The sequence below is a fragment of the Zeus faber genome (genome assembly GCF_960531495.2).
Source record: "Zeus faber genome assembly, chromosome: 1".
In the NCBI taxonomy this organism is placed as follows: Eukaryota; Metazoa; Chordata; class Actinopteri; order Zeiformes; family Zeidae; genus Zeus; species Zeus faber.
The window spans coordinates 11,896,971-11,966,715 of record NC_137193.1 but is presented as its reverse complement, the minus strand read 5'-3'; the positions used below and the strand labels follow the sequence as shown (position 1 = coordinate 11,966,715).

The window sequence follows — 69,745 nt, the reverse complement described above, 5'->3', positions numbered from 1 at the left end:
AAGATCAATCAACTTGAATGTGAACTGACCAATAAGCTTGTCGTCATGACATCATGCCCTCAACTGCCCCTACCTGTTGAATCCCAATCAGTATTTGTGTCTCCATGTACGTATGTGTCTGTGTGACCACCAGCCCCAGCAGATCAACCCTGCGCTGTCGTTGCAGAACCGCACCGTGGCCACACCCAGCCATGGCGTGTGGGACATGAGGGGGAAGCAGTTCCACACTGGGGTGGAGATCAAGATGTGGGCCATCGCCTGCTTCGCCACACAGAGGCAGTGCCGCGAGGAGATCCTCAAGTGAGTTCACTGAACAAAGTCTTCTCTGATAGTTTGTCAGTGTCGTCACAATTGAACATAGTCTAGAAACGACACTTCTTCTCGGAGTTCTTAACCTTAACCTCGGCCAATGTTGATCTCCAATGCAAATTCAGTACTTTCTCTGTACTAAATTTGACCCTTATTTTGTGGTCTGCAGAACAGACTGGTAGTATCATTTGATCTGTTTTTCTCCATTCGACATCTAACTTGATTCTATGTGTCAAATGCCAAATCACTCCTCAATTCTATGATATGCAACATGTTTGCCACTCTGTGTGGTATTTTAGTTTTTAGGGATATAAAGACGTATTTTTTTTTATCCATGTTTTGCGAGGCATGCCAACTAGTATACATTTAGGCATTATGTAATAGGGCTGCAGATACTTCTTTATTGTCCCATTTGAATTTGTATACTTTATTATTTTTAATATTCAAATATATCCTAATTTTTTAATGCTGAAATGTAATGTGAACCTCCGCACTAGAGGATATTCAGACGGTGATGGTCAGGTTTATTTCCTGCTTTCATCGCCACATCTGTGGAATTACTGGTTATCAAAGGCGCACTCTCTTGCACACAGTGAAAGGCCGGGGGAGAGGGAGACGCTCTGCGCTTGTATGTCTCTGCTGACGCGGACTCCGCACACAGTTACTTTTCTTTCCTGCAGCCCTATTATGTAATAGCGTGACGTTAAAAAAAGAGCTGGATTTTATTGCTATAAAAGCATTTTGCTCCAATAATTTAGTAGATTCTTTATGTAATTGTTTAATGTGGTAATCTGTAAGATTTTGTTTGCAAAGATCTCATATTTGATCATTTATTTGGCCCATAAAAAGGAATAGAAGCAGATTGTTTCATTGACAGACTGTCTTGTACAGTCCAGCTACAGTGAGCTGGTTTTCTGTTGTGTATTTACTGGTTTTAAACATGTCCTATCACCCTCTGCTTCAACCCCCACCTCTCGGCCAGGGGTTTCACTGACCAGCTGAGGAAGATCTCCAAGGATGCTGGGATGCCCATCCAGGGCCAGCCGTGCTTCTGTAAATATGCCCAGGGGGCTGACAGCGTGGAGCCCATGTTCAGGCACTTGAAGAACACCTATGCTGGGCTGCAGCTAATCATCGTCATCCTGCCTGGCAAAACACCCGTCTATGGTACATACATGAGGATATAGAATAACTATCAATGACCAATATCAATAGCAAAACCTTGATAGCAATGGTTTGACAATATCTTGGGGATGACAATTGGTGCTTTCATAAGATACTTTCACACAATAAATATTTGAGAAACGATCATCAGCAATGTGTATAATATGACCAATCAGGCAGAGTCATTTGATTACAGCTGGGGCAGTCTATGAAGTTCAGAAATTGTATTTTTGTGCTTTACTGTAATGCAGCCTTCAAGACAACAGTTAACTATATCATGATAACCGAATTCCCAGACTATCCAGTCTCATATCACTACATCAATATTAAATCTGTGCTCAAAGTCAGAATACTGACTTTGTCGCAGTGTTATATGTATGTGCTCTGTGATAGCATGAAGATGAATGTCCATCCCCTACAGCTGAGGTGAAACGTGTGGGAGACACCTTGCTGGGCATGGCCACCCAGTGTGTCCAGGTGAAGAACGTGGTGAAGACTTCCCCTCAGACGCTGTCCAACCTCTGCCTCAAGATCAACGTAAAGCTGGGAGGCATCAACAACATCCTGGTTCCCCACCAGCGGTAAGACGACGGCACTGTTTGGAAAATAAAGTAGAACCGACGGGGTGAAGCCATAGTGCTGCTAAACCCAAATAATTCTGTTGAAGCCTTGATATCCTACTCATGGAACAATTGTTTTCAAAACCACAACCAAAACCCCCATTAGAAGAAGTAAGCTTAGATGTTATGCCCCTGAAGCCTTGTGGGGAAAATGTGTTCACCATTGATTATAGTGAGAAGTTTGTTTATTTATTTATTTTCCATTGAGTCCGTTTCCTGGAGCAGCCTCTAGTGGCCATGAGCTGAACTGTAGATAAAAGCACTTCCGCACTGGATTCAACGCCTGGTCGTAATGGCTGCTGCTTGGTCGAAACACAAGCTGAGCCTCACCATCCAGAGCTGTTTGGGTTGATCTCCTTCTCTGTTCCTCTCTCCCTATAGACCTTCAGTTTTTCAGCAGCCCGTAATCTTCCTCGGGGCAGACGTCACTCACCCCCCAGCTGGAGACGGGAAGAAGCCCTCTATTGCCGCAGTAAGAGCACGCTCTCATACATTCTCCCTTTTGCTTGTTTTTCCAAGAACAGGAGCCTTCTGAAATGAGCGCTTCAGATTCCGGATGTTAGCAATTAATCAACTGTCAATGAATTGCGAATAAGAATTTAATTAATTACGATTTTGTCTTATCAATAAGAACTGAACAGTCTGCGGTCTTGTTGTAATTGTATCAACGGGATCTTTGGGAGTTTTCTAGGGAAGGGAAAAAAAAAAAAAAAAAACCCCAGCTAAGAAGTAGTTGTACTCACCGTAACGACATTGGGCAGTCTTGAAAAAAAAATGCCTAGGGGAGCAGGAAGTAGTAGTAGATGGAGGCTTCCTGAAAACGTAGAAAACGGGAGCTGCTCGATGCTGAGGAGGAAACTATGTTTATTTTTGCCCAAAAACAAATGCTTCCAGATGGAACAAGGTAGATGGGAACGGTATAACAGCACTTTCTGAACAGCACAGGGGGAGGGGATAAAAACCTGGAGTGAGGGAAAGGTACGACGGCATAACGAAACAAGCGATATGTTGCTATGGTGATGACTCCAAGAAAAAATATTAAAGTGAATTATTTTGTTTGTCGTTATATATAAGAATTTTAGTTATTTTATTAGCTTCTCGTTGTCCATATTTGCACCAGACTTGATCTGCTAGGTAACATCCGGCTCATTCCATTGCGGAGGAGGGCAAAAAGTTAAAATATTTCATTTTGCGAACCAGGTCAGCAAGGCTTGCGTCAAACTTCTCCATTTTGAAATGAAATGAGAAGCGCCCCTCGTGTCAAGTCACAAAACCTCAGGTCCCCACACGCCATGGCGCTACCCCCTGGTGACTTTCATTAGCTTTTATGTAATCAATTCATCGTCGATTGTTTGAGGTTAACAGCTATCGATTAAGGAAATTCCTTTAAATTTGCATCCCCACTTCAGATATGTCTTCCTGTTTTCAAGGAAACACTAATGAGCCGTGCCAAAGTACCCGTACTGATTTTAGCCCCTGGTTGGGCCTAGTACAAAGTGTGCCAACCGGGCTACATGGGCGGAGCTAAGAGCTACTGCAGGCCATTTCTTGGTCAATTGTCCTTCCAAGTTGACACAACTTTAAGTTGTTATTACTGGCACCTCAGATAAGAGACCTACAGATTGCCACGTGTGCTGTGCCACATCATGACACTGCATTGGTCTCACACCGTAAACCTACATCCTTAGTAAAAGTCTACAAACAACATCTCTGCCCAAGCTGTGCCGGTGGCAACGGAAATGTAAGGGTTTTTAATACACGGTGTGTATATATATTTTTTTTCATACTGTAGTAGCCACTTTGTGACTTTCTGCTCGTTGTTATTTTTGGGAAAATCCAGGCCAAGAAAATTAAACATAGAAGTTCCACCTCTGATGTCGGCCAACACATCTCAAAAGAATACAAAGTAGTTTCGTAAACCAGACTGGTCGTTTTGCTTGTAGCATTGTGTGGACCAATCACAATACAAATGACTGACCTCCTTCCCTTCCCAGGTGGTGGGCAGCATGGATGCCCACCCCAGCAGGTACTGTGCGACGGTTCGGGTGCAGAGGCCCCGGCAGGAGGTGATCCAGGACCTGGCCTCTATGGTGCGGGAGCTGCTCATCCAGTTTTACAAGTCGACCCGCTACAAGCCCACCAGGATCATCTTCTACAGGGACGGCGTCTCAGAAGGCCAGTTCAGACAGGTACAGCAGCTGTGCTTACTGTATGGATCTATTGCAGTTTGATTCCTCAAGGATGTTTTTGTTCTTTGCTAACCAGGGTCGTCCCAACTAGGTCTGTCACGATCATTACATTTTAGTTGATGATTTTCATTAACAAATCATGTCTCATTTTGTTCATTTATGTCACCATAAACTGTCATAAAATAAAACATGGATAAAATTGAATTTAAAAAAATAATAAATAAATAAAACTACCTATTGCAGAAGAGCCGTTTATTGACATTGAACACTGAAACATAAACCTTGGGTAGACCATTAAATTGCTGTTGGAACTATTGGAAACACGTTTTATTTGTTGCAATTTCTAATATTAATTAAAAATTCTCATGAACTGTGTGTGTGTGTGTGTGTTTTGTTACTGATTTGAAACACCAAGAGGGGTTCCAGTTGACAAGTGGTTATTTGTGTTGTCCGTGTAGGTGTTGTATTACGAGCTGCTGGCGATCCGCGAGGCCTGCATCAACCTGGAGAAGGAGTACCAGCCGGGGATCACGTACATCGTGGTCCAGAAACGCCACCACACACGGCTTTTCTGCGCGGATCGCAATGAGCGGGTGAGTCATTAATCAATTGCAGCCATGTTCTTTGGCAACTGAAATTGCCCCATTGTGCTACTTGGCTGCAGCTATTTTCTCGACCAATTTAAAAGACTCTGCTGCTAATCACCCGGGTTGACACCCAATTAACGAAAAAGTAAGGTGACTGTTAAAAAATACAAGTTTTCCTTCAATGACAATGTTGATTTTAACATGAATACATCATAAGATTATTCAATTTTTGCCTGAATCCCACTTTTCCAAATAATTTTGATTGCAAAAGTCTGGTTGACTCCCAATGATCGAAAGATAAGCTTTTTGTTTTGAAATTCTGAAAGTTTTGAAATCATCATCTGGACAGTTGGGCTTTGGAGAAATTATTATTTTTTATTATTATTATTATTCATTATTTTACAAACGTTTCTTCCTGTCAGGTTGGACGAAGTGGAAACATTCCTGCTGGCACCACCGTGGACACGGACATCACACACCCCTACGAGTTTGACTTTTACCTCTGTAGTCACGCTGGAATACAGGCAAGCTTCCCAAAAAGCCTTTCGCTGGTCCTTAGATTCTGTAGTTAAGAGTATACTAAAGACTTAACTACTGTACATTCACATTGATTCATCGATAAAATATGTGACGCGGGTCTCATAAGAAACCTCTATTGGTGCTCATCAATTGTTGCAGTGTGACACAAAAAACACTGGGCATTGTCCCTCGGACCCGCTCTGACCCGGCTCTCTATTCCCAGGGTACGAGCCGGCCGTCCCACTACCACGTCCTGTGGGACGACAATTGCTTCACGGCCGACGAGTTCCAGCTGCTCACCTACCAGCTGTGCCACACCTACGTGCGCTGCACACGCTCCGTCTCCATCCCAGCGCCGGCCTACTACGCCCACCTCGTGGCCTTCCGTGCACGCTACCACCTGGTGGACAAGGAGCACGACAGGTGAGCTCAGAACAAACAATGATAATATGGACTACCCTTGGGACTTTTTAGACAACTGTATAAACTCTAAACAGGATTGTCCGGGTGTGGGGTGTCCGCAGCTCCTCAAATCCAGTTTTAGAAATATAAGGCCCTAAAAGTCATTAAGTAGTCTTAAAATTAAATCTGACAAAATGATTCTGTTCAAATGAAGGCCTCGTGAATTAAAATGTATCTGTTTATTTTTGTCAAAATTAGTCAAGTTCTTCTGCATCAATCATCATTTCTTATTTAATAACGTGAACCTACCACTGAACCTCATACTTCAGACAAGGCTTTGTCAAAGTCTTTAATGTATGACTTAATTGTTGTTGTTTTTTTTTGTTTTGTTTTAACAAATTGTAGCCCTCTGATATCTGCGGACATGCTGATTAAAGTAAAATTAGTTATTTATCTGGAACCAAAGTCTGTTACATACAGGAGAGGGGTTTTGCCCGCCCACTCACTAGTGGCAAGACAGACAAGCCCCTTTCCCATGTGTCCTTGCCACGCCCGCGATGTGCGCACAGCGGAACGCAGATCGGGTGATGTGCTGCTCCGCTGTGCGTCCCCGTGTTGCTCCTTCTCCTAATGGAACAAGACAAAACACTGTGCGCAACAGGAACAGTTCCTTGATCACTCTCTTCCATGAGGGTAAGGGGCTATATTTAGTCTACCGGTCTGTCGTCTCGGCAAACTGGTGCCCGAGCGATCTGCCCCGAAGTTTTGTATTTGACTTTAAATGGCTGTTCTGTCGCTCTTTTCCCAAGTAGGAGGTCAGAGTTGTGACCTCAATGGGATGCAGCGTACTCTATGTCAACATGGTACTTTTTTCGCCTACCATGATTTTGGATGTGCTAAACACTAATTTGGCGTACTAAATAGTAGGATAGTATACCATTTTGGGCACAGAGTGTGTCTCAATTCACCCTGTCTCTGTCTCTGTCTCAACCCCAGTGCGGAGGGCAGCCATGTTTCGGGGCAAAGCAATGGGCGCGACCCGCAGGCGCTGGCCAAGGCCGTGCAGATCCACCACGACACGTTGAGGACCATGTACTTTGCCTGAGCGCCACTCCGCCCACGCCTCCCGCAATGCACCGCCTGCCAGTCCACCACCCTCTTGTCGGTGCAGCTCGGCCCGCCGAAAACACGAGGACGCCACAGGAAGTGACATCGCAAGCCAGAGAGGAGCACAGCCACGTTATGCAATACGAAGCCAGCCAATCGTTTGTGCTCTCACTTGCCCTCCTCTCACCTCTCCAAGCTTGTTCAGTCCTCACCTTACAGCTTTGACAGCAGCTTATTCAAGTGTTTTTTTGTTTTTTTTGGGGGGGGGTTTTTCGGCGGGTTAAGGGTCGCTTCGTTTTTATTTATCCAGAGTAGAGAAGCGACAGGGGATATTCAGTGGAGGATTATATGGTGCATGGCTGCAGAAAGGGTCCGACTTGCTCCGCAGCTTAATAATGCTGGTCCATACTGTAGATGTTTTTACATATACGTTTGTGTCTGTGTGCGTGTGCTCGCTTGTGTTCCGTGTTTTTGTTCGTCGGCAAATGTGTGGTTGCCATGGAAACGCCTTTTGTTAGGGTATCATGGAACACTTAAAACGCAGCTTTGTTTTTTTTTTTTTGTTTTTTTAATTTTTTTTAACTCAAGGTTTTTGCGAACCGCTTCACCAGTAACTATGGTAACTACTTAATGTCCCTTTAAGCCAACGGTTACACAGACGGACAATAAGAAGGGTTAAACTCTGCACTCTATCCATAGAAACACTGAATGAAATCTTGTTTTTGTTTTTAAATGTGGTTGTGCATAGTGCAGCCATTCTTTGAGGGACTGTATAACACTTGATGCCTTAGCTATAGGCACGGACTGTTGGAAATACTCGCCCACAGCAACGCGGCGGACATGTTTATTATTCAAACTTCCTCACTTTAAGATTTTATCTCGGTACAGAGTTTTATATCAGTCCTCCTCCGACGTGCGGTTTGTTCCGCTGACGATGAGATATTTGTAATATGACTAACGTTCATATTCAGCAATAGATGATGGTGGACAGCTTAGTACATTTTTATTTCTCTAGTTTTTACACAAGGAATGAATCAACAACATCGTTATGAACTTGTTCGGTGCAATAAGGCGTTGAAGCAGAGAGCGGACTCTTCGGTGGACGTTTTGGTTTGTAGGCTGAGACTGTTCTTCTCCCCCCCCCCCCGGTAGGTGGGGGTGTGTTTTGAGATTGAATCTGGGCAAGTGACTTTGAACATGGATTCAGGAATGTACAGTGTGGGGCATTCCTGCGTAGGTGACGCCACGGGGCCCCGGCCGGGTGGGTTTTCCGCTGGGTTCCCCGCGGCTCGGGCAAGGTGCGATGAGATTACGATAAAGTGCCTGATCTGGTGAGCTGGAGAGAGGAGAGCTGAGGGGGAGGGACGGGAAGGTTTTTGGAGAACGTGTTGCTGCTGACGCTCGATACCCTGTACGCGAAGCGACGCTTTCGGGGTTAAACGTCTCCCGACGGCGAAGAGTCGTCCGACCTCTCAACGCGGCTGTTAATGTGAATTAGTGACTCGGCTCCGGTTTCGTAGAGTTAAGGTGTTGAGGTGTTTGTGCTGTGGCTGTGACGTCCTCGTTGTGTTTTGCGCCGCTGGGATTGCACTGTTCCTGTCAAGGCTTTTACACGTTAACGCGCTCGTCGTGGTTTTGTTAACTAGTCGTCGTCCGCTGGATTTGGTAGGAATCGTTTTGGTCACTCTGTGGCATAAATGGAAGTTTCCATTGCTTAAAAATCAGTTTCTAAAAAAAAAAAAACAAAAAAAAAAAAAAAAAAAAAATGGGGGGGGTGGGGGGGGAATTTTTCGGACGTTAAAAAAGTGAAGGATCCTGTCAGGCAAACTTCAGTGGGTCGGTGCATGCCATAGGCCTGCCAAACTGGAGGAATTTAAACTTAAGACATGTTTCAAGAGTCCAAGCAGATAACCAACCCTCCAGGCCTCCATTCCCTTTACAAAGTCATTTATGCCAAAAAAAGGAGAATGAACACGAAGCCTCGCAGTGCAGACGAAGCCTTACGGCGGCGTCACGTTCCGCCCGAACCAAACCGATGTGCCTGGTGGCGGGGGAGGGAGGTAGGGAAGGAAGTGAGGGAGGGAGGGAGGAAGGAAGGAAGTAAGTAGCACAGTCTGGATGACGTTGCTCCTCAAAGCGACCGGATTGTTGCGGCGATATCGGAAACAAACTCGCTGCTATGAGCTTGTTAGTGTAAAGAGAGTTTATTTAGTATTTCATCAGATATGGAGGTTGTACATTGGTTCAGAGAGACACAAAGAGGATTTATTTAACAGCACTTACTGTAAAACCATGCAGTCGACGGAGGCTAGAACGGGCTTGGATGCTGAGAGCGTCCATTTTGTCTGGGGCGAAGGAACCCCCCAGGACAACGTTTTAACGCGATGGCAGTGAATAGTTCCCTAATCAAGGCTGTCGACCCCTGCCCCCAGATGTTACATACGCCCGTGTGGGAGCACGCTGATCCCATTCCAAACGGGAGAATTGGAGCTCATTTCGTCGCTCGCAATGTTTTTTTTGTTTTTTTTTTGTTTTGTTTTGTGAAGTCGAAGCTACGCCGTCTCTGGATGTCAGACATTACCAGCACGTGATTTCCTTTCTTTATTTTTCTTTTTTTTTTTTTCCCCTTTCCCTCTTCTTCTTCTTCTTCTTCTTCTTTTTTTTTTTTTTTGACTTGAAGAACAGCAGCGGTGATGACAGACATGCTGAACAGTGCGCGCTATCTCCTCTGCTTTCCTTTATCGTGTAGAACTTGCATTCAGCCTCGGTATGGGAATTCTCAACTCAGTTTGCCACAGAATTGACTTCTCGAGTTTGGCAGGGCATTGCATGTGAGAATGACGGCCATGCCTGTCTTAATAGAGCTGAACATCTGATGCCTTTTACTCAAACCATTCAAAAGCATTTTTAATTCTGAATGGAGATATATTTATATTTAAAGATATTAATATAATGCAACCACACCACTTATTTTTGCTAACAAAATCCTATACGAGATACACAACCATAATGGCTGTAATTAAATGACAATAATAATAATAGTAATAGTCACTAATAATTATCCAAATTTAATAATGCCATGCCTTTGCTGCATTGATCTACTGTATGGAGGTGTTTTTGATTGTGTGTGTTTTTTTTTTTTTTTTTGTTTTTTTTTAAAGGGGATGTTTGTCATATAGTTTGTTTGTCATGTAGTGGACAGATGAAGTTTCAGCCCTCTCGTAATTATTCTTTAATTTCACTAAAACCTAAGGACCTGTGAAGAAATCTCTACTTTTCAATCTTGTTTTCACCATCTCATGAAAGCTCCTCAGAGAAGTGAACGACTGTGATCCCTGACGCTTCACTATGGGTCTTGTTGCATTGCACAATGCCCATACTGTACAGTTCTTTTATTTCATTTCTTATCCTCTCTTTTTTTTTTTTTTTTTTTTTTTTTTAAATAGGAGGGTTGAAAGTTTGTCTTTGGAGTCGTCCTTAATAGGTTGTGCCTTTCCAGATGGTGCTGAAAACAAGTAAATCAAGATATCTTAACATTCAGAAAACGTTTAGGGCAATTTGCCCATGTTTGCGTTGATAAGTATATATTGATACATGACAATACTGTAATGTGTGTGTGTGTGTGTGTGTGTGTGTGTGTGTGTGTGTGTGTGTGTGTGTGTGTGTGTGTGTGTGTGTGTGTGTGTGTGTGTGTGTGTGTGTGTGTGTGTGTGTGTGTGTGTGTATACCTCAGACATATTATGCCAAGAACACAAAATATGCAGAACTGCTCAGTTTGTATCTGACAGGACCAAAAGGCCTGTGGGGATTAGTCAAAAGTGGTCGGGCACTCAAAGCACAACCCAGGATTATAATTTAGAAAATGGGGTAAACTCCTACACAAGCACCTGTAGTTCCAAAGGTAACGAGTAGCTAAACAACATGTAGCATAATTTATTTTGATTTTCTTTCAACTAAATGCTCCCTGTGTATGCATTTTTTTTTTTGTTTGTTTTTAAGATTTGGGTGTAGTTTGAAGAGATCCAGTTTGCTTGGACAGCAATAACCAGTGTTTTTAATCCTGTGCAACGTGTATTGCATCACCTTTGGCCTCAATTCGTAGCCCGTCACTTTTCACGTAATGGTGAAACCATTACGTGAAAAATGTAAGTCAATGGACCTAAATTGTATTTGAAATCAATCCATTGACTGTTTCATGAGTGTGGCCATTGTAGGTGTTTTTTTGGTCAAGTTTGGGGACCCTCTGAAATTCCCACAGCCTCAAAACCCAGATCCCCGATCATTTCTTTCATTTTGTGCTATTTACACATGTTTACAGATACGACAGGTTTGTGACCCCATGAGTGCCCATTTCCCAGCTGAAGGATTCTCCACAAAACTAAATCTGTAGACCTTACACTTCTATGGTTGGCTGCATTCGAAATGAACCGAAAAAGTGATGTATTAGTTAATATATTAATGTGCTTTTATTCCTTTTTTTTTTTTTTTTTGCTTGACTATGAAATCCTGTCACTTTTAGAAGTATAATTGTTACGTATTTTATTTTACATTTTTTTTTGTCTTAACACTTATCTGATCCTGATCCTAAGTTGAGCCTTTTATTTGATGGTCATATTTAATTGTTTTGATTAAATATTGTATGTATGGAACCTACTTTCGTGTCTTGTTACTTAAAGCTACCCCATCCCACAAACAGTAACCCCTTCATCGGTCTCCCAGTAATTTAAAGTTGTTAGTAGCTTCACATTTTTGTGAAAAAAAAAAAAAAAAAAAAAAAAAAATCAGTTTAGTATCATATCCTTTTTAGTTGGACTCTTTGTTCTCCAGGACTTTGACCCAATACTCTGCAGCAGCTCTGAAGCTTCCAGCTCAGGTAACTGGATGTAATTGTGTAACATCACCATTTCACTCTGCCCTGTATTAATGCTTCGTGGGTCCACTACCAAAGGTTTGCAGTTTGTTCATGGGCTGGAATGCACGTTCCTAGTGGATGGTGCTGCATCCTCTATGTTTACTTATTTTTTTTATTAAATAATACCCTTTGCTTAGTTGCTTTTTCGCTATTATTACAATCGCCTTTAATTTAGAGATGCTGTACAAGGTTAATTATTGTTTATGTCAGTCTACAGTAACCTCTCCCTGTAGTCTAATGTCAGGCCCCAACTACAACAACAACAAAAACGAGCTGTTGCTGGGAGCCTAAATAAAAATTTGACGGTAAACACTTTACACTACTTTGTAAAGTTAGATTTTTGTTATTTTTGTTAGTTCCAGGTTATTGTAATATAATTAAAATATACTTTTTTTTTTCCTTTTAGACCTTTCCACATTATTATTATTATTATTATTATTTTATTCTTATTTATTTTATTTTTGCTGTTTCCGGGTGATGTTAATTATTAAGACGCTGCTGGTCGCTTGGCAACGGCGTGATCAGTTTGCTCAACACGGTACCGGCCCCGCGCGACGCCCGCCTCCCAAAAATCCCGCGGATCCCGGTGAGTGCAACAAACCTGATCAAGCAACTCGATCAGTCCAACAATGAGGGTCTGAACCGTCTGAACCGCCGGTTGGTGAATATTGACGTTAATTACCACGTCGCGTCTCCGACTGACATTGAATCGGTGTCGTCACCATCTGAATGATATATTTGCGTCATAGCACTTTATTATACGACACGCTTCACAGCATGGGATGTATGTCCGCAGATGTAGGTTATTGTCTTGGTGGGTTTTTTTTTAATGGATGAAATAACAATGATTAATATCAAATGATACTCTTCAAAATGTGCACACTGATGTAACGTGTTAAATACAAATGGGATTACTTTTCAACTTGAGTGAAACAATGATCCTTTCATACAGTTTGGGGCAATTGATAATTAATACATGAGATTGTGTTTCTGTAAGTGGAGAGCATGCACAATTCTGTTCATCTATATATATATATCAGTGCATACATGGATGGATGTATAGATTGATGCTAGATGGAATGATAGACAGATGGATGGACGGACAGACAAATGGATGACCGATAGATAGATACATGGATGGATACATAGATAGATGGATGGATACATAGATAGATAGATGGATGGATACATGGATGGATACATAGATAGATAGATAGATGGATGGATACATAGATAGATGGATGGATACATAGATAGATGGATGGATACATAGATAGATGGATGGATACATAGATAGATGGATGGATAGAATTCTTACCAGTGTGACTTGACTATTTCCTGCCCCGTCTAGAGATGTCGGTTCCTCCAGCAAAGCCCGGCCTCCGCCTCAGCGTGTCCCATTGGCACGGCAACAACCAGCAGCTCTCGGCCGCAGCAGAACACGAGAGACACCTCTCCAACGAGGTCCGTCAGGAGGGACGGACGCTCCGCAGCGAGACCACCATCAAGGTGCTCCGCCACCCTCCCGCCTGGCAACGCGCTTATTATTGGATGCCATTTAGTGGGAATAGTGGGGGCTGAAGTTCTCTACTGGTGCCGACGCCTTGTAAACGCCATCACGCTGAAGTTGAACCGGTCATCTGTTGTCGTCCCCCCCCCCCCCCCCCCCCCCCCGGGGACCCTCCGGAACCTCCATCCGTATCTGTGTCTCTCTATCGCTTTATCTCTCAGTTTAATGCTGATGAGTTTGTGGCGTTTGTTCCTGCTCCAGACGATCTGGGACGAGCGGCAGAACGGCCGCAGGTTGAGCGACAGGATCTGGGACGTCGCTCGTTGCAAAGAGACGCTGGAGATGTGTGCACAGGAGGTGGACAAGGAGATGGAGGCTCTGACGCTGGTGATTTCACTTATTATATTCAGTATATATACAGTAAATATACTGCATACATACTCTATGTGTACTGTGTATGTACAGTGTATACATATTATTGCATCATTGCACATTATTGTCTAATCTGTGCATAACGCTCTGGACTGTGTAGTATTCCCACTGTACATAGACACAGGCATATTCATATACATACATATATTTAGCTTTTGTGCTACTTTTGCTTCTTGTGTGTTTGTGTGTGTGCATATAGCAAGTTCCAAATCGGTGAAAGCACTTTCAAAGTTGTGTTCATAACAATTCTAATTAGTTTATGATCTGGTTGGTGTGTGTGTGTGTGTGTGTGTGTGTGTGTGTCTTCGTGGTCTTTGAGGCTCGAAACCAGCTCAGTTCTGCTTGAAATGATTTCCCAAAATATAAACTATAGAGATGTTGAAATTGATTAATTATTCACACATGATTGTGACAGTTCAAGGAGCAGGTGGAACAGGCGCTGGTTGCCACGGTGACGCCCCTGGAGGTCAGCGTGGAGTGCCTGACCCTGCGGGACGGGCGGTGCGGGGCGGAGCTGGTCAGCGACCCGGTGGAGGAGCAGCTGAGGAGGGAGGTGGAGCTGATCCAGAGCAGCCAGCAGGTCCTGCAGCAGCACGTGGACAAGGCCTTAGCAGCTCTGGTGCGGGAAACGAGAGACTCTCCGTTCCAAAAATAACACTCCTGCAATTACGCAATTTGTGTAAACACTGTCTTTCCGCATCTTTTTAATAATGCAAATTGGAGCATTTGGAGGTGTTGTTATTTCTCAGTGAAGGCGTGGGAATAATGAAATGGTGGCATTCTAATGTGCTTCCACGTTTTGTTTACTTACATTTTAGAATAAATAAAGGCAATTTCAAGTTTGCAATTTGCATGATTAAAAAAAGGTAACCAAGTGAAAAAAGTATAAGTAATATAATATAAGTTAGAAGTAAGTAGTTGTCTGAAAGAATATTTAGTATACATCTATACAGCATATTTGGTATACTTTTTATAGAATTAAACTATTATACTTGAGTTATACTGCAATTGATGACTAACTTATGTTGCACTTACAGTAGTGTGTAAGAATTTGTACATTTGGTTACTGTTGATGACCACAATAACACTTTTAACAAGTATATGACAGTACTGCTCAAGTTAGGCTATAGCTTCAATATATTTTTTCTATAAGTGTACTTACTGTACACCACACTTGAGCACATCAACAACTAAAAAGCTCTAGTTTAAATTAGTGCATAGAAGTAACTATGAAATGCCAAAAAGTACACTACAACTATACGCACAAAAAGTACAAAGGGGTGGAAATATACCTTTTAACACTCTTTGTATACTTAAAAATATACACCTCCCCCCCTAAACGTGCTGATCCCAGCGTTCTGCAGGAGCTGCGCCACCAGCTGACCATGGACCTGCAGAACAAGATGGACGCCCTGCAGATCGACACGACGTGTCTGTCGCTCACCGTGGAATCTCCTCTGATCTCCATGAAGAGCGACCCCGCCCGCATCCCTTCAGGGTGAGATGGAGCAACAGAGTTCGTTATAAGACTACATATAATAGTGTTGTGATAGCCACACCTCGGAAACATAAAAATTAAAATTAAATACATATATATGTGTGTGTGTGTGTGTGTATATATATGTGTATGTTATCGGTCACTCTACCTTGCTGTTTGACCTGCCCAAGCACTGCCCTCTTTGGAGAACTATTTACCACGTTTGGGTCTATAGACAAACGATCACTACTCCAAGAGGGGGAGAATCACCACTGGTGAGACGATTACACGTAGAACCAAACAACATTTACACAAAAACATAAACATTGGACGACAACACGTATTGAAATACAGTGAATTAGGTCCAGGAAAACTGGAACTACAAGTGGGCACATGGCCCCTTACTGTCTTAGTTATGGCAGTAAATGAGGGAGGAAAGGGGAGGAATGCAACCAGGAGGGTGCTGGGCACTCGAAGCAGGTGTGGTGGTGTGTGCGTCTGTGTGTGATGGGAACGCCTGTGTGTGTGTGTGTGTGTGTGTGTGTGTGTGTGTGTGTGTGTGTGTGTGTGTGTGTGTGTGTGTGTGTGTGTGTGTGTGTGTGTGTGTGTGTGTGTGTGTGTGTGTGTGTGTGTGTAAGGTGTCCACCGGTGAGTGTACATGACTTACAGTAACTCAATTGGTTCGGTAGTATGTCATACCCCACATCTCTGACTGGACCTGGAACTTTATGGAGCATTACAGTGACGGATCCATACGATCGGCCAGTCATATGAGTAACAGACAGCACAGCACACACAGGCAGACAGACAGACAGTCTGACAGACAGGCAGACGTCCAGCAGCACGTAATACACACGGTTTAAAACTTTAGAGTAGAAAGTCACATCGCGGACTTTCTTGCAACTTTCTTACAGTATTGACACTCCCGTTAGCGTGCAATCGGATCGTTTCCTTGACATGTGAACCTGTGCCGGTGTGAGACGAGTTAAATCCGTCAGATGACACGATGCAGTGATCCTCCTGTTCCAGTTCTGTCACTCCGCAGCAGTGGGCGCAGTTCAGCCAGTCCAACGTGGCTCGCGCGCGGGAGGCCGTGCACGCGTCCCGGCAGATGAGGGAGGACATGAGTCTGACTCGGGCCCAGGTACGCAGGGGACCTCGTACATTTGTTCATATATTATTTGACATTTATTTGTAAAACATGAAGCATAGTCAAGAATGCAAACAGGGCTACTTGTAGATATAGTGTAAACATTACAATACAGACAAAGGTAAGGTTTCACTGGAGGTCATTTAGGGCTACCACATATTTCTATCTCACAACATATGTCAATGTGTCCGTTGACGGCGATTTTGCCCGTTTGCAGAAAACATTGTCCAGAGCACAGGGGCGGCCGTAGTGATTTGGAGGCCCCGGGCAGGACCAATGTGAGGCCCCCTCTCCACCTCGCTTCATGCAGGCGCGGCTGGTGAACAAAAACTTTTTAGAGGGAGCTGTTTTCAGTGAGCAAAGCGGAATGAGAATTCTACCTGAACCATTCAAACGCTCTCCACTCAGTTAGAAGAAGACAATGGGAAAAAGAAAAAGATGATGAATATAATAAATACTATTCCAGAACAGGACAGAAAGTGTTCAAACTCTTTTATTAGAAATGGTATTGATCCTGTCAGTACTCCGACTTGTAAATACTAATGGATGTATTGTAATAGAGAACATTTCAACACAATTTTTCACATGACATAGACAGGTAATGGGCCATTTCTGCAGACTTTCACGTCTGAGTCCTGCTCCTTGAATCTAATGATTGGAGGAGGCGACCAGGCTTCATGGGTTCCACGAGGAGCTCAAAGAGATAAGTCGTCGGATGAGAACTTGAGGGTTCGGGGTGAGCTTTCGAAAGCCGGTACCAAACCGGTGCCATCGAATCCGTGAGAAGTCCATTCACCTAAAGGGCCGAATCTCTAAAAAGAGTCAAACTTAGGGGGTGTGTGACTGTGCAGGGCGCCAATCGCTGGAGTGACAAAGGAAGTTTGTATGAAGAAAAAAATAAATAAATCCACACCAATTCACGAGGCCCCCTAGCACGAGGCTCCAGGCAATTGCCTAACTATGCCATTAGGGAAGACCGCCCGTGCCAGAGTATAATGAATATAAACAACTTTAAACTGTTGTTTAATATGAATTTCCAATTTGCAATATGTAGTAGTCCTATATGCGTATTAAATTATGCAATTTTATCAATTGAACAATATTTATTCAATACTTATTCAACTCCCTGGTTAGGGTTAGGGTAACCCTAATCCTATGAAGAGATGCATTTGGGTTCCTTCAGTACTTCACACATCAGCGTTGGTGATGATGTGATTTCACTCAGTGTTGCGTGTTGTGTGCAGCTGCAGAACGACCTGGAGAACCACCGCAGTGCGACAGAGTTCGCCCTCCGAAAGCGCACCCACGCCGAGGAGCAGGCCCACCACGAGCTGGAGTGGCAAATCAAGATTGTGAGCAAAACGAAAGTTGTTTTTTTTCCCCGCAAGCTACCATGGGGGTTTTCTTCCCGTTTTGAGGACTGGGATGGATGTCGGTGTTGTTGTTGTGGTGAAGTGTTCAGTCGTGTCAGTGTTTCTCGCCGGTTCTCGTCTCTTGTCTCTGAGACGGGGGACGAGATCTCGGACATGGAGGGCGACATCCGGGGTCTGGACCAGGACCTGCGGGGGAAGACCGCCTCCCTGAAGCTGGCCCACACCCGGCTGGAGAGCAGGACCGCGAGGCCCGGGGCCGACCTGTGCCGGGATGAGGTGACGCAACCAGAGCGTTAGAAAAGGGGAATGACGTTTTGTCAGCGGCTGAATTAAATGCAAGCGCCGAAGTGGAAGTAAACACTTTAAATAAAGCACACTTGTGTGTAACTATCCAAGTTTACACCAACACCTGCTCGGATTAAACGGCACCTTTAATCAATGTCATGACTTAAATTGTCCAACACTACATTATGACTATTTGACACTGGACATGGATTGGAAGTAGCCATTGATATATACAGTATCAAGGGCACGCCTGAATAAACTAAAGCAAACATACAATTTCATCTGGGTCCTAAATTATGTTCCCACAGGTGTTACATGTGCCGGTTTTGGGAAGTACGTGATGGTGTTTGCTCACCCTATTCAGGAACCAGGTCAGGCCGCCTGAGAAATCTATTTGCAAAAAATCGCCGATATAGAAATCGAGGCTTATCTCGCCGTCATTGTTCGCCTCCGTGGATAACCCGCTGGAGATGGCGCCTCAGATGGGAGTCTGAACGTCAGTAATTCAGCCTTTTCCCTGTCCCGTGCAGGTTCAGCGCGGCCTGGTGGACGAGGTGAACCAGCTGCAGGCGACCATCAAGGCCCTGACGGACAAACTGTCCGAGGCTCAGTGAGTCCTGCATCTCCTTCATACCATCCACACCGCTCGCTGTCATACAAATACCGACCGCCATGTCTTTACTTTAAGAGATGAGTTTATTCTCTTAATATAACAACAAAGTCAACATCATGGGTTGATTTGCTGAGGTGGACAATTCCAGGTTCGGAAAGTGAAAGTCCTGCCCGGTTTTCGCTCCACCCGCTCCATTCGTAGGTTTACGCTTATTAGCAAAGCCAACAAGGTTGAATCGACATCCCGAGGGGGAATTTCGCTCTTCTGAACCCGGATTTTCCACCTCCGCTGTTTTCGCGGCAGACGTGGAAGCCAAGGCCGTTAATTGTGGGTCGGTTCACACACAAGTTCACAGGTAGAGGAGTTGTCCGTACGTCGGCTGTTCAACCACTCATGCACTTCTGCAAAAGGGACCCGGTGGCTTCGCATCCAGCTACCGGAGTAAGAAACCTCTCCTGTCCTAGACTCTGAAGTCCGGACTTAATCCTCCTTTGCTCGGTTTGTCCAGACACTCTCTGCAGAAGCTGCAGCTCCATCGCGCCCGCATGTCGCAGGATCTCTCCAGGAAGCAGGAGGCCCTGTCTCTGGAGCAGCGCACCTCCGCCACCCGCGGCTGCCTCGCTGCTGCCAGCTCCGCCCGGAACCGCCCCGCCCTTGTACGGCTCGTCAACTCCAGCGGCAGGAGCAACCTGAAGCTCCTGGCCTGAGGAGAGTATATGAAGATGTTATATCACTTTATTTCATTATTAATATTATTATTATTATTCAATACTGGCCAGAACTGATTTTGAGGTTTGATGGGTAAGAGGTGAAAAATTACAGGTTCATAAAATAACACTCCTGTTTCCATGTTTTTGCTCCAGCCTCGCTTCCTAATCCTAATAATAATAATAAAAAAACAAAAACTGGCAACACAAACCCATTTGAACACAGATGGAAGTGGAAGATGGAAGATCCAGATGATTTCACTCTCTAGCTGGAGCTAATTGGCAAATACACATGATTTTCTCAAAATCCCGGAGTGGCATTCTTCTTTCTGAACCTGGATTTTCCACCTCCACTGTGGTGAAATCTGACTTATTCTTTGATTGTATTTGAGGTTGTGGCAGTTTCGCCTGCCAAACGCCACCCAAGTAGCGTTTTCAAGGACCTCCGGCACAGAGACACAGACAACGGGGTTGTAGGCACCAGTTTATTGTAGAGAGTGGGCCAGTGGGAATAAACCCAGGAGCAGATAGACATGTTTCATGACCGGGGCTCCTCCCCTGAGTGAGTGTGGGGTTGGAGGTTTTACCTGTTGCTCGGCAGACAGGTAATGCAGCCACTCTGATCCCAATCACCTAGATCCAGGCCATCCCCAAACCACATAAGTTAATTACTGTCAGGACAGTACAGCCTGAAATGACCCACTCTGAAAGAAAGAACGACTGAGAAGAATGACTTTATGGAAACAGAGAAAGAAAGGAAGACCGAAGGACTGAAAGAAAGAAACAAACGAACAAAGAAAATCAAATCGCATGTCATCACACCTTCTCCCTCTACAGCCCTTCACCGTTTAGCCTGTGCAGTTCTTAATAATCTAAATTAAAATTTATTCAAAATGAACACGCTTCCATTTTTTTCTATTTATTTTGGATGAGTATAAAACCTTGACAGTCATGTCAAGGATGTGTATGATGGCGTCAATAAAGCAAATTCCCTCGGCATAATAGTTTCTCCTGCTTTTATTGACAGTATCTGCTTTCATGGGCTTTCACGGCTGTTTGATCAATCACAACGCTGCGTTAGCCACCGCGCTCACATTCTGCTGCCGCTCATTGATGATGTTTTTTTTTGGGGTTTTTTTTTCATCGACTGTCGGCCCTAATGGGATTGTTTATCCCCTCAAACTGTTTGATCTGCAGCCCGAGTCCGAAGCACGCAGCTATTATCGTTGTGAACTTTGGCTTCTGCAGGATCCCTGCTTGAGATGAAAAACAAAATGGATGTAGTACCAACAATAAACCTCCTTTACTGCCGCCACGTCCATCTGCAATGTGTTCAAATGAGTTTGTGGTGCTACTTGTTTTTTTTTTGTTTTTTTTATAAGGGTTAGGAAGCGAGGTCTGATCTTCAGAGGTGTTTTTTTGCCACGGCTGCCATGTTGCGCTCCACATCACAACTGTAAAATAAAAACGACTAAAAACTATTCTTGTAAACATTCAGTGCCTTTTATTCCAACTTATTCTATGAGTAAATAGTGTAGTATAATATGTACAATATGACCAGATATTGACTCCATTTGTATAAGAGCGATTCCCAGCTGCTCTGATTCTACAGGACCAGGTTGTGTCTGAATAAAATGTCCGAAGTTATTTCTCTGAAAAGAGTTTCTGTGCTGAAAGATTAATGCTTCTGTAATGAGCCATTTTTCTTTTCTCCTAAAGAGCCTTTCCGTGACACACACACACTGACCACACAGGTGTGGTCAGTGCTGCAAATACATGGTCCTGTTTCTCTATAGCTATAAAATGACAAAGACGGGCTCCTCGAACAAACAGCCTCCTCCACCCCCGCCGCACCATCATCTTCAGCGCTTTATGACTTTACTGCTCGGCCCTCCAGTTCATTTAGAGTGGCCTGGCTGTCTCGGGATGGCCGCGTGTTTCCTGAGAAGCCGTATCGTTCTGAATCATTTCACTAAAGGGCCCAGATGCGACCCGCGCGTTCGCCTCCATCCAGGCGGCAATTAAGGCGGCCTGGTGCCTCCTAAATGCCACCTACTTCTGCATGGCTGGACGTGAGTCCTTATCTGGCCGCTCTGTCATGATGTCGTGTGCACCTCGCCCTCTCCACGCCTCTCACACGCCCCCCCGGCTCCAGCACTTCCTACTTTTTTTTTTTTTTTTTTTTTTTTTGTCCCGTCACTTGTGCCTGAGGTCTGGACCGCGACGAACCCGCTGCTGTCGCTGTGGGTCCCGACGTGAGGAGCGACGCCCGGCTCTCCAGTTAACCCGGTTGGGGGTGGAGGGGAAAAAAAAGTAAAATTCCTCTTGTTCCAGCGGTTCATCATCAAGGCAGAGAATAAGAAGAAGCTCAACGATGCGAGGCTGTTCTTCAAACGCGCCCCGGAACCAGTGCTCCTTTTTGGCTGCCATCGTCTCCGGCGCTCTCTGATTTGGCTCGGGGCTGCTTCTGGATTTCCCCTCGTGATGGTGACCTGGGCGCGGTGCCGCCCCGCCCTCCGCAGTAAGTGGTCCTCGGCCTGAACGGAAGAGATGAGCGTGGCCGTCGACGACTGCGTGGCCCTGTTCGTCTACTGCTTCACCTTCCTGCTGGGCCTCCCCGCCAACCTGCTGGTCCTCTTCGTCTACGTGCGCAAGGCCCGCAAGCGGGGCGCCACGCCCAACGTGGTCTACGCCCTCAACCTGTGCCTGGCCAACCTGGTTCTGGTGGCCTGGCTGCCCGTCAAGGCGCTGGAGACCTTCCTCCAGGACTGGATGCTGCCCGCCTCCCTTTGCCCCGTGTACAGCTTCTTCCTCTTCTCCTCGCTCTACGGCAGCTGCCTCTTCCTCACGGCCGTGACGGTGGGGCGCTACCTCAGCATCGCCTTCCCCATCGCCTACAAGCGCTACCGCTGCACCCGCATCTCCTGCCTCGTCAGCGTCGTCCTGTGGGGCTTCACCTGGCTGCACCTGGGCTTCGGCTTGGCGGCGGAAGGAGGCGCCCACTTCATCGCCTCCGTCGGCGAGGACGCCTCCGTCTGCTATGACCGCTTCAACGCCTCCCAGCTGGCCGTGCTGCTGCCCCTGCGGCTGGAGATGGCCGCCGTCCTGTTCCTGCTGCCCCTGACGGTGACGTCCTTCTGCACGCTGCGCTGCGTCACGCTGGTGTGGCGCTCCTGCCTGCCGGCCTTCGGGAAGAGGAGGGTCCTGGCGGTGGCGCTGTCCACGCTGGCGGTGTTCGTGGTGTGCTACGCGCCCTACAACGCCTCCCACGTGGTGGGGTTTGTGACGTGGGAGAACGTCAGGTGGAGGAGGGAGGCCATACTGAGCAGCTCCTGCAACGTCTTCCTGGAGCCCGTGGTCATGATGATGCTGTCGCCGGCCGTGTCCCGGGGCATCATGGGAAGGGTCTGCGGCTGGCAGAGCAGGATGAGCGGGACAGGGGGACTTCACCGGCCGCGGCAGACGCCGGCGCAGGATCCCATGGAAAAAGACTTTGAGCAAAAAAGGTTTGGCGAACACCTGCAGGTGTCTTTCTGCACCATTTAGGATTTCAGAACACCAAGATAATAATTGTCACTTGCTCCTTTCTATCTGGTATGACCAAATATTCCGAAGCATTTGTAGAAGATTACCGCTCTATGGTGCAATTGTTTCAACTGGGAAATAGCTGCAGGTGTGTCTTGTCCTCTTTTGGAGAAAGCTTTGATTGTTGGAAGGAAGAAAAAAAATACTTCATACGACGCGCTTTATTTTTAATTGCCATATATTTTGCATGTATATGAACGATTAACGGTTGTACTGAGTGCGGACATTCGCTTCTAATAAAGAAACGTTTAAACCTGATGGAAAGTTGATCTGTTGTCTTTATCATCAGCAGTCGTCACGTGGATTGGATTTAAAATGTCAAATTCTGATTCGAAATGTGACGCGCACGCACACACACACACACACACACACACACACACACACACACACACACACACACACACACACACACACACACACACACACACACACACACACACACAGAGCATCTGTCTCATGTCCATCAATCTCATGGACATGAGATTGTGCATGTGCATGTGTGTGTGTGTGTGCAAGCATGTGTTGTAGTGTGGTGTGTTCCGTGACAAATAAAGACTGTTTCTTTCTTTCTTCTTCTTTCTTTCTCATATATATGCCGCAATCTGAGTATTACAGATTTTTTTTATACACATAGGCCCTAACAGCCATATTTTATACATGGACATGTCTCAGTTGTTTTTTTTTTTGTTTTTTTTTTACTTACTTAATCTATTTGAGAGGAGTAGCAGTACGGTAGAATATGAACACATTATTAACAAAATAAATCATCCTCCGTGTCAAATGCCATTTCCCCCTCTCATCATCGGCAAACAATCATTCATGACATGCGGCGAATGCTGCTGCAATTAATATCAGTCTCACTTCATATACTGGCAGGTAAGCAAAGAGGGAAACCCAGTGAACACACTTCCAGGGGGAATTTTGATGCACAGCCTGTAACGTTGAGCCCAAACGCACCCGGCGAAAAGTAGATCAATTGAGTCAGGATTGTAAACATGACTCATCGAATCCGTTCTGCCCCCTGCTGGGTCACACTCATGCAAAGACCTATGAATCATTCATATTTGCTATCGCCAATGATTCCACTTCCTTCCCTTTCACACAAATCCAACAGTTATTGCGACGCATTTCCACATACATAACACATTTAACAGGTTGCCGAGAGACCTTGTTTGTCCAGCTCAGAGAACAAAGATTGTGCCCATGGCTTATTAAATTTCCGCCGAGCGAAGGACAGGGGTCATGCAGTGGGAGGACACGGTACCAACCCAAGGGGAGTGTTCCCATCTGATCAAACAACGTGCTGCCAAAAGATAGCGCAGGGCCGCCAGAGCGTCCGTGGACCGGGGCGGAGCAGGCGAGCCGAGATGGAGCGCTTCTTTTCCCAGGGTTGACACAGGTACGTCGGTCGCGCTTTTCAGATTTAAACTGCTCATTGAAAAAAACACTGAATTATTCCACATTTAACTGTCAGCGCCCAGTGCATCAAAAAGTAACCTACACCGACATTTTACAGTCTCCAATAAAAAATGGACGCACGCATTTTTTTGGGGGGATATTTCAATAAATGACGTGGTCTTTGGCTGCACTGTGAAGGAAAAAAAAAAATGAAGGAAAAATATTTTTAAATATTTATTTATTTCGTGGTTGTTATTTTCCTGGGCATGGGCTTGTTGTTTTTGACATTTCTGACTTGCAATAACACCGCAAAGAATTTTCAGTGCTTCTGACTTAAATCTGCGCTATTTTTAAAATCAAAAATCTATGTATATATCAACGTGGATATGCGTAAAACCATTCACTTCTACTGTAGATGTAAAATAGTTTATCGGGCTTTTATCTTCCCGAGGGTCAGAGTTTTATTTCATTTTCATTGGCTGCCGATAGACCTCTACACGCCGTGTTCCCATTTCGTCCAGTTTGTCAAAGTCCACGGGTGCTGTGTCGGCCACAGCGGCGGCCATGCCGATCCACCACCTGCTGCTTTTCGTCTACATCGTCACCTTCCTGATGGGCGTGCCCGCCAACATCCTGGCGTTCTTCACCTTCTGCCGCAAGGTGCGCCGCAAGCCCACGCCCATCGACATCCTCCTCCTCAACCTGACCGTCTCCGACCTCATCTTCCTGGCCTTCCTGCCGTTCAAAATGAAGGAGGCCTTGGACAACATGACCTGGAACCTGCCCTACTTCCTGTGCCCGCTCACCGGCTTCCTGTTCTACTCCACCATCTACAACAGCACGCTGCTGCTGACGGCGGTCAGCGTGGAGCGCTACCTGGGGGTGGCCTTCCCCATCCGCTACTCGCTGTGCCGCCGGCCGCGCTACGCCGTGGTGGCCAGCGTCCTCTTCTGGGTGGTGTCCTCGCTGAACCTCAGCATCGTCTACATCGTGCCCAGCTCCGCCCCGCCGGACGCCGCCGGCTCCAACGCCACGGCGGCCACGCCCACCTGCTACCTGGACTTCACCGAGGAGCAGCTCGGAATACTCCTGCCCGTCCGCCTGGAGCTCTTCCTCGTCCTCTTCTGCGTCCCCTTCTTCGTCTGCTGCTTCTGCTACGTCAACTTCATCCTCATCCTCTCGCGGCTGCCCAACATCGGGAGGCGGCGCCGGCTGCGGGCCATCGGGCTGGCCCTCGGCACGCTGCTGGTGTTTGCCGTCTGCTTCGGCCCGTACAACGCCTCGCACGTGGTGGGCTTCGTCCGGCAGGAGAGCGAGGGCTGGAGGGACGTGGCGCTGCTGTCCAGCACCTTCAACGCCTGCCTGGACCCCATCATCTTCTACTTCTCCTCCTCGGCCGTCAGGAGCATGCTGAGCCACTGCTGCGGGAACCTGATGGCCAAGCTGCACATCCTGCGCTGCGGACACGGCCGGTGCCGCCCGGACGTCCAGGCGCCCAAGGCCGACAAGTACAAGGAGGCGGCCCCCTGAGAAGGCTGAAGAGAGTCGTACTTTTTCATCATTTTGTGTGTATTTTGACGAATTTCACGAGTGCGTGTCGTGTCTAATTGACCTAAAGCCAGACGTTTGGCCGGTTTGGGTTTTTGACAGATAAGTGACTTTCAAAGAAAACTGTGAGTACGTTTTATGACTTTCCAAGCGGAAACATGAAGGTTTCCAAGGAGGTGTCCGTACACCACGGCTGGCTGGGTACAGGCCTTTACGACCAGTTTCCTGTCCCTGTATGATGGTCATAAGAAACAGGCAGAGATGCGGTTCTGAGAGCGCATCAACTTAAATGTGTCAGGAATACGTTTTATATCGGTGACTACGTTGCTACGTGCAATCTGTATAAATTCCCAACCTAAAACCCTAACCTTTTTTATAACTGGATTTTTTTTATAACAAAAGATTGTTGTTCCACTGCAAAAAAAAACAAAAACGAAAAATGATTTTGTATACTAATTAAATGCGACTTTCAATTAGAATACTGTTGAATTCGAATGACATTGAGACCCATGTATTCAGCTCTAAAGTTGCTGTAATTTCCTTTTGATGCAAACAGGAGGTAAACCTGCAGACGTCGACGTCGACTTTACGTCTTAACGTCTTTTTTTTTTTTTTTTTAATAACCACATTTATTGGCGACGGATCCTGTTCGCAGAGGTGTCATAGCAGCTGGGTAAACACAGGCTCATCTCCTAACGTTAATTATGGGTGTGGGTGGGTCTGGTCAGACAATGTATAGTTACTCCACAGGTACAATGTGTCCTGGCACCTGAGTGAACTCTACCTGTGTTTACGACACGCTGGTGATTGCTTAATAAACATGCTGTAATTGGAGTTATGTAACGGTAAATGGAAATCACCAATAAAATCAGTAAATCAGCAAATTACATATCAGCTTAAACAAACAAACCAAGTCATTTGATGAATACATGTGACTGTATTTCCATGACTTTAATACTATAGTACTCAAATGACTTCATTTTTAAAATATTATTTTCATATGTCGCAGCAATCTCCCAATAAAACTTTACTTTTAAGAAGGGCTCTGAAAAAGGGGAATTCCGGTGTCTATTTCCGCACTTCGCACTTGACACAAGTTGCCACAGGGACGTTGATTTATCGAAGATGAGTGTTTTCATAAGCCCGCCGGATAAAGCCATTAAAAGCCGCCGTCCAGAACCAGTGCTTGAGTCTGACTGTTCGACTAATTCAGTGTTACAAGCACAGGCAGCCGGAAATGCAAACACTGAGATTACACAAGGCTGTGTCCAGGAGTCCAGGACTTCAAACAAGGCAGATGCTCAGAGGGTTCGGTCATTTCCTGTATTAATGAGCCGCTATGCGTCCAAACACATAACTTTGCTTTATAGGGCTCGGGAAGCTTGACGGTTGCTGTGGGTTACCATGGACTCCCGTTGCCATCGTTGGAGGATCACTTCCATTGAATTGCATAGAGAAATAGATGAAATGTATGTACAAATGTACAAAAATGGAGAAAGGAAGGGAGAAAAAGAGGGGTCGAGGTTTCACACAAGATGCCTGGTACGGTCAGTCAGATGGGTTCAACAAGTTCATGGGATTTTAGTCGATTCTGCATTCTCACTATTCAGAAAATAATATTGAGTTCATACGGTTAGGGGAAGCACACGATCAATTTAAAAGATTCCGATAAATTTAAAAAAGGGGGTTAGGTTTAAAAAATACAGGGGTTTTGGCCTTATGTTTATTCTTAATGAAAGGAAAACCAACAACCCTCTTTAAATTCTGTGGGCCGGATTCGCAAAAGTACAGTATCGCAAGAAAAACAAAATGTTTTCACAAAGAGAATTAACAGAAAAAAAACATTATTCCTCAAAATAATTATTGGAAATAATTGTGTCCTTAAATATTTTCCTATAAACAGGTAATAATAAATGGGATTCTGGAAGAAGTTCTTACATTTCTAGGCTTGCTTTTAATGGATAATAATAATAATAACAACAATATTTATATTTTACCATCTCCAATCACCACCAATTTCATTGTAGTAGTTGTTAGTAGCGGTCAATAGGTCAACTTTAGGTTACTGTTATTTATTTGAGACTACTTGTTTTAGCACAGGAATCTCTTTTGTTTTTATTGAAATAAGTTCATGAGAAAAGACGAAAAAAAGAAAAGGAAAATCGCAAGAAAATATGAAGGAATTACAGCTAAGAACATTGTCATGAACGTCTTCCCGTTTCGTGTTGAGATTTATCTTCGGAGCATTTATGAATCCAGCCCCAGGGTCTCTTTTCAAAACAGCAGGCATGTGCCTTGCTCGGAGGCTGCTACCTCAGCGATCGCTTCCAACGTTCGGCATAAAATGACATCCACCTCCAAGAATAACGGCCGCTCGGGGTATAAACATCATTGTTTTATTGAAGTAACAGAGTTTATCATGCCAGTGGTTGGAAAACACCATGCTGTGGTCACCGCTCAGTGCAGACAGAAGGTGGTTCACTACATCTAGCATTGCGACAACCTCCGAAATACCCAAAAGAACCTTCCTGAACTGGACGCGGTCGTCCCGTCTTCCTCCTTTCCGTCGCCCCTCACCACCGTCAGCAGCCGCAGCAATGGTTCCCAAACTCTCTGAACGATTATTGAGAAGATCAAGTGCATGATTATTGAATATGCTCACTCACAACCCCCCCCTCCCCCCTCCCCGCCGTCGCATAAACTGCAATTAACATTTGGTAAACCAGGGACGCCTCGAGTCAAACCCTCGAGACGTCTCTCCTCCTGTGATGAAGATGTCGCTACACTCCACATCAGTGCATTAAATCAGTGACCTATAACAACAAGCAGATATACAGACAAAACGTGATTTAATGCCCGATGAAAACAATTCACTTTCCTATACATTGTACCTAACAGGGAGAAAGCGTTTCTAAATTCCGTATGTATGCATGTATGCATGTATGTATGTCATAAAGACAGCACTGAGTTTGGGAACCACTGCCAGTGTACTATCCCGAATACCTGAGCTATTGTTTACGCCTACAACCTCCGACAGGCTTCTCGTAAGGCCTTGCACTAAAAAAAATTAAAACCCACACAAGCGTGTCTGTTAAAGATCTTTTAACGCCGTGGTTGCCAGGGGAGAGGTTCCACGGTCGCATCGGTCGACCGCGTCCTAAAATGTGCCACAAGTTTAGACGCATGGCACCAAAGAAGCCAGCATTGGTGGGGAGGGGAGGGTATTTGCGTTTTTAATAATAATAATAATAAAAAAAAAAAAAAAAAAAAACAACAACAACTGGTTAACGCTCCGTTGGGTTGGTGGAGCATTTACATTTGAACGGTCAGCAACCAGCAGCCATGGCTCGTCAACGGTAAAACCAGAATTCGCCTTTTAACTTGATGGAGGATAAAGAGCCACCCGGCTGCTGGCTCTCGGCCCGTCACGGAAAAAGACGCCGCGGCACAACTCGGCCCTGTAGAGTTTGCGCGACAACCTCTACTGCAAATGTTTTTTTTTTCCTTTTTCCTTTCTTTCTTTAAATGCATTTTCCGAAGACTAATAAATTAAAAAAAAAGTAAAATGAAATAAAGACAAACAAAAGAGTCAATGTCACACAGCAGATTCAAACAGAAGATGTTAAAGGAAATGAAACCAAAAAAAAAAAACAAAAGAAAAAAACAAAAAAAAAAACAAAAGAAAAAAAAAAAATGCAGTAGTGTAAAAAGAGAGTTCCGAAAGCAACAACGCGGGAGAGCAGATTCTCCAGTTAGTCCTTATAATTTAAACCGATCCAAAGAAGGAGGGGGGGCGGGGCGGGTCGGGGCGGGGGTTGGTTGGTTTTGGTGAACGATCGGCAGTGTAGAGAGACCCCTTTCCTCGAAGCGGCGGCAGAAATGAAGGGTGAGTATTCAGCGTACAGCGTTCCAGGAGCTTGAGGAACTGTCAAACTGCAGTTTTCTCCTCGGCGCTCCCCGCCTGGCTTCGCATTCCAGTTTGGGCAGGTGCTCCTCCGTCCCCCGGGGGGGGGGGCGGGGGGGCTGCTCCTGTGTTTCGAGCCTCGTCCTAGCTGTGGGTGAGAGCGGGTGAGGGTGAAATGTGTGTGTGTGTGTGTGTGTGTGTGTGTGTGTGTGTGTGTGTGTGTGTGTGTGTGTGTGCGCGCGTTGTCTCCAGTTTGCCGGCCCGCCATCACTGCGGCGTGGCGTCGCCGTTGATCTCAATGCCGTGCTGCTGCAGCTGCGCTCGGAGGAGGGCGTTGTCGTTCTTCAGCTCTTCGATCTGGAAAGTCAAAGCGAGAGACGACGACAACGGCGGCGACCGTCAGGTGAGATATTAAAAAAATAAAAATTAAAAAATTAAAATAAAACTTTGTTACGTCTGGGTTCGATCCAGGGAAGGTTTGTTGAGTCGAATATTCTTGGTGTTTGCATCTCAATCCAGAACGACGATCAATTTTTACCTCTTGGCATCAAATCAACTTCCCTTGGAATTTTTTAAGGGGTTCCACAAGGGTCCGTCCTGGTCCCCCCACCATTATTTAGAGTCTACATAAATAACATTATTCCTCCTACAATTTCAAGTTCAAGAGACTATTTGTCACATACATATACATAATTTATTACACTGTTCACGTTTATGCAGATGACACGGTCTTCTGAATTGAATTTGGATCTACTCAAGCCCCCCAAAAAAATCCACCCCCCCCCCCCATTCTACAGGCATATCCCCTCAATTTTAAGTTTGTTTAAATGCTGACAAGACAAAACGGGTTTTAGCCCAACTTGCTATTCGTACACTTAATGGCTCGGAAATTTAACTTGTCCAATACTATGTCCACACAACTGGTAATTTGATGAGGAAGGGCAACTGGCTCAGAAAGCAAACACAAAAATGTGTTTATTGCATTCAAATAATGTGGAAAGGGTTACACAGGTGAAGCAAGGTGGAGGCGGTGGAGAGCGTTTACTTGTTGTCTGAGCAGCTCGTTGTCGACCTGGACCCTCTCCACCTCCTTGAAGCTCTCCTGCAGCCGCTGGTTGCTCTGACGGAGCTCCCGGATGTAGTCGCAGGCTTTGGACAGGATGCCGCCTTTACTCTACCAGACAAACACATCCAAATACAATGATTTGACAACTACTCCACTGAACACAATAGTTACATCACACTGAGTGTTACTGACCCTCCCCCACACTGTTTTTTCCCCCCCTATAACCCTCTTAATCCAAAAGGGGCTGTTTTTTGTGGGAGGAGCCACCCTCGCGAGGCCCCGAGTTCTGCGAGCCAATGGGCCGAGGGGTTTGAGCGCGGCTTCTGGGTTTCGTTGTCTTTACGCCGTAAACTTTCACTGATTTCACCTCGTCAGTCCACCAAAATCAGTTTCTGAACAAATTGGAGGCGAGAAATAAGCAATCCAGCTGCTGAACCTTCACTTAATATTATCTCGACAAGGCCTCATTTCAAAGTTTCGTCTTTGGTTGCCGTTCTTCAAGCTTGTGCGAGACGCGGACACCGCGACGCACCGGGGCTCTCGGACGCGGGGATCTTTTGTTTTGTGTTAATTGGAAAATAAAATAAATACAACTAAGGCACTAAGGTTTTGTTTGGAGAAACGCGCAGCGGGCGGGATGGAGCAGATGACCACATAAGGAAATGCGGGACGAGCCGATGCCTCGTGCAGAGAGCAGAGAGGACCTTTGAAAACCGAGGCATCGGAAGCCTGAGCGTTTTGTTCACAGCGATTACTTTGTCATGACTTCACCTCATTATTTGACACTGTGGCCACGTCTCATATGAACATCCCACAATGTAACTAGGGCTCAATCAACTGAGATTCAGTCAGAGTGCATTACAACAACAGCATAAAACAGATTGACGTTTACAAAATGCACAGGGATAAAATTTCAATGGGGAATTAGAAATAAGGGGAATCATAAATATTTTTTTGCGTGTGTGAATCGTCCGCGCTGGTGGAGAGCGACACGGAGAGGCGAGCCCCCGTCCAAATAAAACAACTAAAAACAGTGTGGGGCAGGTCAGGGAGAACAGGGCAGGACTTGTAGGGGGTGGGGGCAATCGGGAGAGAGTCACGGAGAAAGTGTCGCCGTCACGCACAGAGAGGGAGACAGGTCGGCAAAATGCGCCCGACCCTCCCTCTCCGCGCCCCGACTCGGGATGGCGCCCGAGGCCACTTATCGGAAGAGGATATTCGCGTTGAACAGCCGAATCCGATTCGACTGACAAAATTCTGATTCGGGTACAGCCCTAATTGTAACATTATAAATATGACAGAAAATAAGGAAAATCATAAAAGGCCCCCCTCTGAATCTAAACGCAACTTTTATTGGCCAATTATACCTCGACACAAAAAAAAGCTGACGGGTCAAACTGCTCTGAGTCTTCAGAGCCAGATACAGCGAAGCTAAGGCTGCAGGCGAGAACATCACATGGTGCAGTAGCACAGCTCAGTGATATAACTGCCATTTCAACAGAGACTTGGGAATGGACTTAGCGTTGCACGATATTGGGGGAAAAAACTGACATTGCAATAATAAAAAAAAAATTCCTTCGTTATATAGCGCGATATGTAAAAAATACAGGAATTTCCACCAGGTGACCTGAACGGCTCTATTTGGAAAGAATGAATCGCTCTGGAATGATGAGGGTGATTTTGTCGCCGAGTACGTCTGCGTAGAAAATAAAAATAATATCTTTATTCTTGGCACATTTATAACTGTGACAGGAGGGTTTCTCAACAAAAACAATTGATCAACCCTATGATGATCAACAAAAATAATAACAAACCATAACTATTTAGATAAACAATGCAAAAAAATATTAGTAAAATAGATTTAGTGAAGCTAGGTCAAACTTTTGAGCGCTTGCTGTTTGCCAATTAAAATTTTCTTGGCCGATTCGGATTCCTGATGTTTAAAAGACTGACCTGCCGATTGTCATTCAATTGTATGTTCATAATAAAACATTGACTATTAAATATATTTTACGAAGTGAAAGTCTCTTTCACTTTTAAGTGCAAATATACCTTTTGATCACATGTATGTGGTACTTGCCTTTCCAAAATAAATTGCAATCATTACCAAAAACAAAATGAACAACAATAAATTTCCGACCCTTCTCACTCTCATTCGCTGGAATTCACCGTGCCAAACGACTCCTTTTACTGAGCGACTCGTCAAGAGCCGAGTCTCAATTAGAGTCGAACCTTTCATCAGGAGCCGAGCTCGTGCACTAGGAAGCAGAGCAGATGCTCAGCTGTAGTGACAGCGATAGATAAATTATTGATCTGATCTTCTTTGTTTACCTTGAAGTGCCTGCCAACAGCGACATTCGCTCTCTTTTCTGAACGTCAACTACGTTACATTACGTTGATATGGGCTTTGAGGATTGGAGCATTTTTACGAGTACAGTGCGCATGACCACATCGTGACGACGACGCTGAAAGGATGTATCGTGCAGCCCTTAATGGGAATCTTCACGGTCTAATTTTTAGTAGCAACTTCCCTGAAACTAACAAGTGAAACTGAAGCGATACTACACTTTTTTTTTTTTTTTTAATTGTTTTTTTTCGGGGACAAGGCAGGAATCAGAAAAGGTGTTTTTTGGCCTCAAGTTTAGTTTAAACTGACTATCTAAGAATTTCTTATGACCCGCAGAGAGATTGGATAATGGAACAGGCATTACAGGGAGGGCAGTAAAGTAGTATTCCAGTATTGTAATAGTAAAGTAAAAGCTTCTTTTACACTTGCTGCTCCAGTTTTGCTGCTGTCGATGTTGCAGTCGGGGATGATTTTGGACAGCGTGACGATCCAGTTGTTGATCTTGTCCCTCCTCCGTCTCTCCACTACAACGGGGGAAGCAAAAAGGATAAACTATTAGGACACGGAACTCAAAGTGACGGCGGACCGATTGCGCAATCTAAAGGAAGCCGTAAGGACCCACAGCCACATTGTACCGTCAAGGGGCTCGGAACCGTGACACCATCACAGCTTATCAAACGTAAACGGCCGTTTACCTTCATTGTGCTGCGCTCGCCGCTTCTCGTCCCTGGGCGCCCGCGGACCATCCATCTTCCTGCGGGAAACAAAGCGAGAGCGGGGAATACTAAAACGTCGACACTTTCAAACGGGTGAAAAGGCCCCAATTCAATTATTCATTAAATAAAGAGTGCCGTCTGCCATATGAAGAAAGTGCCACGTCCATATTTTTTAGTGGTAATGTCGTGTTTTTAAAGTAGTCAATATTATAAAAACATATCCTATAAACATTGATAACTGTCAACCAAACTGACGAATGTGACTACAACTGAATTCACATCTTATTGTTTCATGAGTTGCTGCGTTAATACTCGGGTCTGAGGGGCACGAGAAAAAAAATCAAATAAAAAAAATATATAATAAAAAATCATCAGACTAAAACCCCCGTGATTGATCAGTCACTAAAAAGAGTGTCTGCAGGTATCGGAGAGTTACATTTAGACCTTTTAAAGACAAGGTTTAACAACATTCAAGACACATCTTATCGCCTAAAGTATCGCAGGTAAGTACTACGAATTTGGAACAGAGAGGTAAGAATCGGTAACAGGGCAGGTTAGGAACTAGATGATTCTATGAACTGTTATCAGAACAGGTTCCTTGTGGTCAAATAGCAAGGTAAGGGGTGAGGAAATGGAATAAATCTAACCGGTACTATTACCACAGAACCTCCGACAGGCAAGCGTAAGGATTTTCTTCGATGTATCGCTACAGCTCAGCCTTAGGGTTTTATAACTGGACAAACTTTGACCAAAAAAAATATGTAAATAAAATAAAGGATAAATAAAATCAGACAGACATGTTTATGTTGAAACTTAAGAGCTCATAAATTGAAATTTAAAAAGTCTATTTCATGAATTTTCTGGCCTAATTAACACAAATGAAAACAAAATTCCAAGACATTTCAAGGACCTGCAGACACCCTGCTAAATCAAGTCTAGATATGAAACACCAGCACGCGGGGACAGTTAAGACACCGCATAGACACCTAGGGGACACCTGGTCTGGATGGGGGGTTGGGGTGTGAAAGATCTCCTCACCAGTTAGAACTGCCATGCTGCAACATCTCGCTTTCACCAAGGTCTCTGAGGATGGCAGGTAAGTGGGACACAATTTTGGTTCTTATGAATTATTTTACTTTTCTACTGTCTTTCTGCTGTTTGCTTTTTTTTTTTTCCACTGTACACACAAACACAAACCAACCAAATCATGCCAAGGTAAGAGGTATATCCAATCAACTGTGGTGGTGGAGGAGGAAGAGGGAGGGAGTGGTGGGTGATTGGGGGTCATCGTCATGGCGATATGGGGAATGTTTGAGTGGCGCGAGCGCTGTGCTACTCACGCGGTGTAGGTGTGCGTGCGCGGCGCGATGGTGCGCGGGGTACCGGCCTGCAGCACGTCGGGAGGGCTCATCATCACGTAGAACTGACCTGGGAGTTGACGAGAGGCGGTTACCAGGGCAACCGGGACAACCAGCGACTGACGGTTAAAACCTGTGCGTCACTGAATTGATCATTTAAAAAAGGATTTATAATAATTAAAATAACAATAAAGGGACATTCTTTAAACCTACTGGCTTTTCTTCATATGGGAAATACTGAGAACTAAATTGATAATAAAAAAATAAAAATTAAAAAAAAAAGTCTGAATAAAAAAAATGGATGAATGAATAAATAAATTCATAAATACTGTATGTGAATTCTATATATTTTATTATTTTTATATTTTTCATCCAGTATTTCAAGATTGTTATTTAGGCAGCTGCCTAGCTTGCCTCTGTCTAATTCCAGACACGGTGGTAAAAAAAAAAGCCACTCTACCAAAACCACCCGAACCCCGAAGGATGAGTTGAAGGAAACGTAGGAACTTTAAACATGAGTTTATGATTGAGATAAGATAAGATAAACCTTTATCAGTCCCACAAAGGGGAAATTTGCATAGTTACAGCAGCAAAAAGTGACTGTAGTAACTAAGAGTAGGTAAGAACCAAGATACGCTCTATAAACAATATAAAATATATAGAAAATATATACCTAAGTAAAAACAACATCAATTACTTTCGGTGATGAGAAGTGTTTATTTTATTTCGAGTGTGCGCAAGTGTATTGTACTTCCCTATAATGGAGCCAAGTCACCCCGCCGCCCCCTCACCTCCAGCCTGTGCGAGCGTGGGGTCCGTGGTAGCCTGCACCGAAACCGCCGTGGCCGTGCCATCGCTGACCGTGGTGGCGGGGAAGTAAGCGAAGCGCGTCTCCCCTCCGACCGTCTCCCCCGCGGGGCTGCCTCCATTGCTGAACGGATTCTGGATGACGGCCTGAAGGGGGAGGGAGAATAACAGGTTCAACAAGGGGGGGAAGAAAATTCCCAAAATCCAACATCAGTGCCAAGGAAGGAACCCGTGAGAAATCAACACGAGGTGATCTATTCTAAACGGGTTACAGGTGCAGGGACACACAGACACCGGCTCCGATACCGTGCTGATGTACTCAACAAAGCTCCGATATGTAAGGCCGAGTCAAACCGAAAGTGACGTTGACGCTCAAAGCGAGGTTGTGCTCCACTTCTGAAACCTGCCGACAGTTTTGTTTGGTACCATTTTGTTTCAGCAAAGCAGTGAATGAATTGGTTACGTGGCAAAAGCGATAATGCGGTCTTCAAAATCGGCGATCTCAGTATAAATGCAACTATTAGTTTTACTTGTTTAAGGCTTTTTAAATTCAGTCTGTGAGCTGAAGAGGTGGGCAAAATATATAAAAATGTGTCAAAATGACGACTGGAATTGCATTCGCTGGTGTACAAATCCACAGTTTGGCGATTGAGACCAAGCAGGGAGTCCTGGCCGGGACCTTTACCTGCGCCACGGCCTGAGGGGCTCCGGTGAACGCTGCGGTGGAAACCACGCTGACGGCGCCGCTTCCATCGGAGGTCGCCTCGATGTGCTCGTCCGTCACCTGCACCACGCGGTACGTCACCTGGGGGAGGGGGGCGCGGTCAGAGAAGGGCGGGGCCAAAGGGGGAACCATGGTTATAGACCTCACGTTACGCTGACGACATGTAGCGGGTGTTCACGTTGAAGGCAGGGATGGGTTCACAGTTAAAATTGAATTTTGGACAGCAACAGTTAATCATTATTATGATAACTTTAATTATATGACATCACACAAAATTGTTTTATAAACCCCAAATAAATAAATAAAAACTGGGAAAAATATGCATCATAAAGATAAATACAACTCTGTAACAGTAACTATTTATTCCCAACAGGGTTATTGTTACTTTGTTAGTTCTCTATTATTCCTTAAGAATTTTGTATATTTGGGCTTTTTTTTTTTTGCAGCACTGCAAACTGAGATCACGACAACAGAAACAACACTTGCTGAAATAAAATATTAAAGTAAACATGTAAGCATCTATGCTGCCATCGCTGGCGACTGGTTAACGACTCTGTGATGCAACGCCTTTCCACACTGATGCAACGGTCGCTGGAGTCGAAAATCCTAGTCGCGTACTTTCTTCAGAGCCAGGCTCGTGCGTCGTCTTGAGGCGAGAGAAGAGGTTCCTTGTATTCCAGCCGCCGGATGCCAACATGACTCATTTTATTCTGCTCCAGGTGATGCTCTGCGCGGTGACGTAATCGACCATAAAAATGGCTTCTCTACCAGTACAGACAATAAAGTCCAAATCAATACCCCGGCACATATTTCTCGTGGTGGTACCGTTTCGCCTCGCCAACAGCAATAAATTTACGTCTGAGGGAAACGTTTCACAATAAGGTTAATAAAAACGGCTTTCCACATCTACATTAAGTATAACGCCCCTGTGGAACTGGCCCAACGTGGTTGGGTGCCCAAGCCAACAGAGCAAACGCTGCGATTGACCGTAAGGGTGAATAAGGTTCGATTCCGCGCCATCGGAAAACAGCCGAAAACGAGGGTGGGCGAGAATTTAAAGACTGTGACCCCCTTCACTGAGAGTCGACGGATCCCCACACAGCGCTGACCGCTATTCTTCCGTATGATCCGCGTATGTCTTACTCGGTATTAGATCAGACCGACGCTTCTAATTCCACACTCTGTTTCAGAGCCACGTGCGGTGAACCCTCTCCGCCTCCTCTCCCGCCATCATGAAGTCGAGGCGGAAAGCCCCCGTTTCTCCCGGCGAGACGCCCGTCCCTACCTGCCCGCCGCTGTTCTCTGTGCGGAACTGGTACTGGACATTGTGGTCTGCAAACGCAGCCTGCTGGACACTGGCGATGGTCACTGCGGTCGGCTCCTCGGTCCCCACGGCGTCCCCTGCTAGGAACGACGACAAAGCAGCGGGAAAATGACCATTCCGGTGCGTCTGGGTCGCGGGGCCGCTGTTCGCATTGTGCGCGTTTAATCGCATGAAAAAAATAATTGATCAATTACCTTCCTGTAACTGGACAACCTCTTCCGTTTCCTGTTTATCGTGACTGAAGAGAGAGAGAGAGAGAGAGGGAAGGGGGGGTAAGAAAAAAAAAAAAAAGTCGATTACACCCGCTGCCCCAAATCCACATCTGTGACAGTGAATTAAAAAGCTCTAAAAATAGGCGGCGGGTGAAGGCGGCTCCTGTGCGTTGGGACAAATCAAACAAATCCATAGTCATAGCAAATGGCCTGAAAAGTACAACATCTTCCCAGGGTCGGGGGAGGGACGGGATCATCAATCCCAATTAACGGGCGCTTATTTACTTTGTTCGCTTGCGGTTTAAAGTAAGCAGACCACAACATTAAAAACACGTAAAACCGCTCGGCACCGGCCCATCCTTCATGGAGGTTATTCCAGGGGCCCCCCGCCAAAAAAAAATGTTTTACGGCAAGCCCCCCCCCCCCAGGACCAAATAAACAAACAAACAAATATTTTTTGGTGATATATACATTTTTTTTATTTTCATATATTAGTAGTGAAGTGCTATTATTAAATATTGGCAATGAAGTGTTTATGTATATTATGTGTATATTATGTAAAGTGCAAAATGAAACTAAACAGGTGGACAAAAACACAATCCACCTCCACGGGTGACGGCGAGTTTGAATATTATTACAAACAAATAAACGCTGCGTGATCGTTTCGCCGCGGACCCGTGGCCATTTCTCCGCGTAGCGGCCCGCGAGCCTCGGTTTGGGAACCCCGGGTTTATTCGGCTCACAACAAAGTGCTTTACTTGAACCCCGCAGCGTGTTGCGGGGGGTAAAATAGCAGATCGGGGGACGCCGGCGAAGCGTCGGATGAAGCGGAACCGAACGCCGCTGCGGGTTTATGGCGCTAACCTCCGTGTTTACAAGTCAAAACAACTGAATACGGAGGAATTGCAATAAATGACATTACCGCGGACAAACGCAACCTTTGCGATCCAGTCACCCGTCTCCCGCTACGCGCACCTCCCACGGAAATAGGGACACTCGTTTCAAAAAAAAAAAAAAAAAAAAAAAAAAAAAAAATTAATCGCAAAAAAAAAGTTATGCGCGCAATATTTATTTCCACCCTCGACTATAATTCCAACATTGCGCCGCGAGGGCTTCAGAAATGGTGACTTTGGGGCTGGGCCGGAGGAGCCATTGCGCTTCGAGCTGCATAATAAACGCGGATCAGCCTTACCTCGTCGAGGTGTCCAGACTCTGTTCGAGCATATCCATGAAGGTTGCCGTTTAAAAAGGAAGAAGGGAGAGAAGAGAAAAAAAAAAAAAAAAAAAAAAAAAAAAAAAAAAAACCCTGGTATTCAGCGGCTCTGGTGTGGGAGATGGAAGCGCTGATCACGGGGACAAACAGCGGGTCATGTGAGGGAGACAGGCCGGGACACGTGAGGCGGGGACCCGGGTCCGAAGCAAAATGGAGACCGCTCCGCTGCGCCGCGCTCACATCCGCTCGTAACGACCTTGCCTGAAAGGGGGGGAAGAAGAAGAAGGAAGAAAAAAAAAAAAAAAAAAAAGGCTCCGGCTGAAAACGCGACGTTCCGCGGGGGCTTCGGCCGCCGCGGTTGTGTGTGTGTTTTTTTTTTTTTTTTTTGCTCGATCGGGTCGATTTCGGGGGGGTCCTCACTTTGGCGGATCCGTGTTTTATTCATATAGACGCGTTGGCGGTTGGAGTCTTTTCCTGGTTCCTCATTGTTCCCCCGCTGGCCTCGTTTCTCCGCCGCCGCTTTATCCGCGCTACGTTGCCCGCTGCACCTCCTAAAGCATGGAGTGGAATATGCAACATACCGGTAATAATAATGCACGCATACACACATGTTGTTGTTTTTTTTGTTTGTCCCCCCCCCCCCCCCGTGTTTCTTATTTTTTTCTTATTATTTTTTTTTTACAGTTTAAGGTTCACCCGTAACAAGTCGCTTTGTGTTGTCGTCTTGTATAAAGGGTGAAGTTGTAGATTTGATGTGACGGCTTTGCGGTCATTGTTCGTTTTTTTGTTGTTGTTGTTGTTCCCCCCCCCCCTTCATTAAAAACCCTGACGGAAATGAAAGCCTGTCTCGAATCGTTGACACGGCGACGCTGTTCATTTATTTAAAGCTATTATTACTGGACGGACGGTGTGTGTGTGTGTGTGTGTATATATGTGTGTGTGTGTGTGTGTGTGTGTGCGCGTGTATTTCTGTCGTACAGCGCCGCTCCCGTGCCCAGGTGACCGCCAAGATCCAATCCGGGTTTTCCCACAGACCACATGACACCGAACGTCTCTCCGGAGCCTCGGCGCGCACGTCGGCTCCGCGGCTCCGGCGCGTTTTTTAATCCGTGTTTTTCAGTGACAAATCGAAGTCCACGCACTGCACATTGGCTCGCGGTCATTTCTATATGGCCCCGGTGCCGCAAATCGATTTTATATTAAGGCGTTTTTACACCGCGGTTGTCGACTGCTTGTGCAGGCATGTGCCACTCCACACGCGACCGAGTAGGCAGGGGTTCCCAAACTGTGGTCCGCGGTATGCACGCATGCACACACACACACACACACACAGTGTGTGTGTGTGTGTGTGTGTGTGTCTATGTATACACTCACACTAATCTTCTGCCTGCATTCAACCGCTTAACCTAATATTTAATACATTATGTTCGATTCATAACAGTTATAATTGATTATTTGGGAATTGCTCAAATTGCTTGAGTAGTTCAGGAGTAATAGTTCCAGACCGATAATTGCAGAGAAATAATGATTGAAAACCATGACTGTGGTACTCTGTCTCTGTCTAAATAAATGACCAAAAACTGTATAATATTATTTACTTGTTTTAAATAAATGTCAATTATAATTTCAATAAATATTTTGTCATTAATGAAGTGCCTTTTTGATTATTATTATTATTTTCTTTTTATTTTTTTTATTATTATATTAAAGGTTGGCCTACTGGTAGGTTCATAACAGATGAATTGCAGTAACACCATTAATAGCGTAGAATAGCATGTCTTGTCCGTCAGAATGAACTTATAGCTTTGGCCTCATTCAGAACACAAAACTGATATTGTTGCACAAAGCCAAAGGGCAAAGTTCAGCACATGACAATCTGACATCCAGACCGAAAAGGGTCTGGATGTCTCACTTGCAGTGTTGCAAGTGAGAATGATTTGAGAGTTTGCAACTACAAAAAAAACCAACAAAAAGCAAAAAAAGTAAAACAGCGATGAGAAGGACTGACTCACACAGAGGAAAAGAGGAGGACCAGTGGACCAGCCTCCCGCTCCTCTCCTCCTCCCCCTCACCCTCCCTTCATCTCATTCTTTCCTATCTGGGCACTCGGAGTTTGATACTTACTCCGTTCGGTCAGAAGGAGAAGAGAGTTGGAGGAGCGAGAGAGAAGTCAGAAGAAGACGACCGGAAAAAGAAACGGAAAGACCATCTCACATCCACAGAAGATACTTTTCCCATCTACGTTAAACCTACAGGTGAGCTTTCCTATCGCAGTGATTTCTCTTTTCTTTTATTTTGTTCTTTTGTTTCAAAGAAAAATTGTTTGCCTTTAGGGTGGAGTTGTAAGGGTTGAGCTGATGACCACTCCCATGTCTTTCCATTCATGTCCTTTGTTCGCGTTATTCTTACGCCGTTCAGATATATATACTGTAGAGCACAAGCGATTCATGTGGTTGAACATCTGCTCATAACCAGTTAAAACGTGCCGGTCCCTTTTCATGTCATTTAAGTTTTAGTGTCGATAAAAAAAATGCATTCATACGGAGAATTATGTTTTATCGAGCCTGTCCTTGTTTTTGCAAAAATGTCTTTAGCTGCTATGACGTTCAAATTATAGTTGTGCAATCTAAGCCATTTCATTAATTCATTTTTATTAACTTACTGAAGTTTTGAGTATTTAATGCAGATTAGTAGTGTTAAATATTGCGTGTTAAATAGTAAAAATGTGCATTGCATGTAATGTAATGTAGCCCATCAGTGATTCTAACCTTTTTCCCCCCATCAAGGACCCTTCATTTGATACACATTAGGCCACAGACCCCATCCGAGGAGATTTTTAATGCTAGATATGACTCCATGAGTCCAAACTTTCATACCTGTCTATACTATAGTCAATATATAGTAGTACAAATACCTGTGTACACAACTTTCTTTGAGGTTATTTGGACTTTTCCCATCGAAATCCAGAGAGAAGATAACCAGCAGGAATGGCGACTCCCAGTCAGAAGAGCTCTCCCCGAGGAGCCAGCACTCCGCTTTCCCCCAACCGCATCACCAGGCTCCAGGAGAAGGAGGACCTCTGCAACCTCAACGACCGGCTGGCCGTCTACATCGACAAGGTTCGGTCCCTGGAGACGGAAAACGCAGGCCTGCGTCTGCGAATCACCGAGTCCGAGACGGAGGTCAGCCGAGAGCTGACGGGCATGAAGGCGGCCTACGAGACGGAGCTGGCTGATGCCCGCCAGACCCTGGACTCGGTGGCCAAGGAGCGTGCACGTCTGCAGCTGGAGCTGGGCAAAGTGAGAGACGACTACAAGGAGCTCAAAGCCAGGTAGTACATCCATCTGCTGTTAGCTGTGTGTGTGTGTGTGTGTGTGTGTGTGTGTGTGTGTGTGTGTGTGTGTGTGTGTGTGTACATGTTCCTAATCAGTGGTAGTGTGTATAAACAGATATACTCTAGGTAAAGACTGTGTGCCTGAATAGTTCCTGCAAAATTATGGCCCAAAAATGTTTTAAATGCCAATGATCCTGATCCTGATATAGATAGATGTTTGAAGATCATGTGGTACAGCAGCTTGGAGGCTTTTGAAAAACCTCCCTTTCTGACCAAAAAAAATATTATTTACACTTCTGAGAAATTGACAAAACACATTACACTGATTTGTAACATCCCAAATATTTATCAGAAACTACAGTTTGGACCCGAAGGTCTTCATCACAAAAAGGTCTGTGTATGTCTATATAAGGGCTGTTCGTAGGGAAAGTCCTGAAAATAGAGTGTTTGTTCTTTATTAATAAGTCGGAAGTTCTCTCGGGGAGTTTGACTCTTAGAGTTTAATTTAAAACAATCATTAGAACACAGATCCTTAAACACCAATCCCACGCTGCTATCTCTGCAGTTTTTTTGCTTTACACTTATTCGGCCCCGCCAGCCCCGCCCGGGCCGGGGCGACTCCCTTCTCAGCATACTCCCAACATCGCTCACTGCATTTTGATATCCGACGTCTCTTTCCCAAACTGCCACATCCCAGCGCAGCCTGATGACTAAGTCTTTCCCGTTCTCCCCTCTTTCCCCAGAGCAATCATTATATAGTACGTACAATACGTGGCAGTGTTTAGAGCGCTCCACTCTCGCCTCCATTACTTTTCCATAAATATTGAAACGATGGCAGCAGTCTGTTTGGCAAAAGCCGGGCCGTTGCCATGGCAGCGTCTTAGCTAAACACCAGTGGTTGAGGCTTGTGGCTACCGGGCACGTCACATGTGGATGTGGATTATTGTGGCCGATGAGTCAGAGTCAGGGCTGGAAACACCAAGGACTACCCCCCCCCCCCGCCACTTTAACTTCATCCAGGCTTCCCTCCTCATCCAAAAATAACTTAACTCAGATTTGTTTCATTAGACAGCATAAAGGAAACTGCAGAGTTTTTTTTTTTTCTACCGAGACGCTCAGCAGAAATAAATTGTCTGCCTTTGTTAGATGTTTCCCTGTCTTGGTTACAAACCTCTCAAACTGGGGTCTTCATCACATGGAGCTGAAATGGATGTATTTTGGGGTCGCAGATGAATATTTTGCCCTTGGAAGCCCTAATAAATAATATTGCTCTGGGTGAATGTGAAATATAGTGTTGAACAACAATATTTTTGCAATATAAGCATCCCATCAGCAATTACTAACTTGCTAGATGCCCCTTCACATAACCCCGGGGATGTCCACGGACACTGACGTGCACGCGCTCCAGAACCTCCTCCAGTACCTCCGATACCATCCTTGACTTCAGTATCTTATCAAATGAGGTTCCCTGCCCGTCCCGGTCCACAGGAACACAAAGAAGGAGTCCGACTTGGCCGCCGCTCTGCTGAGGCTCAAGGACCTGGAGGCTTTGCTGAACTCCAAGGACGCGTCGCTGTCCACGGCCCTCGGAGAGAAGCGCAGCCTGGAGGCGGAGGTCCGGGACCTGAAGGCCCAGGTTGCCAAGGTACATAGTCAGGAGAGTAATGCCTGGAATACACCAGATGACTTAGGACGGGATTTTACGGCCCCAACAAATTCTGAAGATCTGATGTGTGAGGTCTGCCTTTTGAAGGTCTTTGGAAAGTCCTCTGGTGTATCCCTGTCATAGAAGGCAGCAGACAAATCCTGAGCATATACAAGATGTGTTTGGACGATAAAGTGACGGTTCCTCCGCTTCTAAACTTGGCTCAAATGCAAGCGGAAACTCAAGTGGAAAGACATATGGACGCGATCTCCTGGCAGTAGCCTCCCTCTGTGCTTTGGTTCGGAATTATGTAGGGCCGCGTTTTTGTCCACGCGCGGGGAATGTCCGCCGGAGTTTTCCCGCCTCCCTGTGTGAACGTCCAGCCGTGGCTCTGCGGTAACAGTGAACTGCCTCTGGCTTCCTCAGCTGGAGACCAGTTTGGCCGATGCCAAGAAGCAGCTGCAGGACGAGATGCTGAGGAGGGTCGACGGGGAGAACCGCATTCAGACCTTGAAGGAGGAGCTGGAGTTCCAGAAGAGTCTCTACTCGGAGGTAAGCGCCCCGCTTCCTCCTCCTCCCGCAACACGTTGAGATAAGTTCCAGCTTCCTGCGAACCCTGAGCATACTGCGAAAATGAGATCTGAACGAGACAGAAAATCTTAGAACTTGAATAGGTCTATGCTTTTTCTTCTGAGATACATTTGCTGGCCTAGAATTGTGTGTGTACTGTAGTAGAAGTAGTAGTAGTAGTAGTAGTAGTAGTAGTAGTAGTAATAGTAATAATTTTATTATTATTAATAATAATAATAATAATAATAATAATAATAATAATAATAATAAAAGTAATAATAATAGCAGTAATAATAATAATAGTTATAGTGATAATAATAATAATAGTAATAATAATAATAGCTATAGTAATAATAATAGTAATAATAATAATAATAGTAATAGTAATAATAATAATAATAATAATAGTAACAATAATAATAATAATAATAATAGTAATAGTAATAATAATAGTAATAATAATAATAATAGTAATAATAATAATAATAATAATAGTATAAGTAATAATAATAATAGTAGTAGTAATAACAATAATAATAATAATAATAATAATAACAACAATAATAATAATAATAATAATAATAATAGTAGTAATAATAATAATAGCTATAGTAATAATAATAGTAATAATAATAATAATAGTTATAGTAATAATAATAATAATAGTAACAGTAATAATAATAATAATAATAGTAATAGTAATAATAATAGTAATAATAGTATAAGTAATAATAATAATAATAATAATAGTAGTAATAACAATAATAATAATAACGATAATAACAATAATAATAATAATAATAATAATAATAATAATGCAACTATGGCCTTGAAAAATGACAACTATTTTATTGATAAAAAAATGCTAATTCTAGGCACTTTTTAAATCAAATAATAAAAAAAAATTCAACTTTGAAGACAACGCTCCTTATTTAGAATAGAATAGAATACATGTTTGTGCAATAACCTTTTCATTACTTGACAAGAAGGGTTTTTTTTTTTAAAATAAATCTTATCAAGTAAAAAAAGCAAAAAAAAAAAAGAAGCCTGATTTGCAGATTACATTGCTCGAGTGAAGCATTTCTTCCTGCTAAATTTAGATTTTAAAATTTTGAAATTCTCACGTCGAGAATGCGGTCGTTGTCTTTGGGGACTCTCCAACAGGAGCTGAGGGAGACCAAGAGGCGTCACGAGTCTCGCATGGTGGAGATGGACAACGGCCACCAGCAGGATTTCGAAAACAAGCTTTCGGAGGCCCTGGTCGAGATGCGCGCCCAGCACGAGCTCCAAATCAAAATGTACAAGGACGAGATCGAGAAGACGTACAACTCCAAGGTGGGATTTAGGCACCGATCTGACCGCGACGCGGGGCAGGGCGCCGAGCCGCGTCTCCGTCCGGGTTTTTAATCGCAATTTTTGGTTCCTCTGAGTCGTTTGAGAAACCTACCGCTCTGCCGCAGCTCCTCGCCCGTGGGGGGGAAAAAACAACCCCATCAAAACTCACCACACCCTAATTGATTCCCTATCTCGTTGCGCTGCAGTTTTGTGAGAGCCGCACATGAGTTATTGATTGATTAAAACCCAGCTGTCAAATTGAATTAAGTAACCCGGTTCTCATAGTGTGACAGCACGTGTCTTTTTTTTTGCCGTGGAAAAAAAGCCATTTTGTCTTCGTCAGAAATCTCTGAGGTTTCGAACAGAAATACTCGCCACCCACCCTAAAGCGGTTTGTTTCCCAAAACAATAAGTGACCCCGAAAGTACGCGACATCTGAGGGAGGACCGAGTTTTTTCCTCTTCTTTTTTTTTTTTTTTTTTCTCCCCCGACAAACTCGACATTTCGGGGCATTTCCACACATCTAACGCGCGATATCTGTTCATTGCCGTCCACCCCGTCAGCTGGAGAACGCCCGTCAGTCCGCCGACCGCAGCAGCCACCTGGTCGGCGCCGCCCACGAGGAGCTCCAACAGACCCGGGTCCGACTGGAGTCCATGTCGTCCCAGCTCAGCCAGCTGCAGAAACAGGTGAGACCAAAAAGCAGCCGCTCCCAGGGTGACTACCCAGGGGGAAGGACGCTATTTGGTACTGTTTCTCAGAAAACATAACAAAAAAAAAACCCAACAAGCTGAAAGGAGGAGCCAAGGCACTCAAACTGTAAAAGAAAATAAAACAAAGATGCCTTTAATTCACCGGCCTTAACGTATCAGTAATTTTATTTGTATTTTTGAACTTATCTTTTTTTGCTCTGCATCTTGGGCGCTCTGGATCCTCCTCCCTGCTTAGTTTCTACAAAAAAAAAACATCATTGTATTTCAAGTTATATACAGTGAAATGATACAGACAGCTGTACAATTGAATGTTAGGTTGGCCTGAATAGGAATCAGTGGGTTAATCCTGCTTGTGTTAGCGTTGACATTTTACCTCAACCAGGCCATGAATAATTATTATACATACGTAATAAACACAATATCAAGTACGACTAATGGATTGCAAGATCCATACACCAAATTCTTTTTAACGACAACTGCGGGGACGATTTATTGGATTTCTGAGGAGACGGTGGATCTCATGTACTATACTGTCTATCTTTCATGCATAATCCTGAATGTATTGTTAATATAACGTACCAAACCACGTCCACTCCAGCTGGCGGCCCGCGAGGCCAGGGTGCGGGACCTGGAGGAGGCCCTGTCCCGGGAGAGGGACAGCACGCGCCGCCTCCTGGGGGAGAAGGACCGAGAGATGGCGGAGATGAGGCAGCGCATGCAGCAGCAGCTGGACGAGTACCAGGAGCTGCTGGACGTCAAGCTGGCGCTGGACATGGAGATCTGTGCGTACAGGAAGCTGCTGGAGGGAGAGGAGCAGAGGTACGGGGGCTAGCGAGACGCTCGGGCCCCAGACGCTCACACACAACCAAATCTTGGAGGTGGAGAGTGGGGCTGGGACTATTGATAAAATCCATTATTATTATTATTATTATTAATAATACCTTTCCAATATTGCAATGTAGCCATAATATCCACATTACTAGTGGTACCAAATGACTACGTTTCAATTTAGGTTTGCAATTAAAATTACGGTGATTCACAGGATGACATGCTGCAGAGTTTGCACAATTTAAGGAAAAACAATCATGACAAATGTAGATCGGGGTGACACCTTACCCCCGAGACACCAGCGCGTCGTCGTCCTCTCCCAAAGTCAGAGGTCGAACAGGCGTGCGCTTTCAATGGCGGCGACCACGCGGTGCATCCGGGTCACCCCCCTTCTCCCCGGGTCCTCTTCTTCCCCCCTGGCAGGCTCCGCTTGTCCCCCAGCCCTCCTCCGGCGCGGGCGGCGGGGAGCCGCTCCTCCGGCTCGGCCGCCCACTCCCGCACGGTCCACTGCAGCGCGCAGAGCTCCTCCGCCAAGCGGCGCCGCGCCAACGACACGGACAGCGAGGCCTCCAGCTTCGCGGGCGGCGCCGTCGCCCGCACGCGCATCACCCAGCAGGCCTCGGCCAGCGGGCGCGTCACCGTGGACGAGGTGGACCTGGACGGGAAGTACGTCAGGCTGAGCAACAAGGCGGACGAGGTGCGTCCAAACGCGATGGAGGGACTTTCAAGCCGGAAGACAGAGACCGGCTCACGTCGTTGAACTGCTAAATGCTTTGGTAGTTAAGAGTTCGGGTAGTTTAGTTTCGATGAGTTTGGTATTTTCAACCTGCGGGTTGTGGCCTACTAACGGTCGACTGGGGTACTGCAAGTGTGCCGCCAAATCATTGGCAAAACATGATTTTATGATATATTTTTACACGATATATATAAAAACGAATTTCATGGTTATTTTCTTTAAAACGTTGGAAAATTCGTCACCACTGTGATAAACCAATAGAAAGGATCTCATAGAACAAACTTCCCAAACTTTCTTATGGCAAGGCCCCCTTGGCACAGCTCTTTGTACATGCGTTTTAACATTTTAAACATTCACAAAAAATGCAAATCTCTCACCAGAAAAGCTCACCTGGTCAGTGTGAGTTTATACTTAGAGTATATCTTTTTGGGGGGAAAAAAATTGAAAATATCCAGTCTGGCGTTTTGTATGTTCACGTGTCACTGACAAGCTTAAGCCTCTCTAAGCATTCTGTGTTTCCAAAACAATCCCCATTGATCGAACCCACACATTCCTCACCCAGGACCAGAATTTGGGAAACTGGCAACTGAAACGTCAGGTGGGATCCGGAGCTCCCATCGCCTTCAAGTTCCCCCCAAAGTTCACCGTGAAAGCAGGACAGAGGGTCACAGTAAGTAGTGGGATAACACCACCAATAACCGTTGAAAGCGTGAAGCGCACTGTGTTACTGATACGTGGCTCTCTATTTTCACCGCGTTTGAAGATCTGGGCATCCGGTGCCGGTGGAAGCAACAACCCTCCCTCCGATTTGGTTTGGAAAAGCCAGGCGTCCTGGGGCACCGGAGACCAGTTCCAGACCACCCTCATCAGTGCCGGCGGAGAGGTATTGTCTCCGAATCAAAGGGAAGCGTGTGCGTCTTAAGAAAACTGTGACGCCGGCGGTAACGGGAACAATCACTGAGGATGGTTGTGGCCGTTACGCCGTAGTCATGGCTATGAAGGACCACAGACAAACAAGAGACCTCCTCAGACGAGAATACCTCCATACTGTTCCACTGCATTGTCGCGGACTTCCTTTTCCTTTTTCCATCCAGGAAATGGCGATGAGGAAGGTTACTCGCACTCAGTTTGAGGAGGACGATGATGACATGGTGAGAGCAAAGGGAAGCGGATCATGTTGATTATTATTATTATATTATGTGGATGCATCCCATTGTCAAATCGTACCATCTCGAAGCTGCCCACGCCCGCATTCGGCTGAGGAGAGTTAGAGAATAAACAGCTCTAACACTGTTACAGGTAAAGCAAAATGTCCCATAAAAAGCCCTGTTCGCTAACAAAATGGGAAAAACTTTTAAAATCTATGAATAAAGATACGTAAATAAATAACTTACTTTGGATCTGGACTGTACAGACTGTCGTTGGACTGACTTGAAAAACGTGGTATAATCTGTCACACACTTATATTTTATATATTTCACTTATAGATATATTATACTTTTATTTTTAGGTTTTCTCAACATAAGGTGCATTTAATTTCCTAATTTCAAGTTGAGAACGCCCGAGAAATATACAATAGATTTCACAAATATAAGCCGTGTTTTAAGTGTCATTTTGTTTCAGTGTAACAACCACAACAGTGGACAACAATAGAAAAAATAATTCATTATTGATATCAGTCAAATAAACTAAGTCGAGCAAAGACAAACATAACGTCCATCAGCATAGAAAAAAAAATCCACTTCATTAAATATAATAGACTCGTTTTGTCCAAAGGACCTTTCCTCTGAAGTAGCACAGCACCTTATCCATACTAAGCAAAGAAATGCAAATAAAGTGACAGTGCAGCCTGTGAGGGAGAGTCGCAGGTAGATTGAGGCAAAAGGATTTATTGACCAAATAATCAACTTAGGAAGGTTGCAAAACAAGTGCAGGGGGGACAACTTAAAAAAATTACCTAAAGTAGGATAAAACTAAAAATGAAACTTGAAAAGAACTTAAACAGGGGTTAACATAAAGACCACTGGACACATCAAACAGACCTGGCCAATTGATTCAGGGGGGAACATATATAGGGACATGGCCAAACCAAAAAAGACACGAGAGGGGTCGAAAGAAATAATAATAAGAAAAAATAATATTTCTTTCTTTTTGTGTTTCCCATATTATCGGAAACAAAAATGATTCCCTCAAAATATTATAAAACAAAGGCTTGAATCACCCGTTCCTCCCCTCGCAGGTGGCCCACAGCACGTGCGGGGACAGCGAGTACAACCTGCGCAGTCGCACCGTGGTGTGCGGCTCCTGTGGACTCTCCTCGGACAAAGGCAGCAGCTGCTCCGTGTCCCCCGCCTCGCGCTCCTTCCGCAGCGGCGGGATCTCCGAGGGCCTCCTCCCCACCTCCTACGTCATCGGGACCAGCACGCCGCGCAAGGTGGGCGCGGGCGATCCGCACGACCAGTCGGGTCGAATTCCCTGCGCGTCCGGTGCAGAGGCGGCGACGGGCTGCGTGCTAACCGCGTTAGCCCAATGCATGGCCGCAGATGGGATCAGCTAGCCTAGCTCCTGTGGAACTAGGGGAAATACACACTTGGTGCAAATTTCCCCTATAAACGGGAGTATCCCTTTAATGCACACTGCTCTAACAGCCTTCAAACTACTCAAATCCTCGGGTGGAAATGCAATGAGATGTTTTTGTGATTGTTCGCGGCCGCTGACTTTGTTTGTCTTTCCTCCGCAGAGCGGAGTGAGAGTGGAGAGCTGCCCCATCATGTGAGGATATGGAGCCATTGTGCAGCCAATAAATCCACCTGAAGAACAATGTTATTGCAATTTTTTTTTTTTTGATAGACTATCAAAGCATGTATGCAAGTAAGGATTTTTTTTATATATATTTTGTTATCATGTACATAGGCATGTGAAGGAAATATTTTCTTACATTTAATCTTCGAGGCGTATTCCGGTGAACGAAAAACAGATTTGCTCCACCAGTCACTCTGACGGGTAGGACGCACTGGGAGGACGTCCTCGCGGTGCTAAAATCCTGTTGGGCAGGTAAAACAGCCCGACTTTTAGGTTCCACCCACGGTTATGCCAGAGTCTCGTGAATTTTATTCATTATCTTGTAAGAGGAATTTCCCTTATTCTATCATTCTAGCTATGAATGAGTTGATAGACCATCAACAGCATGTTAACCGCCTTTCATGAAATATACTTTCCAGTTCTGAGATTGAGAAGAACATTTTCCCCTAATAAATCAACTGATATAAAGGCAAAACCTTTGACCTCCATCTTGCTGTAGAACTAGTGCGCTGACTCGAGGCGGTTTTGACATACAGTCCTACCGTGTCTCAATATTACGTCAGAGCGGAACGGCAGAAATGGAAGCCGCTTTTCAGAAGGTAATTCCTCATTCCCAGCAATGTTTGTTGGACATAGCAACAGTAACTTTCTGAATAAAAAACACATTATTTTATCATCACCCAGTTACCACGACAAGTAAAAAAAAATAAAAAAAAGGCGTGTTCATTGTATTATTGTGTTATTTACTGGGCAAAAAAAATAAACACTTTTTTTTTTTTTTTTTTTTTAGTAAATTGATTTGTGTTTATTGTTACCCTCCATCTGGTGAACGCCTCATTCACTTCCTATGAATTGCAGTTCGTGTTCATTACCAATAGAGGGCAGCACCTCCAATCCGGGGGTAAGGGCGGCCTAAGATTTCATTCATTATGGGGTAGAGCTCTGGCTCATAATATCAACATTACTAATAATTGGTTCTCAGATTTTTCCGGTGCGTAAAGATGTCAAGCTCAATAAGTCATCGCCGAAATATCCCGGTCTTTGTAAAAAAAATTTTTTTTAAATCATGGTATCTTTCATTGGCGGTCAATATCTGCCTGCACTTTATACTTGTTAAAATAAAACAGCACAAAGCCCGTGGGGGGGTTTTCTCTCTTCATGTATTTATTTAAACGCTATAGCAGCTCAGCAGCGGTGGTGTGAGAGAAATTCCACATATTTTATATAATTCATATTTTTGTTGCTCGAGAACAATTCTGCAGCGAGAAATGAAGCTTCATTTGCGAAAATCGGAATCACATTTCTGATGTCGTCAAACCCCAAGTCCTCCCCGTTTTCGAGTGTATATGTGTGAAACACACTTTTAGTTGTTTCTCATCAAAACAATAATACCATAAAACACATTTTTATATATTTTTCGTTGTTTTTAAATGACTACATATAAAAAAAGTTTCATCTCGACTGTGTTATGGGTCAAATTTGACCCTGCAGTAATTATGGGTTGTTTATACAGAGAAATAGACAATGTTGCCAAACCATCACGAATAGCAAGTTACAACAAAACAAAAAAATAGTAATAAAATCCTATAATAATAATAATAATAGTATAATAATATTGTGTAATAATAGGAAATTCCTTTAAACTGTGTTATTAAAGGTGCAGTGTGTAGAATTTAGGAAATGGCCTCGACAGAAATGGAATTAAATATTCATAAGCATGTATTCAATAGCGTATGATCCCATGACAATAAGAGTCGTGGTGTTTTTGTCGCCTTAATGTGCCGCGATCTACCTGGGGAGCGGGTGCGCTTAACGGAGGCCGCCATATTGCGCCGCCATGTTTCTACAGTAGCCCAGAACGGACAAGCCAAACACCGGGCCTTTCGCGTTTTTTTTTTTATTTTCGCGAGGTCCACGGAGGCCGCCGCGGGAGGGGATGGGAGGGGGGGGGCTTCACCGCTAGATGCCACGGAATTCCACACACCGCACCTTTACCACGGCATCAAAGGCGACTGAACTCTCCGTAAAGTCGGGTACATAGAAACCCATTCAGCACATCCGAGCCTTTTTCCAAATGCCACGGACGGAAGGTCAGAGAAACCAGCTCGTGACTTTGTAGGGTTTGCTTTTTTATTTTATTTTATTTTATTTTTTAAGCTTCCATTATGTACAGCGCACACACACACACACACACACACACACACACACACACACACACACACACACACACACACACACACACACACACACACACACACACAATGTGTCCTGTTCCTTTAAGGTTTAACCCACCCAGCGACTGTGTGTGTGTGTCAGACATGGAGCTGGATTGAGCCGGTGAGTAGAACCCCGAACGGGACGTTTCCCTTTCCACTCAGTATCACCCTTTCCACGCGTGTGTGTGTGTGTGTGTGTGTGTGTGGGTGTGAGTGTGTTCTTTAGGAGCTCGTCCCGTCGCGTGGGTCGACGCGCTGCGACACGGTGCCCACTCGCGCGTCCTCGCTCTTCCAGTTGCGCAGTTGCCGTGACCGCAGTTGCGGACCCCGTCGGAATTCGCGTGTTCGCCTCTCGCCGCTCCCTCGCTCGCCTCATTAAAAACACTTTTTTTTTTTTTTTTGGTACGATAACAGTCGGTGTTTGGAGGCCAAGCCCCCAGAAACTGTCCGTTTATCCCATTTAAGCTACAGGTCTGTTCGTTTTGTTGACCTGGTAGCGTAGATGAGGGGTTTCCCAAACCGGGGCCCGCGGTCCCCGACTGGGTTGGTGGAGCGACTCGCAGGCGTCATCAGCAAAAGTATTGTTTTGTGTTTCTGTTGCTTTATATATTTGTCACCCCCGCCATATGTTATATCAACTCCACTTTTTGTGCTGTGTGTGTTTTTGTTTGTGAGATTTTTCTTTCTATTATGGCGTCAGTTTGTGTAACGTTAAACCACCGCTGTTTATATTAGAGGTTGATGAAATCCTGTATATTTCTCTTTTTTTGGGGGGGGCGGCTAGTCTTCCAAAATGTTTTGGAAGCCCTAGACTGGATCGATGTAGTAGACCTAAGATTATACCATAAACGGGCACTGTTTTGGATAACGTTTTGGACAAAAAAAAAGAAGTGATATTTTAAATATAAATATATTTTTTGTGAACGGTGCTGTCACCCAGTGTCCTGATTTCATTGGTTCTGCCCAGGGCTATAGGTGTGCTTTCAGCTGCTGTTGACATTACAGCGATCAGCCACAACATTAAAACACTGACAGGTGAAATGAATAACATTGCTCATCCGGCTCCAATGTCACTGTCAAGGGGTGGGATGTACTGGGCAGCAAGTGAACAGTCAGTTCTTGCAGTTGATGTGTTGGAAGCGGGAAAAAATGGGCAAGCGTAAGGATCTGAGCCACTTTAGGCGTTTCCGCACAGAGCAGTTCTGGGGACTCCCTGAGGGGGAACTAGGAACTGGGGAGGTCCCCCGAGAACCAGAAACCCTCGAGGGCTTTTTTTTATGGTTGCGTTGGCACTGCGCTGGAACTGTGAAGTGACGGTGAAGTGACGTCCTCCAACGGGGTTTTCAGACTGAGTTCCGTGTTGTATTTACTCTGTAACTTTGACTGAGTTCATCTCGTCAGTTCACCAAAATGAGTTTCGGAGCAAGTTTGAGGCGAGAAATAAACAATCCAGCTGCTGGATCTTCACTCATATTAGTTAGTTCTGGCCGTCGTAAGGCATCGGGACACCGCACAGGGATTACGGGGCGGGGCGCACGTTAATTACATCAATTCATGTCGGTAAAATAAAGTAAATTAAATAAATACATCTACAATAAAAATACTGTTTTTATTGGTTTTTCGGTAGTTGTTATTTTTGTTTATTACCGCTGAGTGTATGTGGGCTGGTTCCCACCCAGAGTGATGTGATGAGAATCGACCAGGCGGACTGTCCTCAGTGTGCCGAGGGGCAAGGGACCGTGGACTTCCTTTGGGCCCAATCACTGTGCACTTACGTCACGTAGGGTTTCTCTTATTCCGGTTAGTCCCTGCCCTGGAGTAGGAGCTAAAAATGTCCCTCAAAATGGAGTTCTAAGAAGTACCGATCATTCCTAGTTCCTGCAGTGCGGACACAAGAAAAGGGAGGGTTCCTCCAAAAAGTTTTAGAACTATGAAAAAGTTCCTGCGGTGTGAAAACGCCCTTGACAGGGGCCAAATTATAATGGCTGGGCGACTGGGTCAGAGCATCTCCAAAAGGGCAGGTCTTGTGGGGTGTTCCCGGCATGCAGTGGTTATTTCCTTCCAAAAGTGGTGGTAGGACAACCGGTAAACAGGCGACAGGGTCATGGGCGCCCAAGGCTCATTGATGCACGTGGGGAGCGACGTCTAGCCCGTCTGGTTCGATCCCACAGAAGAGCTACTGTCGCACAAATTAGTTAAAAAAGGTTATTGCTGCTATGATAGAAAGGTGTCAGAACACACAGTGCATCACAGCTTGCTGTGAATGGGGCTGTGTAGCTGCAGAGCAGTCAGAGTGTCCATGTTGACCCCTGTCCACCGCTGAAAGCTCCTACAATGGACACGTGAGCATCAGAACTGGAGCATGGAGCAATGGAAGAAGGTGGCCTGGTCTGATGAATCCCTTTTTTTTCCGACATCATGCGGATGGGCGGGGTTAGGGTCCGATCCGATGGAGCATCTGTGGGATGTGCTGGAACAACAAGCCTGAATCATGTGGTCCCCACCTCACAACTTCAGGGACTTAAAGGATCTGCTGCTAACGTCTTGGTGCCAAATACCACAGGACACCTTCAGAGCTCTTGTGGAGTCCATGCCTCGATGGATCAGAGCTGTTCTGGCAGCACGAGGGGGAGCTACTAATACCAATATTGGTTGTGGCTGGTTATGGCTTTCTGGCCCTGCCTCCTTGATACCATGGTTACGGTGAACATTTACCCTCCATGAAAACATGATTCATGGCATGTCCGTAAACTGAATCTCTATAAAATGAGCAGCAAGAAACACTCTGGGACAACACCAGCCATTCTACCATTTTACTCTCCTGAGTGTTGATTAATTGGAGTTCATCTTACAGACATTCAACTTACAAAGCAATATCGTAAGCGTTATTGTCGATCATGCAGCAAGTAACGCCAGTAACTTTGAAGAAAATTACATCTAATATATTACCTCAGTTATTAGCGTTACAGTAGGTAGGGCTGTGACGATAACCGTATTACTGCTGTTTTGTGAGGTCACTGTGGTATTGAGCTCATTACTGTCATCAACACATTTTATATAGTGTGTGTGTGTGTGTGTGTGTGTGTGTGTGTGTGTGTGTGTGTGTGTGTGTGTGTGTGTGTGTGTGTGTGTGTGTGTGTGTGTGTGTGTGTGTGTGTGTGTGTGTGTGTGTGTGTGTGTGTATATTTATTTATTTATTGTGTTGGGGGTTTTTTTGTGAATATGAAGAATAAACACAATAATCATTGCTAAGTTATCATCGCTTGTCTTCCATTCTGTGTTCATGGACTTCCGGAGAGACTTTTCAGTTGCTCCTCTGAGTCCGCTCCCGCTTCCGAGGGACAGTCCATTAAACATATGGGGGATTTATTTTTGTGTATGTCCGATTATGGTTCAATATTTTTAAGGCTCTACCCGACTCTGAATTTTGTCACTTGAAATCGGATTCTGAATTTTGTCACTTGAAATCGGATTCGGCTGTTGAATGAGAATATGAACGGGGGCATGGCTGTCGACGATCGGGACACGCCGATAGCTGTGTCCGCTTCCGATTCACACATATAAAAATATATTTATGATTCCTCTTATTTATAATTCCTCATTGAAATGCTGTCCCAGTGCAGTTTTTAAAGCTTCTGTCTGTTTTATCCTGGTCTTGTAATGCACACTGGCTGGGGAAAATAAAACAAACGAAAAAGTGACAGGGTTGTCTTATTTCACAGTTTGTGTGTTAGTAGGTTCATCAGAGACCCAAATGTTTGTGCACAAGCACTGAAAACGAGAGTTTTTCATAATATGTGACCTAGAACACTTAATGTGCCATGTAACCTAGTTTCAAAATAAAAATCCTGTGACTTCCCTTGAATGCTAACCCTTGAACATGCAGATAACGAGTTTATCAGAGAAGGAGCGAGATTTGCGGCATGGGGTGATGAGCTCACGTTGTGTTGTGTTGTCATGAGTGTGTTTACACTCCTGTGAGTGGTCCGCGGTGAGGAATACAGTCATCGCATGTTTTTGTGACTGGCGGACCCGGGGTCAAAGATAGCGTGGTGGAATCAGAAAGCGGTTGAGTGCTACAAGGATAACTTTTTTTTTTCTCCCTCCTCCCCGTCCTCAGCCATGGATTTCAAGGCTGTATTCGCAGCTTTGGAAGCCGTGTGTGAGGAGAATATCGCCACTCTGTGTGGGCATTCGGACCTGCCGTACGGTGATGTCGCCAGCCGCCTGGTGACGGCGATCACACAGATCCAAGGACACGGCAGAGCTTTGCTCCCAGTGGTTTCCGGGTTAACCTTGGTCTACCATCACTATGACTTGGACGAGCAAACGCCTGGAAACGGCTACCGCACCCTTGTCAAGGTAATGACTTGATAACCGCACTGAATGGATACTCTATGTACACACGTTGATATGTATAAAAGGGTGTGGCTGTTTGTTCTGCTTTTACACACTGTATTGCATTGTAGTCCATTTTGGTATTATATTACCATACAGGCTGGCTTCAAGTTTGTGTTCCTTGGAAATGTACAGCTTCTCAATGTCGTTTCCTGTTTTGCGATTGCCGAAATAGATACAGTGTTACAGTAGCTCATATAAAAATAACAGGAGATAATAAAAATCTAAAATCTAAAAAGTTGGTAATATTCAATAAAATAAAAATAAAAAAATTTGTGTGTGTGTGTGTGTGTGTATATATATATATATATATATATATATATATATATATATATATATATATATATATATATTAAAGATTCAAGATTTTTATTTGTCACATACATATACATACTTTCATACATATATGCGGTGATGGCACACAATATGTCCTAGGAAAAGAATAAGTGAAAAATTCCTTTCTAATGGACCAACTCACTGACTCCTAAAACGTAATACAGTAAGTTGAATACTTATAGAATAAGATAAAAATATATAGAATAAAATGAAATATAAAAAAAAATATATATATATAACGCGAGAGGTCCCGGGTTCAATCCCGGACGAGCCCCCAAAACTGTTGGGATCTGGGAAACCGATCCCTCCCAGGTTGGTTGATGTCGGGAGATTCTTCAGATGGAGACGGATGCGATGCATAATGGATCCTTTATTGGCACAATGACAAAGACCAGGAGACGAGCCCAAAGCAAGAGCGACCGAGAGAGAGAGAGAGAGAGAGAGTCTTTTTTGACGCGCTCCTATATAGTTCCTCCTAGGCCAGTCGTCATAAAGGCTATTTGGCAAGTCGTCATAAAGGCTATTTGGATGAGAGATGTCATAAAGAGACATTTTCTATGTTGGGCGCCATTTTAAGTAAAATGCCCTGTCATTTCTATCAGCCGCCATTTTGTGCGCTATACTACATCCAACAATATATATATATATACACACACACACACACACGCACGCACTCACCCGACACTTTATTAGGTACGCCTATTCAATTGCTTGTTAACACAAATAGCTAATCAGCCAATCACATGGCAGTAATTCATTGCATTGAGGCATGTAGACATGGTGAGGATGACTTGCTGAAGTTCAAACCCAGAAGAAAGGCGATTTAAGTGACTTTGAACGTGGCATGGTTGTTGGTGTCAGACGGGCTGGTCTGAGTATTTCAGAAACTGCTGACCTACTGGGATTTTCACGCACAGCCATCTTTAGGGTTTACAGAGAATGGTCCGAAAAAGAGAAAATATCCAGTGAGCGGCAGTTGTGTGGGCGAAAATGTCTTGTTGATGTCAGAGGTCAGAGGAGAATGGGCAGACTGGTTCGAGGCGATAGAAAGGCAACAGTAACTCAAATAACCACTTGTTACAACCATGGTATGCAGAATACCATCTCTGAACGCACAACACGTTGAACCTTGAAGCAGATGGGCTACAGCAGCAGAAGACCACACCGGGTGCCACTCCTGTCAGCTAAGAACAGGAAACTGAGGCTACAGTTCGCACAGGCTCACCAAAAATGGACAATAGAAGACTGGAAAAACGTTGCCTCGTCTGATGAGTCTCGATATCAGCTGCGACGTTCAGATGGTAGGGTCAGAATTTGGCATTAACAACATGAAAGCATGGACCCATCCTGCCTTGTATCAAGGGTTCAGGAAGGTGGTGGTGTAATGGTGTGGGGGATATTTTCTTGGCACACTTTGGGCCCCTTAGTACCAATTGAGCATGGTTTAAAGGCCACAGCATACCTGAGTGTTGTTGCTGGCCATGTCCATTCCTTTATGAGCACTGTGTACCCATCTTCTGATGGCGACTTCCAGCAGGATAATGCACCATGTCACAAAGCTCAAATCATCACAAACTGGTTTCTTGAACATGACAATGAGTTCACTGTACTCCAATGGCCTCCACAGTCACCACATCTCAATCCAATAGAGCACCTTTGGGATGTGGTGGAACGGGAGAGTCGCATCATGGATGTGCAGCCGACAAATCTGCAGCAACTGCGTGATGCTATCATGTCAATTTGGACCAAAATCTCTGAGGAATGTTTCCAACACCTTGTTGATTCTATGTCACAAAGAATTAAGGCCGTTCTGAAGGCAAAAGGGTCCAACCGGGTACTAGCAAGGTGTACCTATTATAGTGTGTGTCTGTGTGTGTCTGTGTGTGTGTGTGTGTGTGTCTGTGTGTGCGCGCGCGTAAAAGAAGGAAGGGTGGAGGGTCTTTATTTTATTCACATCACCGTTTGTCTCGGGTAACCCAGCTCAAGCCATAAATCTGATCCAATCAACTACATTAAATTGATTTCACTTTCCCTTTTCGCTCCACTTTTGTCTCTCTTTTTTTTTTGTTTTTTCATTCATCTCTCTGCCGACGAAAAAACAGGTCCTGCTGTCCTGCCTTCTGCACATCATCAGCAAGGGGCGGTACATCGCCTCCAACTGCCACGGCGCCTTCTTCCGGGCCGACCACAACGCGTCGGAGATGGAGGCGTACTGCAGCGCCCTGTGCCAGCTGCGGGCGCTGCTCTACCTCGCTCAGAAGCTGCTGCACGACAACGGCCACGGGGAGCTGTACGCGCTGCAGGACGGAGAGCTGAGCCGGCGCTTCGTGCAGGAGTACACCTCCATGCACAAGGCCTGCTTCTACGGACGCTGCCTGGGCTTCCAGGTCGGTCGGTGCCGTCGGGGTCCGTCGTCAACGGCCGCGTCTTTTAATCCATCCTGTGTAACATGTGCGGTCAAGACCTAAACAGATAGTTCAACTCTTAATAATAAGTTCTGAGGTTACCAACGGTCCATTCACCCTTTGAATTTGCATGGTTGTTATGTCAATTGGTGTCACACCTTTCCAACCAGTTTTGGATTAACATTTTTGTTCCTTGTTGTTTCTCTGGCAGTTCTCGCCAACCCTGCGTCCGTTTCTCCAGACCGTCGTCATCAGTATGGTTTCCTACGGAGAAACCTATGGGAAGCAGCAGTCTGGCATAGGTTTGTCTCCTTTCTTTTGAATCCAAAGTCCACTTTGTGAGAAAACTGTAAGGGAGATATTTGTGTAATTATGAATTGGCTGATGACCAAAACTGTTTGTTGATGGATGCTGTACTGCCTCCTATCTAAATGGTTTAATGCGCCATTTTGTGTCCTTGAAATGCATTTAAATTGAGTTGGGTTCACTATATCAGGCTCGTATCATTGTAGGTGATCATCACCTATAGGGCCTGATGGGCATGCGAGTTTTGTTTAGAGTTTTGGTGGGACAGAGTTTAATGTGATCTGCTGAAAAGTTCCAACCACTGGAAACCGCTCACTCACCAGTCACTTTTAAGAATTTGGTCAGGAACCCTGCTAAATGACTGGACATAAATCTTTGATGGCCCACCCCTCACTGTAAGCTACCGTTACCACGGTAACTGTTTACGGTGACTTTTAGAAAAAAAGTAAGGTAAAGGTAAGGTTAAAAGGTGTAAAAAATGTTTTTATATTATTCTGCCGTGCACTCTGTGTGTTTGACTGGGTGGGAGGGGGGAGACGGGGGTTGAGTTCATTGGTGGATGGTTATAGTTTGCATAAGTTAATCTGATTGAGGGCGAGGTGTCCAGGATAGTGGATATTTGGCCCCGGTGTCTAGGGGGCGGGGTCCCTGCGGAGAGTCAGAGTGTAGAAGGAGAGAAGAAAGGGAAGTGAGGCGTACGCCTGGTGCAAGTGGAAGCGAGTGTCCAAAGAGAAGTTTGTAATTAAAAAGCGACACTTCCACCCCAGTGGGTTTTTTTTACCGACAGGACACCTTGATTGATTGCACTCTTTGCAAAAACATTTCTATGTACTTTTATCTCCTGTTTCTATTGAAGGGCTGGCGTGGCTCCGCGCAGTTGAAAAAAAAAATAAAAATAGACCCCTCGTGCAAAAACAGCTGACATGGAGCTCAAACAGTGGATTCAGTATGAAGTCATGCACTTCTTATGACTGCTACCGTGATATCATAACACCACGGTTCATGTGTGCGTATCAAACAGTAGGGGAGGCACAGAACGGCTCGATAACATACCGTGTACAGTTGCATCCGTTCAGATTCTGGTCCATGTTGACATGATTGCATCAAGCAATTCCTGCAGATTTGTCGGCTGCACATTGAGGCTGTGAGTCTCCCATTGTATCACATCCCAAAGGTGTTATATTGGATTCAGATCTGCGACTGGGAAGCACACTGAAGAACGTTGAACTCATTGTCATGTTCAGGAAACCAGTTTGAGGCAACTTTTGCTTTGTGACCGGGCTCATTATCGTGCTGGAAGTCGCCGATAGAAGATGGTAAACTGTGGCCATGAAGGGACGTACGCGGTCAGCAACAATACTCAAATAGGCTGTGGCATTCAAGCCATGATTTATTAGTATTGACTGGCTCAACGTGTGCCAAGAAGAAAAAAAAATCCCCACACCATGACAGCACCTCCACCAGCCTGGGCTGTTGACACAAGGCAGGTGGGGTCCATGGATTCAATAGTGCCAAATTCTGACCCCGCCATCTGTGACCCTCAGCAGAAATGGAGATTCATCAGACCAGGCTACGTATTTACAGTCTTCAACTGTCCAGTTTTGGTGAGCCTGTGCCCACTGCAGCCTCAGCTATCTGTTCTTGGCTGACAGATGTGGAACCCGACATGGTCTTCTGCTGTTGTTGCCTGACGTGGTCTTCTTCTGTTGTAGCACATCCGCCTAAAGGTTGGACATATTGTACATTCTGAGATGTTTCTCTGCTCACTGCAGTTGTACAGAGTGGTTATCTGAGTTACTGTAGTCTTTCTGTCAGCTCCAACCAGTCTGGCCATTCTACGGTGACCTCTCTCATCAACAAGGCGTTTCCGTCCGCAGAACTGCCACTCAGTGGATGTATTTTTATTTTATTTATTTATTTATTATTTTTTGCGCACCATTCTGAGTAAACTCTAGTGACTGTTGTGCATGAAAATCCCAGCAGATCAACAGTTACAGAAATAGTCAAACCAGCCCGTCTGGCACCAACAATCATGCAACAGTCGAAAACACTTGAGATCATTTTTTCCCATCATGATGGTTGATGTGAACATTAACTGAAGCTGCTGACCCATATCTGCATGATTTTATGTATTGCACTGCTCCATTGGTGCCGTTAGCTACTATCCTAGTGTTGTTAACCATAGTCTGCTTTATTTATGATTGGTTGCCATGGTGTTGCTAATGTGTGATGTTCCATTACTAATCTCGTTCCCGTTTTCCGCAAGGAGACAGTTTTAGGTGTAAAATCAGGATGTGAAATTGTCCAGAGGTGGTCTTTAATATTTATTTCGGGATCGGTTCTTTTCCTTTGACTTATCTAAATGTGTGAACCCCCAATAACACAAGAGGGAAGTGAGTTTGAGTTAAAAATTCTGTACCGTTGTGTTCTTGTCCTACTATGTTTTTTTTCTTCTGTTTTATTATATTATTATTATTAGTAGTAGTAGTAGTAGTATTTATTTATTTATTTTTTTCCTTTTTCTTTTTTTCAACGTTTGTTTCAAGGCATGGCAGCCCTCTCCCTCCTCACATCAGGGAAATACGTTATTGACCCAGAGCTGCGAGGAGCAGAGTTTGAGCGCATCACCCAGAACTTGGACTTGCAGTTCTGGAAGTCTTTCTGGAACCTCACAGAGTCTGGCTTTATAACAGTAGGCAGGGCCCAGATCCATTTCAACTGCTTTCTCATGAATGCTGCTGAATAGTTTGCTTGAAATTTGCAATATACGACTCGGAAATAACCGTAATAATAAGAATTTTTTTTAGTGCAATTAAATAGTGAGAGAACGGATAATTACAGTGTGTAATGTCTATTGAATAACCTTATGCAAGATACGTGCAAGATACCAGGCAACAGGTTACATAAAATGATTAATTTAAATTAGAATAAATTGTAATGTAGCATAGAGGTGCTGGGAAAAAGTTTCATTTTGCACATTGAAAAGTGCTTGAAAATCACATTAATTTCCGTGTGATAATTGTATTCCTAGTACTTTCCTTTATTATCCTTTCGTTATTCTCTTACTGTGGTCAGTGTTGATCTATATTTTCCGCTCATTCTGCTGCGTTTCTTCAGCCATCGGTTACCTCTCCCCCCCCGCTTCCCTTCCCCCTCAGGGATTCAGCAGAATCGCCTCCAACCCGGTGCAGATCAACTTCACCCTGACGGTTCCTCCCATTCCGCTACGTCTGCCTCTGGCCTCCGACCCCACTCTGTTCACCACGGTGTCGGCTCCGCTGGCCCACTGGGGCCCGGGGCCCGTCCACATGCGGCTCATATCCTACGAGTTCAGAGAGGGACAGGTGGGGGCCCTTCATACACTGTTAATGCTTTTAAGCAAGGACAAAAATCAAATTTCTCAGCTCCACTTATTGACCTACAGTAGATCAAAATCTGCAAACTTTTTATTTTTAATATATACCTTTACATATTTTTACCCCTTTTCCTTCTATATAGGACAGCCAGGAGTTGCTGGCCTTATCGCGTACCGAGCCGCCCCCCATCTCTATGACCTCCATCCCGTGGCCGCAGAGGCTGCCTCCCTCCCCCTGGCTAATCATCCACTTCCATGGTGGCGGTTTTGTGGCTCAGACCTCCAAATCCCATGAGGTGAGGTATAGCTAATTATTCACCATCTTCTTTTGAGAGTGATGTAATGTCAAGTTGCATAGCAGTTGTAGGTCTGAATATTCAGCGCAATTCAAACGATAAGGTGAGAAACCTACCTTAAAATAATGTCCTGATCCCGGTAGCATTTATTGTTCTAAGAGTTAGATAATTTTGTATTTGTTAAAGCAATGGTGCTTCCACCTTTTCAAATTGAATCAATTGGTTCATTAAAGTGGTTTCTCTCCATGTTATTAGAACTTTCCAAAAAAAAAATTAAAATTTGACTCAGAACTGTCCCACTTTACTTTGCCTTTTAGTATTATCTCAGAAGCTGGTCCAAAGACTTGAGAGTCCCCATCCTGTCCGTGGACTACTCCCTGTCCCCGGAAGCTCCGTTCCCCAGAGCGCTGGAGGAATGCTTCTACGCCTACTGCTGGGCCCTGAACAACTGCCACCTCCTGGGTGAGTGTGGACAACGCATGGCTTCCCACTTTGACATTTACAGTAACTCGTGAGTCTCTACGCATTCCAATTAGATAATCCGTGACATTGGTGCTATTCAATGGACGTACGTATTGCTGTAACACCAACCCTGTCTCTATCCCCAAAGGTTCCACGGCTGAGAAGATCTGTCTGGCCGGGGACAGCGCAGGGGGAAACCTTTGCATCACCGTGTCCATGAAGGCCCTCACCAACGGGATCCGTGTTCCCGACGGCATCATGGCCGCCTACCCCGCCACCCTGCTCACCACCGACGCCTCGCCCTCACGCCTGCTCACGCTCATCGACCCGCTGCTGCCCCTGGGGGTTCTCGCCAAGTGCCTCAGCGCCTACGCAGGTATGTCGACGGGAGCGGCTCTGTCCTGTGTCGTTCCTTTTCCCCTAAACTGCTCAATCATTCCTGCTCCTCTCGTCCTTTTGTTATTTTATTTTATTTTATTTTATTTTTTTATAACCCTCCCAGGTACAAACTCCCAGACGGTGCAGCGCTCGGTCAGCTCCGGCTCCCTCAGCGCCCTGGGTCGGGACACCGCCCTGCTGCTCAGCGACCTCACCCAGGGAGCCTCCAACTGGCTCCAGTCTTTCCTCGACCCCACACGCTTCACGGGCCCAGCGAGGCTGCGGCCGGGCAGCGAGATCCACAGACCCCATAACTCTTCGACAAACACTACGGGGCCCAGGGATTACCCAGAGGGCTTTGAGCCGCTGCGCTCCCAGTGTCTGGCTTTCGTCCACTCGACGGCCTGCCCCATCATCAAGAACCCCTTTGTATCACCGCTCCTGGCGCCGAATGAGCTGCTGAGAGGCCTTCCACCCATACACATAGTGGTAAGAGAGGGAATATGGAGCTGGGGGACGGGGGGCAGTTCATGTTTGCCAAATTGAGACCTTTTGCCTTATATACTGTAGGACTCCACTCCGATTGAAGGCATATTGTCATTTGATAAATAAAACGATCCCCTATGGGCTCCTCTTCCTCCACGACCTGTTTTGAGACCAACAAAAACAGGGTTCTGTGGTGTAATTGCTGAGCTGAGGAGGAAACCAAAGCATCTGGCGTTTTGTGTGTTAGAAACAATTGTACACAAAGCCAAAATAAAAAAGCATACGGCTCCAGAAGAGTTCAAGGGGTGAAGTTAGTTTTATAAAATAAGGCAAGACTGGAAAAGGAAAGGAAGGAATTTGTTTCATTGAATGCTCAACCGGTAACACATTCAGTACCAATCCGATTAAGCTCCAAAAAAACAGATTGTTATCGTCCTGGAAAAACCAACCGTCTACTGCCGGAGTCTCGCTTTCCGGCCCAAATGTTTACCAGCGGTCGCCGTGGTATCCGTTGTTAGCTGCCCAAACAATTCTTCCTGGGTCAAACAGTGCGCAGAGTGGATACGCCGATCATAGCCCGGTCCAGGTGTTTACTTGCACGATGAATGGAGTGATTGAGGAGAAATCCACGTCCGTTGATTTAGTCGTACCTGCGCCTATTTCAAGTTAAACCACAATGAAGATAATCGGGGTAAGGTGTTTACATGACAGCTCCAATATTCGGAATATTGCTTTAACCAGATGGCGATCAGCTTATTCAAGTGCACTGGTGCATGCCCGTTCTAAATGTAAGACATTTTAAAGTCACAGTTTGACAAAATGTCAGTTATTCAGTCCTGTGTCCTGCGTGCCCGTTGAAAATGGCACAGTTCAACAAATTGTAACGGCAACTTTGTAATAAAAGAGTTGGCGCCAAATGGTGAAAATATAGACAAATTAGAACTTCAGGGGGATCAGCCAGGTTCCTTCAGTGAATGATTTTGTGGTGTTTATGTGGACTGCCAGGCGGGGCATCCTCCCCTCACGTGCGACGTTGGATGCCGCGCCCGGCGCCCGGCCCGCGCCTCCAGCGCCTCCTCTCGTGCGTCTCGCGCTTTGCATATTGGATGATGATGTCACAAAGCGCCCTCAGCTGCGCAGAGCGGCTCGCCGTTTGTTTGTTTATTCATTCAAAGTTTATTGCATACGTATATATTACGCGCGTCCAAGTTGCACCAAATTCGACACCGCACGTCCTTGGGTCCCCGGCAGTGCACCCGCCACCTGCGAAGTAGATCGGACGAACGGTTGTCAAGATAATCGAAGGACATGCAGACAGACAGACAGACATGCAGGCAGGCAGACATGCAGACAGACATGCAGACAGGCAGACATGCAGACAGACAGACAGACTTTCCTGGAATTATAGACAGATGTAAATGCACCAACCACCACCCAATAACTGTAAACATGTTACATGCATATATGTGCCAATAGTTTTGGGGATAACTTTGGCGTTTTTTAGGTTAATCCACATTGTTTCCAGACTTTAAAATGAGGGCAAGATGTCAACATACGATAGATAGATTCAAATTTAAAAAAAAAAATGTTTCTAATCGATTACGTTTTATTTTTTTCTCTTACCGCCACCTCTTTATGATTAAAGTTTTTTCTTTCGGTTAATTGTTTCCAGGTTTTAAATGGGGGAACCATTTTTAAAAGGTAATTTCTTAACGTCGTTACAAAAATAGGAATTTTTATTTATTTTTGGGGTGGTTGTTTTTTTTTTTTTCCATTCCAATTGAACTTTCATTATGTTTAAATAAACATGCCTACATGTTCACTTATCAGTTTGCACGTTCTTTCTCTCTGCTCATTTTCTGGCTCACTCTTTGGGCACCAGTCCTAAATTCTCTCACCCCTCCCTCCGCCCTCAGGCCTCTGCCCTGGATGCCTTGCTGGACGACTCCGTCATGTTCGCCAAGAAGCTGCGCAACATGGGCCAGCCCGTGAGTCTGACGGTGGCCGAGGACCTGCCCCACGGCTTCCTGAGCCTCTCGCAGCTCTCCAGAGAGACTGAGGTCGCCTCGAACACCTGCGTGGAACGGATCCGAGAGATCTTCCAGCAGAACGACCGCACCCCGCTCCGCAAGCGGCCGAATTAGGGAAAGTTTGGTCCCGTCGGGGTAAAGTTAAAGTCCACAGGCATCCTGGATCCCTTGGATCCAAGGGGCACGTTTGATCCGTTGGGAAAAATGTTTCCTGGTAGAATGAAGTATTTTATGTGAAACACAATAATGATGTGATTATATGATAATAGATAAATAAAATGCCATTATGTATGAGCATTGTATGCGTGTGTGAGAGGGAATGAGTCGTACTGCAGCAAAGCAGCACAGGCAGCTGAATGAAATTGCACTTTAACCGAAAACATTTGGCTATGACTCTTTCCCGTCGGGAGTAGACACCAATTTACTAAAAGGATTTGAGTAACCTCTGAATGGATGTATTGGTTGCTGTGTAGCTTTTGCCTTAAGTTAAGCCTTGTACTGTACGATGTTGTATTTCCGTGTGATGTGGCCGTCGCGGGGGTAAATGGTCCAGTGTCTGGCTGAGGATAAACGCCGCACATTTAAACGAATTTCCTTCCCTGTCCTCCAAGGCAGTAATTTTTTTTTGTTTTGTTTTGTTTTTTTATACGACCCCAGAGCTTGACTTCGAATCTTGGCGATGCCTTACCAGCGTTACCGACACACACCAAGTCAATGTTTACTTTTACAGGGAATATTTATTGGTTGTACTTTATGTATGCTGGGTCTGGGTGCATCATAATCTACTTTAATGCGTGTTTCAACGTGTAATCCGTTGATAAAGTGGCCTTCGCGTGATATGTTTAGCAGTCGGTATGTGGGTGTTAGAGAAAACTGTACTTCAATTGAAAACTGTACCTCTGATTCTGACACTTGTATTGCAGTATTTAAAAGATTAAATCACGATTCTAAACCAGGACAGGTCTTCTCGAAGTGTGTTCAAGCAAAACTTGAGGTTGCACTATAGCTGCTGTGTAAATCGCAAAGACACAAAGTCTGAGTCACTAATCAGAGTCTTTTCTGCCTCTGTTAGTACAGCGTGTACAGTACGACCACTACACCCAGATTACACCAACTTTCCATGAACTAAGATAAGATTAAGCTCATGAATTATCTGCTCGAGAACCAGGAAAACCTATACGCAGTCAGCTAACTCCCATGTTTGTTCACACATTTTGAATTATTTAAGGCAGTGGTTCTCAACATGGGGTCCTTCTAGAGGTTCCAGGGGGGTCCCCAGCAAAATCATTCAAGTTCAAGTTCAAGAGATTATTTGTCACATACACATACTTACGGTCATAAATATATGCAGTGAAATGTCATGACACCCGGTGATTACGCACAATATGCTCTATAAGCTCTTAAAAATACAAAATATACTAAAATGTGCGTAATTGACACGAGGTGCTCGTGCCGGAAGGGGCGGCGCCACAATCGGGATTCTGGGTTCTATAATTATATATAGAATTAATTGTCTGTGTTGTATTCAATATACATTTAAACCCTCCTAAATGAGT

General features: G+C 45.0%; 7 protein-coding genes across 8 annotated transcripts in view; 6 read left to right on the top strand and 1 right to left on the bottom strand.

Annotated features, from left to right (window-relative positions):
• Positions 1-6,914, top strand: part of ago3b (argonaute RISC catalytic component 3b) — a 13,476-nt gene extending 6,562 nt beyond the window's left edge. For both annotated transcript variants that reach the window (XM_080012622.1, XM_080012621.1), the window contains exons 10-18: positions 167-300; positions 1,292-1,476; positions 1,895-2,054; positions 2,475-2,565; positions 4,088-4,282; positions 4,741-4,875; positions 5,292-5,393; positions 5,612-5,811; positions 6,787-6,914. In XM_080012622.1, the coding sequence (XP_079868748.1) occupies positions 167-300; positions 1,292-1,476; positions 1,895-2,054; positions 2,475-2,565; positions 4,088-4,282; positions 4,741-4,875; positions 5,292-5,393; positions 5,612-5,811; positions 6,787-6,895 (1,311 nt within the window). In that variant the 3' untranslated portion in view covers positions 6,896-6,914. The remainder of the gene's footprint in view (positions 1-166; positions 301-1,291; positions 1,477-1,894; positions 2,055-2,474; positions 2,566-4,087; positions 4,283-4,740; positions 4,876-5,291; positions 5,394-5,611; positions 5,812-6,786) is intronic.
• Positions 6,915-13,162: 6,248 nt separating this feature from the next.
• On the top strand, positions 13,163-19,356 carry tekt2 (tektin 2 (testicular); the record flags this gene model as incomplete). The annotated part of the gene is given in 10 exon segments (XM_080005794.1): positions 13,163-13,318; positions 13,581-13,706; positions 14,167-14,360; positions 14,362-14,370; positions 15,106-15,249; positions 16,258-16,372; positions 17,623-17,730; positions 17,884-18,027; positions 18,567-18,646; positions 19,158-19,356. Coding segments are annotated over 10 exon segments (1,275 nt in total).
• A 2,550-nt stretch (positions 19,357-21,906) lies between these two features.
• On the top strand, positions 21,907-22,902 carry LOC307234091 (free fatty acid receptor 3; the record flags this gene model as incomplete). Its single annotated transcript, XM_080005679.1, has 1 exon — positions 21,907-22,902. The coding sequence occupies one exon, from the start codon at positions 21,907-21,909 to the stop codon at positions 22,900-22,902; it is 996 nt and encodes a 331-aa protein (XP_079861805.1).
• Positions 22,903-24,903: 2,001 nt separating this feature from the next.
• On the top strand, positions 24,904-25,869 carry LOC307234014 (free fatty acid receptor 3-like; the record flags this gene model as incomplete). The annotated part of the gene is made up of 1 exon (XM_080005552.1): positions 24,904-25,869. The coding sequence occupies one exon, from the start codon at positions 24,904-24,906 to the stop codon at positions 25,867-25,869; it is 966 nt and encodes a 321-aa protein (XP_079861678.1).
• Positions 25,870-29,931: 4,062 nt separating this feature from the next.
• Positions 29,932-39,595, bottom strand: usf2 (upstream transcription factor 2, c-fos interacting). Its single transcript, XM_080011589.1, has 11 exons — positions 39,538-39,595; positions 38,328-38,371; positions 38,095-38,213; positions 36,771-36,890; positions 36,070-36,232; positions 35,261-35,348; positions 34,959-35,003; positions 33,900-33,958; positions 33,628-33,728; positions 30,837-30,965; positions 29,932-30,148 (listed from the first exon to the last, which is right to left on the bottom strand). The coding sequence occupies exons 1-11, from the start codon at positions 39,573-39,575 to the stop codon at positions 30,059-30,061; spliced, it is 996 nt and encodes a 331-aa protein (XP_079867715.1). The 5' UTR covers positions 39,576-39,595; the 3' UTR covers positions 29,932-30,058.
• Positions 39,596-39,781: 186 nt separating this feature from the next.
• On the top strand, positions 39,782-52,270 carry LOC307242958 (lamin-A-like). The gene is made up of 14 exons (XM_080017606.1): positions 39,782-40,141; positions 41,696-41,813; positions 42,526-42,889; positions 44,381-44,537; positions 44,964-45,089; positions 46,272-46,442; positions 47,006-47,131; positions 47,754-47,974; positions 48,407-48,680; positions 49,282-49,389; positions 49,483-49,602; positions 49,814-49,870; positions 50,959-51,153; positions 51,460-52,270. Exons 3-14 carry the CDS (start codon positions 42,546-42,548, stop codon positions 51,493-51,495), a joined length of 1,935 nt encoding a protein of 644 aa, XP_079873732.1. The 5' UTR covers positions 39,782-40,141; positions 41,696-41,813; positions 42,526-42,545; the 3' UTR covers positions 51,496-52,270.
• Positions 52,271-53,823: 1,553 nt separating this feature from the next.
• On the top strand, positions 53,824-69,495 carry lipea (lipase, hormone-sensitive a). The gene is made up of 11 exons (XM_079998915.1): positions 53,824-53,858; positions 57,858-58,099; positions 60,574-60,858; positions 61,088-61,178; positions 63,729-63,874; positions 64,341-64,526; positions 64,681-64,833; positions 65,151-65,295; positions 65,444-65,671; positions 65,798-66,162; positions 68,076-69,495. Exons 2-11 carry the CDS (start codon positions 57,860-57,862, stop codon positions 68,301-68,303), a joined length of 2,067 nt encoding a protein of 688 aa, XP_079855041.1. The 5' UTR covers positions 53,824-53,858; positions 57,858-57,859; the 3' UTR covers positions 68,304-69,495.
• Positions 69,496-69,745: the final 250 nt, after the last annotated feature.

Bases quoted from the DNA above. Each gene is read 5' to 3' on its own strand.
- usf2 (XM_080011589.1), bottom strand. From the start codon at position 39,575: ATGGATATGCTCGAACAGAGTCTGGACACCTCGACGAG. The intron at 38,372-39,537 runs GTAAGGCTGATC...CTCTCTCTTCAG, and splicing joins AGTCTGGACACCTCGACGAG to TCACGATAAACAGGAAACGG. The intron at 36,891-38,094 runs GTAGGGACGGGC...CCCCTCCCCCAG, and splicing joins CAGAGAACAGCGGCGGGCAG to GTGACGTACCGCGTGGTGCA.
- LOC307242958 (XM_080017606.1), top strand. From the start codon at position 42,546: ATGGCGACTCCCAGTCAGAAGAGCTCTCCCCGAGGAGCCAGCACTCCG. The intron at 45,090-46,271 runs GTAAGCGCCCCG...ACTCTCCAACAG, and splicing joins AGAAGAGTCTCTACTCGGAG to GAGCTGAGGGAGACCAAGAG. The intron at 49,603-49,813 runs GTATTGTCTCCG...TTTTCCATCCAG, and splicing joins TCATCAGTGCCGGCGGAGAG to GAAATGGCGATGAGGAAGGT.
- lipea (XM_079998915.1), top strand. From the start codon at position 57,860: ATGGATTTCAAGGCTGTATTCGCAGCTTTGGAAGCCGTGTGTGAGGAG. The intron at 61,179-63,728 runs GTTTGTCTCCTT...GTTTGTTTCAAG, and splicing joins GAAGCAGCAGTCTGGCATAG to GCATGGCAGCCCTCTCCCTC. The intron at 63,875-64,340 runs GTAGGCAGGGCC...CTTCCCCCTCAG, and splicing joins CAGAGTCTGGCTTTATAACA to GGATTCAGCAGAATCGCCTC.